General features: G+C 40.8%; 2 protein-coding genes and 1 long non-coding RNA gene across 5 annotated transcripts; 2 read left to right on the top strand and 1 right to left on the bottom strand.

The window, feature by feature from the left end:
- Window positions 1–34,259: 34,259 nt before the first annotated feature.
- On the top strand, window positions 34,260–36,209 carry LOC103699272 (protein NUCLEAR FUSION DEFECTIVE 4-like). Its single transcript, XM_008781310.5, has one exon. It carries the CDS (start codon window positions 34,332–34,334, stop codon window positions 36,207–36,209), a length of 1,878 nt encoding a protein of 625 aa, XP_008779532.5. The 5' UTR covers window positions 34,260–34,331.
- A 492-nt stretch (window positions 36,210–36,701) lies between these two features.
- Window positions 36,702–38,431, top strand: LOC103699271 (uncharacterized). The gene is made up of 2 exons (XR_602847.4): window positions 36,702–36,949; window positions 37,741–38,431. It is a non-coding gene; the product is annotated as an uncharacterized LOC103699271 (long non-coding RNA).
- Window positions 38,432–40,184: 1,753 nt separating this feature from the next.
- On the bottom strand, window positions 40,185–44,083 carry LOC120104121 (pectin acetylesterase 5-like). 3 transcript variants are annotated; one of them, XM_088720872.2, is made up of 8 exons: window positions 43,677–44,083; window positions 42,418–42,478; window positions 41,542–41,592; window positions 41,357–41,434; window positions 41,162–41,267; window positions 40,911–41,056; window positions 40,794–40,846; window positions 40,185–40,712 (listed from the first exon to the last, which is right to left on the bottom strand). In XM_088720872.2, exons 2-7 carry the CDS (start codon window positions 42,475–42,477, stop codon window positions 40,832–40,834), a joined length of 456 nt encoding a protein of 151 aa, XP_088576998.1. In that variant the 5' UTR covers window position 42,478; window positions 43,677–44,083; the 3' UTR covers window positions 40,185–40,712; window positions 40,794–40,831. The 3 variants fall into 3 exon arrangements, 2 of the variants coding, with proteins under 2 accessions (XP_088576998.1, XP_088576999.1); XM_088720873.2 differs by having other exon boundaries at window positions 40,794–40,823; window positions 43,677–44,068; XR_016400864.1 differs by lacking the exon at window positions 43,677–44,083 and having other exon boundaries at window positions 40,794–40,823; window positions 40,911–41,015; window positions 42,418–43,670.
- Window positions 44,084–72,089: the final 28,006 nt, after the last annotated feature.

Below are 72,089 nucleotides of genomic sequence, written 5' to 3'. Positions count from 1 at the left end.
GACTTCTCTTGGTTTTGTTGAAAATACAGTGGATCAATGCATTTATCTCAAGATCAGTGGGAGAAAATTCATTTTTCTTATTTTGTATGTGGATGATATTTTACTTGCTAGCAGTGACCTAGGGTTACTTCATGAGACAAAGAAAATATTATCTGCTAATTTTGAAATGAAAGATCTTGGAGAAGCTTCTTTTGTACTTGGAATTGAGATACAGCGTGATAGAGACCGTAGCTTGTTGGGACTTTTACAGAAGACATACATACGACGCATCCTAGAGAGGTTCAATATGCAAAATTGTGCACGCGGTGATATACCTATAGTAAAAGGGGATAAGTTTAGCAAAGCCCAGTGTCCGAGAAATGAATTTGAAAGAGAATCTTTGAAGAACATACCCTATGCAAGTGTTGTAGGGAGCTTGATGTATGCTCAAGTTTGCACTAGACCTGACATAGCCTATGCAGTAAGCATCCTTAGTAGATTTCAATCGAATCCAGGACAAGAGCATTGGAAAGCAGCTAAGAAAGTTATGAGATATTTGAAAAAGACTGAAGGTTATATGCTTACCTTTCAGCGTACAGATCATCTTGAGGTGGTAGGCTACTCAAATTCTGATTTTGCAGGATGTCAAGATGATCTGAAGTCAACTTTAGGTTATGTTTTTATGATGGCTGGTGGTGCTATTTCTTGGAAAAGCGTTAAGCAAACTCTAGTGGCTTCTTCTACTATGCAGGCTGAATTTGTGGCATGTTATGGAGCTACGGTCCAAGCCATTTGATTAAGAAATTTTATTTCTGGACTGAAAGTTGTTGATTCCATCTCGAGACCAATTCCCATCTACTGTGATAATAGTGCAGCGGTGTTCTTTTCAAAGAATAACAAGAGTTCTGGTGGCTCTAAGCATATAGACATCAAGTACTTGGTAGTCAGAGATAAAGTTAAAGAAGGGCAGACAAAAATAGAGCATATAAATACAGAGGCAATGATTGCGGACCCATTGACTAAAGGACTCGCACCGAAAGTCTTTAAGACACATATTGCTAATATGGGCATTGTGGAAACCTTTGATATTTTTGGTTAGTGGGAGTGATTTATGTAAAAGAACTACGTTTTGGCTTGATCCCCTTTACGGGGTACGTAGGCAACCCATATGCTTCGGGTACAGCCTCTTTCAATTATAAAAATATTTATCTTCCTATTTATAATTTTGTATTTTATACAGAGAAATTATAATTATGTTTGAGCATGCATTTCACATATGTCTTTTATTATGATATCATTTTGATCTCGAGATATAATGCATAAAGACATGATGTGAGTCTCTTTTGAGACATGTGGCTTCTTTTGAAGCATTTATGAGGACCGATATGAATTAGCACACCTTTGATCACATTTTGGTGCTAAGTTCATACTACATACTACCACATTGGTTGGAGGATGAGGATCCATGTAGATAAGGATGTTAGCATTTGTAGCTGTGGACTGGTCTTACATCAATTAAATAGTGTAACGACTTCCATGCTCAATGTTGATGTTCTTGTTGGACCGGATCATGTATCCAAGGTGATTATCATTTGAGCTATATGTGTGGCCACTTTTGTAGTCTAACCCGAGAGTCATTTTCAAAACAAAGTTTTTAAATTAATATGACAATCCGTGTTCGCCCAAGTGGAAGAATGTTAGAATAATTTCAAAATATGGGCTTACACTGATTGCGTATTTTTGTTTTATAAAACGGGTTAGACGTATGGCTCAGAATGGTACTATGGTTAAGCCCAATATGATGTGTGATCATTTTGTTTTATGGGCTTTGGTGCACCTTGGATGTATAGGATTGAGTCATATTTATTATGGTACTTTTGGTATGTAGGCCAGGAAACCCAATTAGGATTTTAGAGCCTTTAATAGGAAGGCTCCTCTATGTTTCCTATATATAGGCTAGGTCCCCCTCTCCTCTCCGTATGGTTGATAGCTTGCCCCATTGACGGCTATCTTTTATGAGGAGCAAGGAAGGGAAGATCCAGCCGCTATTATTCCAGGTGATTGAAGATCGTATTCAATATGTCTTCCGCAGGTATATCTCTCAAACTTGAATACGGTAATTATGTGATTCTAAATCTTAGCATGTTATTATTTTTATATTTTACAAAATAATCTAAGCTGGAGCGTATTTCTTGGCTTGACCTAGGTCAATATATTTGCACCCCTAGTATTGCATTATTTTCCTCATGTTGTACCAATTCTTTTTTTATTTTCTTTTGGTAGACAAAAAAGATCAAAAGCAACAACAGAACAAAAAGATACAATACCCACAAATTACAAAACAGAAGAAACTAAAAACGACAGAACTTAACCCTCGTAGAGGTATGTAAAATCTTGAAAATCCTTCTGCAGGATTGATACTAAATCAAGTCGTAATGCTTGAGAGTCCCATACATTCAGAGACGAAGCCAGCCAATCTGCAGCATGGTTTGCCTCACGAAAGACATGCGAAGCAGTAAGGTATTCGCAGCTGAAAATAAATTGAGCAATATGATTTTCAGCAGGGGGTTTCGGTGCCGATTTGAAGAAGCCTTTTGATCCAACTAATAATAGTTTGTGAAACGCCTTCCAGGATCTTTTTGGTACAATCAAGCTCCTTAATAGCAACGTAAATTCCTTCCCAAGCCCCATGAAGTTCCACAAGAATCACTGAATTCTTGTATCCCATGACTACTTTGCAATCGGGCATTTACATATAATATGGTCAATATTTTCATCAATCCCACGGATATCTTCGACCAAAATAAGCATACACAAGGATCAGCCATCAATCTTGGTACCGCGGCAGTCCTAACTGCATTATGATGATCATGTTCCAAAGAGCATGACATATTATAAAGGTCTCCAACTTTTACCGTAGCAGAACCAGTTTGTCTCCAAACCATCAGATCTTCACAAGGGTCTTTTGGAACACCAATAGATTCTATGGCATTCACACCATCCAGGTCCAAAATTTCCCGCAGTACATGATGATTCCATGACCCATTTTGCATCAACGGAAAGGAAACAAACTTACCTTCCAAAGGAATGTCCATATTCATAGGAATAGCCCACTTATCGAGAGGACACATACCCAACCAATTATCATTTAAAACATCTATTATGTTTCCATCATAAATGAACCATTGGAATGCCGAGTTCAGCACAGCTGAGGAAGTTGAGATTGCCCACCGGATCATGGATGAGCCTTCTCCTTCCACAGTGATAAGCTTGCAGAGATCCCCCTAAAGTTATATTTTGAGGCAAGCAATTTAGCCCATAAGGTATGAGGATTAAGTATAAGATTTGCAGCTGAACGAGCAGAGAAAGCTAAACGCCTCATTCTGAGATCAAGAATACCCAAGCCATCAGCCCATCTGGGTAGGGACAGCTCAACACTTAGGCGACTGAGGCAGACCGCCTAAGGCCCCGGCCTCCAAATATATTTATTATAGTGAGTTTTAAGGTGAGCGTCCAATGCATTGAGGCCCCCAATGCATTTAGAGGCCTCAAATGCTATGTATCTTTGTTGCCCAAAGAAACAACCCAAGAGGGGGGATGAATTGGGTTTGGATTAATTATTGACAAATTAAAAACCATGATAAGTAAATAATTAAATCTAATTCAAGCAGGTTAATTAAACTAATTGATGAGGAGATTGGAGGAGACAAATAGCCAATGCAAACACAAAAAAATTTTATAGTGGTTCGGAGCCAACCCTTGCTCCTACGTCCTCTCCCAAAGCTTCACTTGGGAGTTCACTATAATCCCTTATATTACAGCCGATTGTTTTACAAGTTCACAACCCAACTTGTTGTTTGCGCGAGATCACAACGAACTCGGTCGGTTTTCACAGGCTCACCGACTAGAACCACCCGATTGTTTTTCCGGGATCACAATCAAACCCTTACACCGTTGGTTTTATCTTTGGCTCACCAACAAACCTTACAACCCTTGATTCAATCCCCTGATTGAATCAAGTAAGAAAAACAGTTTGGAAAAAGATACAAGGAAAGCTTCTTAAAAAGTAAATATGAATCAATATGAATAGAGTAAATTTAGAAGCCCTCAAACAGATTTCAGAAGAGGAAGAAAGGGCTTCTCGAACTCTGAGTCTCCTCTTTGAGTGCACTGAAGATTTGATGTCAGAAGAGAAGCCTTGAATGTGAAGAAAAAACTTCTAGGAATGAATTGAATGCGTTTCTTCCTTTTTTTGCTTGTCTTTTCTCTCAATGGACTCTTGGTAGTTGGAAATGCCTTAATACACATATGGAGTAACTCTCTTGTTGTCTACTACTGTTTACTCTGGCTATTTAACCAGTCCTTTTTGAAAAATAGCCGTTAGACACTAATTTGTAGCCGTTCTGCACAGTCTGCACCTTCTGACAATGTATCCTTTGGGGTTGGAGTCGACTCGCTCGATCTGGAGTCGACTCGGCGGTTGCTGGAGTCGACTCATGCTTTACTGGAGACGACTCGCCCACTGTTCAGGATTTGAATTAAAGTGTCGTCCCAACCTGAAGTCGACTCGGTCCAATCCTGGAGTCGACTCGCCAAGATCTGGAGATGACTTGGCATTTTGGAGATGGCTCGTTCTCAGGATTCCAGATATCTATTTTTCTGCATTTCTCTCTCGAGTCGACTCGGATCCTCTTGGAGTCGACTCGGCTCTCAGAGCCCGAAAAATCGATCCTCTATCTGTTGATCTGAGCTGCCTCGGAGTCGACTCGCACTTTGTTGGGGTCGACTCGGCTGACTTGGCGTCGACTCTCGAATTCTCAGAGTCGACTCGTTCACAGGGTCACTGAGTTTAGTTTTCTGCCTTTCAGTCCGCTTTCCTCTGAGAGTCGACTCTTAACATGATTAGGAGTCAACTCGCCAAACGTTGAAGTCGACTCGCATCCTTCTGGAATCGACTCGGTAACAGGGTCTAGAAAATACCTCTCTGTCTTTCTGTCTGTTACTCCTTGGAGTCGACTCGGATCTGTAGAGAGTTGACTCGTCAAGCATCAGAGTTGACTCGTCAAGTATCGGAGTCGACTCGTCAAGCATCGGAGTCGACTCGAAGCCTTCTGGAGTTGACTCAGTAACAGGGTCTAAAAACCATCATTCTGTCTTTCTGTTTGTTATCCTTTGGAGTCGACTCAGAACCGTCGGGAGTCGACTCCGCAAGCATCGGAGTCGACTCGAAATCTTCGGAGTCGACTCGGTGACAGGGACTGAAATTCATCTTTCTGTCCTTCTGTCTGTTCTCAATCGGAGTTGACTCGTAGTGTACCGGAGTCGACTCGAGCTTGTGCCAGAACCTCTGAAACACTTAGAGTCGACTCGCAATCTTCCGGAGTTGACTAGAGCTTCAGACTTTGACTCAATTGAGTTCAACACTTAGCCAAATTACTTTGAACCAAGGCTCGATGCTCTTAAAGATAAATTCACATATATTTGCCTGAAACACTAGATTAAATTCATTAGTACAACATGAAATATACTCAGATGCTTTGAGCTCATCAAAATCAAATAGGGGTATATTCAATCACTCCACAATTTTCCCCTTTTTGATGATGACAAAACATTGAGTATTTGTAAAGTGAATTACTCAACCAAGAGATGATTTATAGTAAAGTTTTGAAATGAATTCAAATATCTAGTCATTTAATTTATCCAAAATTGAAAGGTATGAATCAGTAAATTCTGAAGTTAAAGCTCTCCCTTTTATTTGGAATTATATAAGCCTTCAAATCATGCAATCAATTGTTTGGCTTATATGTGTTTAATGAATTTGCTTTCTTAAAATTTCAGATCCTCTCCCTCAACATGTGCATTCAATTTTGTTTAAGTCATTTTCAAATTTTCTGAATTTTTTAATGTTTTGAAACTATTGAACTTAAATTTTTACTTTCAGAGGGAAAATCTGACAATTTGTTCTTGAGTATGATTCAACTAATCTCCAAATATTCCTTGAATAGATTCTGAAAATTACTCTTTGAGGAGCCCCAACAGAGAGATAATGAGCCTCGAGGTATTGAATCCACTAAGAACAAATTACATTTTACTTTAAGGATTTTTTTTTGTTTAGTGATTCCCTTTACATTTCAATTCATCATATTTTCTCCCCCTTTTTGTCATCATAGCAAAAAGGCACATAACACAGAAAGAGATAATAAGTCAAATTGCATAGTTTTTTTTGAAAGAAAATTTCTATTCATTGTATTAAAGTCAAGATTGAGTACAAAAGTGAATACATATCAGAAAAGTCCTCAAGGGACTGTACATCATAAAATCAAAAATACACTAGGGTCGTTTAGTAGTGGAGGATGTGGCTCCCGTACTCAGTCTAGCATGTTTTATGACCAAGCTTATCCCCTCAAATACATTCCCTAGTTGTGCGATGATCTCAGAGGTGGCCCTAGATTATATCTCAGTTAGTTGGGTCACAGTCTCTTGAATAGTGTCAAGCTTGAGGATTAATGCATTTGCAAGCCTTTCTGCACCTTGACTCTGGCTTCCCATCTCTTCTCTGATGCTATCTCGCATCTTTCTCGTGTCTTTCTTTATGTCGCTAAGGCACCAGTATTGACCCTGGACTAGGCTCCTTATGTTGGACATTTCCTCCTTAAGGTCTGCTATCATCTTGGATACCGCTGCTGTGGAGGGAATGATGTCAGTGGAGGGAGCACTAAGTGGACCTCGCAGCTCTCTCAATATGTCATCTCTCAGCTCCCTCACTATCTCCTCTCTCATCTTCCGAAGCTGCTCAGTGCTGATCTAGACTTTCAGGGGTTGCTGAGGTGGTGGAGCTGTAGATGGTCTAGCTGAAGTGGATGGGAATGAGGGACCAGAAGTGGATGGAAAAGTGGAAGGAGCTGTGTAGTGGTCCTGGTCATGGTCAGGGCTAGGTGAATGGTGAGTAGTAGGGTCAAATGGTGTGGATGAAGATGTTCTCCTAACCCAGACTCCCTCTACTTTATGGAAGCCCATTCTGTGAAGAGTCCCCTCACCCATATGATCAGTGTGCCTGAGGGAGCGTGTGGGTTCTCCCTCAAGGATAGGGACCTCTAATTCCCTAAAGATAAGTGTAAAGAGCATACCGTAGGAAAGGCTTAGCCTAGGCTTATCTAAGGGTTCACAGAGATACCTATAGATTAGCTTTGGAAAGTTTATGGGAATGTCATGTAGAATGTAGAACATCAATGCTAGGTTCTTTTCTGAGACAAAGCCAAACTGACCAGTCTTAGAAAAAAGGATCCTAGATATAATGCTTAGGAGGAGTCGCATTTCAACCGAAAGCTGATTTGCAGACACCTCCTTTATGGGGGATTGGGGTGGTCTCCCTAAAATGGCCGTAAGGACCTCTGTCCTATCTGTGGGATGTGTGGGAGCGATCCCATCGCGAGACAAGTAGAGGATCCTAGCAATGAGATCTTCAAAAATGAGAATGGGGACATTGGCCACTACCCTTGGACACCATCGCCACCCCTTATAACGGTCCCATAAAATTCCCTAACTAACCCTGGGTAGGTAGGGAGGTCAAGAGAACAGAAATATTCTAAGTTTTGGGCTCTAAGGTGATGCCCTAGGTTGAACCCTTCCCGGAAGAGGAAGTCAAAGTTGACTTGTCTCCCGGTAGAGACAACCCTCCCGGCGCACGGTTGCGAGGGAACTGTCCTCGGCGGAGAAGGAACCGGAGGTGGTGGCCTCACGGGTTCGTTTCTCGCTTTGGACCGTCTCTCGGCGCCGCTCGCGGAGAGAGGTCTCTTCCGGCTCGGGACAACTACTTTTCTAGGCATTTTTGACCTAATACGGAAGGATGGACTCGAAGGATGGAAGAAAACAAGGAAGAAATGATGGGAAAAAGGGTCGAGGACGATGTAGGAGATGACTCTAGGTTTTTGAACAGTGGCAGCCGAGAATAGAAGTGGAGAAAAAGATATTTCACTTAGGGTTAAAAGTCGGATTTCCGACCTCGAGTCGACTCCGATAAGTCGCGAGTCGACTCGACATAAAGTCGACTCCTAAATATGAGCGAGTCGACTCTTTCACGAGGCGACTCTAAAATCTATTTGAGTCGACTCGAACTCTGGCACATAACCAAAAATCCAGTTAATTTTGTGCCAAAGGAGAGAGATATGGAAATCTTTAGAACTTAATGAATGATTTGTTGACCATAGACGAGAAATCCTACATCCAACATAAGCTAATCATCAAAATCAATGAATTATAGGAGAGTATCACAAGAATGGATGCGAAGTTAATAAGGTCGAGAATGACCTGCGAAGACAGGCGTTGTTCTTTTTCAAAGGATCAATCACTCCTAACCCTCTTCTAAGAATACAAAATCGATCTTCACTCAAGGGTTTTGTGAAGATATCAGCAAGTTGATCATCAGTGCAAACAAATTCAAGCATCACATCACTATTTAACAAATGATCTCTTATGAAGTGATGTCTTATCTCAATATGTTTAGTTCTTTAGTGTTGAATTGGATTTTTAGTTAGATTTATGGCACTTGTATTATCACAATTTATGGAAATCTTATCTTGTTCAATGCCATAATCTTCAAGTTGTTGCTTGATCCATAAAATTTGAGTACAACAACTCCCGGCAGCAACATATTCGGCTTCAGCCGTAGATAGTGCAACCGAGTTTTGTTTCTTGCTAAACCATGAAATTAGGTTCTCTCCTAAAAATTGACAAGATCCGCTGGTGCTTTTTCTATCAAGTTTACAATTAGCGAAGTCTGAATCAGTGTACCCTATTAAGTTTAATATTGATTCTTTAGAGTACCATAGATCTATATTTTTTGTTCCTATTAGATATTTAAAGATTCTCTTAACTGTAATTAGGTGTGATTCCTTAGGATTAGATTGATATCTAGCACACATGCATACACTAAACATGATATCAGGTCTACTTGCTGTAAGATATAATAAAGATTCTATCATACCTCTATACAGCTTTTATTCTACTGATTTACCTGATTCATCTTTGTTTAGTTTGCATGATGAGCTCATAGAAGTGCCAATTGACTTGTTTCCATCCATACCAAACTTCTTTAGCATTTTCTTGATGTATTTAGCTTGATTGATGAAAATCCCTTCCTTGGATTGTTTGATTTGAAATCCGAGGAAGTAGTTCAATTCTCCCATCATGCTCATCTCAAATTCACTCTGCATTAATTCAGCAAACTCTTCGCAAAGACGATTGTTAGTAGCACCGAAAATAATATCATCTACATAAATCTGTACTACTAACATATTTTTATTTTTCTTTTTCAAAAATAGAGTTGCATCAACATTTCTTTTAAAAAATTCATGGTCTAACAGAAATTTGCTAAGTCTTTCATACCATGCTCTAGGGGCTTGTTTTAGACCATAAAGTGCTTTATTTAGTTTATAAACATAATTGGAGTATTGATGATTCTCAAAACCAGGAGGTTGTTCTACATAAACCTCCTCATTAATATACCCATTCAAGAAGGCACTTTTTACATCCATTTGGAATAATTTAAAATCTTTATCACATGCAAATGCTAGTAACAATCTAATTGCCTCAAGTCTAGCTACAGGAGCAAAAGTCTCATCAAAGTCTATACCTTCTTCTTGATTATAGCCCTTTGCTACTAGTCTAGCCTTGTTCCTAACTACAACTCCATTTTCATCAAGTTTATTTTTGTATATCCATTTAGTTTCTATTATTGAGTATTCAGTGGGTCTTTCAACTAAGTTCCATACTTTATTTCTTGTAAATTGGTTAAGTTTCTCTTGCATAGCATTTATCCAATTTACATCATTTTTAGCTTCTTCAATGTTTTTAGGTTCTAAATGTGAAACAAATGCAAGATGATTATTTAAGTTTCTAAGAGAGGCTCTAGTTCTAACAGGTTGAGATGGATCATCTAAGATTAACTCTTTAGGGTGACCGTGAGCATACCTCCAAGCCTTTGTAAGCCCATGTTCGGCAATTACCTCTTGGCTTGTTGAAGTTTCTTCAACTTGCTTGGGTTCATCCTCCTGTAGAGTCATGTGATCCATCTTTTCTTCAATTTTACCTGCATCATCATCAAACACTACTCTCTTGCTGGAGGAAGCATCATTAGACTCATCAAAAATAACATGGATAGATTCTTCAATAACAAGGTTTCTTTTGTTGAAGACTCTATAAGCCTTACTTGATGTAGAATATCCCAAAAAGATACCTTCATCAGATTTGGAATCAAATTTACCTAAATTATCTTTCCCATTATTATGAATGAAACACCTACAGCCAAACACATGAAAGTAGGTTACTTTGGGCTTTCTATCTCTCCAAAGTTCGTAAAGTGTTTTCTTTATAATTGGTCTTAATAGAACTCTATTTATTATGTGACATGATGTGTTAATGGCTTCTCCCCAAAAATACTTTGGGAAGTCACTTTCACACAACATGGTCCTAGCTATTTTCTCTAGGGTTCTATTCTTTCTTTCCACAACTCCATTTTGTTGTGATATCCTAGGTGCAGAGAAATTATGAGTTATTCCCTTTTTACTACAGAATTCATCAAATAGATGATTTTCAAATTTTGTTCCATGATCACTCCTAATTGCTATAACTGAACTATTTTTTGTATTTGTTACCTCCTTGTGGAATTTCTTAAAAACTGAAAATGCTTCGTCCTTATGAGCTAAAAACATGATCCATGTGTATCTAGAAAAATCATCAACTATGATAAGTCCATACTTGTTTCCACCAAGGCTTGTGGTCCTAGTTGGTCCAAAAAGGTCCATGTGAAGTAGCTCAAGGGGTCTAGTTGTAGAGACACAATTTATGAACTTAAAAGAGCTTTAGATTATTTGCCAAATTGACATGCTTTACAGATTTTGTTTTTCTCAAATTTCAGCTTTGGCAAACTAATCACGGAATCTCTTTTAACTAATTTAGATAATGTGTCCATGCTTGCATGACCTAATTTACGATGGCATAACCAACTTGCCTCACCAAGCTTAGTATCATTAGCTACTAAGCAGTGGCTGTTTTTAGCAAGATCATCAAGATCTACTACGTAAATATTGCCACGTCTTAGTCCTTTGAAAACTAAACTATTGTTAGTTGAGTTGGTTATGATGCACATAGGTGGCTTAAACAATACATCAAAGCCTTTATCACATAGTTAACTAATGCTAATTAAATTATGCTTAAGACCATCTACAAACCGAACATTATCAATAAAGGTCGAAGGTGTGATTTGTATCTTACCAATACCCATGATGTGACCTTGGTTATCATCTCCAAAAGTCACCACACCTTCTTTCTTAGGTTCTAGGGCGAAAAATTGCTTCTTGTCATCCGTCATGTGTCTTGAGCAGCCACCATCCAAGTACCAACAGTTTTTATTGAGCTTGGCTGCAAGACACTCCTACACAAGGAAATCATATAATCTTAGGTACCCAAGTTTTCTTGGGTCCTTCAAGGTTAGCTATGTTGGTTCCTTTTGGAACCCAAATCTTTTTTATTTTTTTTAGCTTCTATTTTTCTATGGTCACACACATTAGCTTTATGTCCTACTTTTCCACAGCAAAAATAGGTTATATTTTTAGTTTTACTTTTTCCAGCTTTTACAAAAAAGTTTTTAAGAAACTTTTGCTTATTCTTAGGCTTATATCCTAAACCAGCTCTATTAAACACGGCTCGTTAACTATTAAGAATCATCTCCAATTTTTCAGAACTATATGTAAACTTTTCTACAATAGGTTTATATTTTTCAAATTATTTTGTTAAGTTCAGTTTTTCTATTTTAATAAGCTTAAGTCTTTTGTAAGATTATCTTTTATAGTTTTATTACTGTTTTTATATTCTGAAATCTCTTTAGTTAATCTTTCTTTGTCTTTAATCGAGGTACAGTTATTTTGAGTTAATAAATGGTTGCTTGTTTTAAGTTCTAAGTTTTATTTAATAATGAAGTCCTTTTTCTTAATCAGACTATCATTTTTATGACTAAAAGATTTATTAGTCAACCTCAAATCTTTGTTTTTAAGAGTTAAAGATTTATACTCATCCATTAGTTCATTAAAGGCATCATACAATTCATCAAAAGTAAACTCTAACTGAGTTTCAGATGTTACCTCATTATCATTTGCCATAAAGCAAAAATTTGCTTTTCCTCTTGTTTCTCATCCGATGATGATGATGATTGATCGAAGTCTGTCAAAGTGGAGACAAGAGCTTTCTTCTTTTTGTATTTGCTGCCCTTCTTCAGCAAAAGATAGTCGATTTTGAAATGTTCCGGCTTCTTGCATTCATAGTATCCGATTTCCTCACTTTTCCTTTTCTTACCTTTATCCTTGTTGTAGGAACTTGAGGAACCTCTCTTCTGATGAAAGGACTTCTTCCGGTTGATGAATCTTCTAAACTTTCGCACGAGAAGAGCCTCATCTTCATCTCCCTCATTGTCTTCTTCTTCACTGCTGCTACTGCAAGAGGGATCCTTGTTAGAAGAAGTAGACTTAAGGGCAATTACCTTTTTCTTGTGGAAGAACTCTTCTTCACTGTGTTGCTTCATTGTGAGCTCATGTGTCATCAAAGATCCAAGGAGCTCCTCGAGTGGCAGCTTGTTCAAGTCTTTAGCTTCTTGGATCGCCGTTACCTTGGCTTCCCATGATCTTGGTAAAGATCAAAGAATTTTCTTGACAAGGTCACTGTTAGTATAACTTTTGCCAAGACTTTTTAAGCCGTTGACAATATCAGTAAATCTAGTGAACATGCAAGTGACGGTTTCATTAGATTCTATTTTAAACAGTTCATACTTATGAACTAGCATGTTTATTTTAGATTCCTTTACTTGATTCGTGCCCTCATGGGTCACTTCAAGTCTATCCCATATCTCTTTTGCAGAATTGCAAGTAGAGATTCTATTAAATTCATTATGGTCTAAGGCACAATAAAGTACATTCATTGCTTTGGCATTTATTTGTGCCTTCCTTCTATCACTATCATCCCAATCTTTTTCAAGCTTGGGTATAACAATGTTATCTACATAGATAGAACGAATATATGGTCCATTAACTATGATGCTCCAAACATCATAGTCTTGGGCTTGGATAAATATCCTCATTCTAGCCTTCCAATAGGTGTAGTTAGTTCCATTGAAGAATAGAGACCTATTGGTGGATTGCCTCTCACTAAGAGAAGATCCAAAAGGGGTTGTCATTTTAATCTTTTACTCTTTTAATATAAGAGCTCCGGCTCTGATACCACTTGTTGCCCAAAGAGACAACCCAAGAGGAGGGGTGAATTGGGTTTGGATTAATTATTGACAAATTAAAAACTATGATAAGTAAATAATTAAATCTAATGCAAGCAGGTTAATTAAGCTACTTGATGAGGAGATTGGAAGAGACAAATAGCCAATGCAAACACAAGAAAATTTTATAGTGGTTCAGAGCCAACCCTTGCTCCTACATCCACTCCCCAAGCTTCACTTGGGAGTTCACTATAATCTCTTGGATTACAGCTGGTTGTTTTACAAGTTCACAACCCAACTTGTTGTTTTCGCGAGATCACAACGAACTCGGTTGGTTTTCACAAGCTCACCGACTAGAACCATCCGATTGTTTTCTGGGGATCACAATCAAACCCTTACACCATTGGTTTTATCTTTGGCTCACCAACAAACCTTACAACCCTTGATTCAATCCCCTGATTGAATCAAGTAAGAAAAACAGTTTGGAAAAAGATACAAGGAAAGCTTCTTAAAAAGCAAATATGAATCAATATGAATAGAGTAAAGTTAGAAGCCCTCAAACAGATTTCAGAAGAGGAAGAAAGGGCTTCTCCAACTCTGAGTCTCCTCTTTGAGTGCACTGAAGATTTGATGTCAGAAGAGAAGCCTTGAATGCGAAGAAAAAACTTCTAGGAATGAATTGAATGCGTTTCTTCCTTTTTTTGCTTGTCTTTTCTCTCAATGGACTCTTGGTAGTTGGAAATGCCTTAATGCACAGATGGAGTAACTCTCTTGTTATCTACTACTGTTTACTCTGGCTATTTAACTAGTCCTTTTTGAAAAATAGCCGTTAGACACTGATTTGTAGCCATTCTGCACAGTCTGCACCTCCTGACAATGTATCCGTTGGGGTTGGAGTCGACTCGCTCGATCTGGAGTCGACTTGGCTGTTGCTAGAGTCGATTCATGCTTTACTAGAGATGACTCGCCCACTATTCAGGATTTGAATTAAAGTGCCGTCCCAACCTGGAGTCGACTCGGTCCAATCCTAAAGTCGACTCGCCAAGATCTGAAGATGACTCGGCATTTTGGAGACGGCTCGTTCTCAGAATTCCAGAGATCTATTTTTCTGCATTTCTCTCTCGAGTCGACTCGGATCCTCTTGGAGTCGACTCGGCTCTTAGAGCCTGAAAAACCGATCTTCTATCTGTTGATCTGATCTGCCTCGGAGTCGACTTGCACTTTGTTGGGGTCGACTCGGCTGACTTGGGGTCGACTCTCAAATTCTCGGAGTCGACTCGTTTACAGGGTCACTGAGTTTGGTTTTCTACCTTTCAGTCCGCTTTTCTGTGAGAGTCGACTCTTGGCATGATTAGGAGTCAACTTGCCAAACGTTGGAGTCGACTCGCATTCTTCTGGAGTCGACTCGGTAACAGGGTCTAGAAAATACCTCTCTGTCTTTCTGTCTGTTACTCCTTGGAGTCGACTCGGATCTGTAGAGAGTCGACTCGTCAAGCATCGAAGTCGACTCGAAGCCTTCTGGAGTTGACTCAGTAACAGGGTCTAAAAACCATCGTTCTGTCTTTCTGTCTGTTACCCTTTGGAGTCGACTCGGAACCATCGGGAGTCGACTCGGCAAGCATCGGAGTCGACTCGAAATCTTCGGAGTCGACTCGATGATAGGGTCTGAAATTCATCTTTTTGTCCTTCTGTCTGTTCTCAGTCGGAGTCGACTCGTAGTGTACCGGAGTCGACTCGAGCTTATGCCAAAATCTCTGAAACACTTAGAGTCGACTCGCAATTTTCCGAAGTCGACTCGAGCTTCAGACTTTGGCTCAATTGAGTTCAACACTTAGCCAAATTACTTTGAACCAAGGCTCGATGCTCTTAAAGATAAATTCACATATATTCGTCTGAAACACTAGATTGAATTTATTAGTATAACATGAAATATACTCAGATGCTTTGAGCTCATCAAAATCAAATAGGGGTATATTCAATCACTCCACAATCTTCATAGCTATAAATGTATTGAGGCCTCCAAATATATTTATATTAGAACATATCTCTTACCTAAAAAAAATTATTATCTCTTTCCTTATTTATGCATTGAGGCCTCCAAATGTATTTATGTTGAGGCCTTTAAGTTCGCCTTAGGCCCTCCGAATGCATTGAATTGCTCTTATGTCTGGGCATACACAATATCTCCTAAGATAACATATGTAGCCCTCTGCTGCCGATATCATGCATGCACCCAAAAGAAAAATTTGAGCAGCCTCTTCATTCTATCGATCACTTTTAGTGGAGCCGCACAATTATATGGTAGAAGAACTTTTCATGAGCACGAAATGAGCACCACCTTTGTATTACTCCTATATAAATCATTAGCCTTTTTTAAAAAAAAAATGTCAAAACTTCGAGTTATATATAAAGAAGGCAAGAACTTCACCTATTCTATAGCTCCTTGTATGATCATTAATTGTTCAAAAATGTTAAAAGCTTTTCATACGGACTGTAATAAATGTCTACAATCTTTGCAGGGAATACATTTATTCACAAATTACTCTTAGAAAGCCTTCATTAGAGATGGAAACTGCATTGAACTAGTCTCAAGTAGAGTTGTTAAGGAGAATTTGTTCCAGGTTCCTGGTTGAATCTTTTTGTAAGTTTCCAGGGTTCAGGATCTCTATTCTTTACATAATATTGCAATATGGAAATGGAATGCATTTAGGAAAATCTATTTAAAGTCTCTAATAAAATATTTAACTATATATAGTGTGAGACCCCGGAACTGGGCCCGGTCCATTTGACCGGCCCAGTCCCAGGTTTCGGCACATGGCACATGAGGCACCGGAATGGAAGGATCCATCCTGAAGAAGGAGGAAGTCCTGTTTTTAGGGCTTCTTCTCCTTCTCTTTGAGGCCACCCGAGTCCTCTCTTCTTCCTCGTGCATCCGCCCAAGAGGAGGAGAGAGAGAGAGAGAGGGAGGGAGCCATTGAAGCCGGTCTTCTTTGATCCGGGTGGTTCCATTGCCGCCGGAGAGGAAAGAGCCGCCGAAGAGGGAGGAAGCCGCCGGATCTTCGCCGAGGCAGAGGTAAGGTTCCTAATTTCATTTCTCTGTTAAACCATTTGAAAAAAAAAGAAAGAAAGAAAGAAAGAAGAAGAGAGGGAAGAGGAGACTTACCCGTGTGCGGCCGCGAGCACCGCCGATGCTGCGGGTCCCCGCCGTGGGCTCTTCCTCTCTTGAGCTCTCTTTCTCCTCCATGGGAAGAAGGAGAGAGCCAGCGGACGTCTCCCGAGCTCGCCGACCTCCCTTCGTGGGAGAAGAAAGAAGAAGAGAGAAAGGGGGGGAAGGAGAAGAAGTCGGGAGAAGAGGAGGAGGAGAAAGAAAAAGAAAGAAGAAAGAAAGGGGGGAAGGAGGAAAAGAAGTCAGAGGAAGCTTCGGGAGAAGAAGGAGAAAAGAAAAAGAAAAGGGAAGGGAAGGAAAGAAAAGAAAAGAAAAAGAAAAGAAAAAGAAAAAAAAAGAAAAAAAAAGCAAGAAAAAAAAAGAAAAAAATAAATAAATAAATAAAGGGAGAGGGTGGTTTACGGGTATGAACCCGAAATCGAACCCGAACCCGAACCCGAACACGGGGCGCTAGACACTTCTGCAGGGTCGGCCCTGGAAGAATGTTAAAATTTAAGTTTTATAAATATATATTGTGATGAATTTTAAAAGAAAAATATGATTTTTGGATATTAGGTTCTGCGAGAAATTTGTGAGATTAATTGGATTTACTGTAGATCGTGTTCAATGTAAGTAATGAACTGCCTTCTCTAGACTCTTTATTTATACAATATTATTTTTGCATCGAATAAATTGTTAATAAATTTATATGTGATTTATGAATTTTACGAGATGATGCTTTGAATGAAAAAATGGATATGTGAATTGGAATAATATTTTTCGGACTATTGTTATATTACTGTTTTTGCATCGTATATGCATATTTAGATCGAATTATGATATATCTACTATGTTACAAAAGAATTTTGATGTGCATCAAATTTAGAACTCTCAGCCTGGCTATGTTCTGGACCCTGCCAATAGGGGGTTATGCATTGGCAATTCTGGCCCCACCACAGGGTATAAGTGTGGTATTCTGGCCCACTCCGCAGGGTATAAGTGCGGTATTCTGGCCCACTCCGCAGGGTATAAGTGCGGTTCTGTTTCTGGCCTAGCCACAGGGTATAAGTGTGGTCGTAGCTAAAGGATGATGAGATGAATGTGATTTGTTTCGAATCAGATTTATAATTATGTATATGGATATTTGAAAGATATAGATTTTAATGAATTTGTGCTTGAAAAGGAATTGATTATGTTATTATGTTGAGTCATCGTAATTTGTATTTATATTTTATGTTATTATATGAATTGACTAGTTAAAGTGTTTATTACTTACTGGGCTGTCTAGCTCATTATACAATTTCTTGTTGTTTTACAGATTCCGAGAACTAACCTATCGGGAATTTAAAATGAGAGAGCGACTAGAAGAACTGAAGCACAAGTTATCCTAGATTAGGCTTTATTTAAATTAATGTTCTATCTTTATTGTTCCGCTGCGTTTTGAGAACTGTGAGACTTTATAATTTGTGTCAGTAAATGGAATAAGATTGCATTTATTTCAGCTGAATTATTTTAGTTATATAATTGAGATGTTTAGTTTAGATGCCTTGCATGCTCGTGGGGAGTGTTTCCTACGAGTGTGTGGCGGTTGGCTCGGACCTCCGGCTCGCGATCTCGAGCCGGGGGCGTGACAACTCTAATGGTATCAGAGCATAATTGGATAAATTATGAGATAAGAAAATCTGACATGACATGAGTGTAGGTGGGTAGACACTAGGGACATTGGGACGTTAGTTTATGATGATTGTAACAACCATTCTATGTACTTGTAATGAACTGGTAAGCTTATTATTGGCATGCTGCTATCTGATAGACATAGGTCAAGAAGCCTTCACGTCGGACGAGAAAAACTACTCGCAGAGATACTAATAAGGCACCCAACCTGCAAAATGACAGCACACCCCAACAAGTTGGTAACACCCCTCAGCAGGAGAGAGTCGTCAATCTTGCTAGTGATACTTAGACAGGACGACAAGAACCGGGCCTAGGCCAGGTTATGCAGACCATAGTGGGCCTTATGCAGATGCAACAGCAGGTGCAACAGCAGTTGCTCCAACAACAAGCGCAGTTGCCCCAGACACAACCACAGCAAGGACGAGGGGAACAGTGTGAACAGCGTAGCAGTATAGCTGAATTTAAGAGGCTGGCTCCTCCAGCTTTCAGTGGGACTACATAACCGTTGGAAGCAGACAATTGGCTTACAGAGATGGAAAAAGCATTTGCTGTCTTGAGATGCCAGGATGATGAAAAGATTTTGTTTGCATCATACATGATGCAAGGTGAGGCATTCAACTGGTGGCGGATGTTGAAACATAAATATGAGCAGGATAGGGAGCCACTCACTTGGGAAAAATTTCGAGGAGCATTTTATGATAAGTATTTTCCTCGGAGTGTAAGGACGCAAAAAGAGCAGGAGTTTATTCATCTAAAGCAAAGGAATATGACTGTTGCAGAATACGAAGCTAAATTTACCGAGCTAGCCAAATTTGTTCCAAAGTTAGTCGAGGATGAGCTAGATCGAGTGCATAAATTTGAGATGGGACTAAAGACTGAAATTAGAAAACAAGTGGTATGAATTGACTACCTATGCAGCTGTGGTAAATAAGGCTTTAATAATTGAAAGGGAAGTTAATGATGAACGGTTGGAAAGGAAAAGAAATCAAAAGAAGAGGAATAGATCGAATGAATTTCAGGGGCAGAGCAATGAAAATGCCGAAAGTTCAAACACTAAGCAGGTAAATATCAATACACTAAGCAGGTAAATATCAATAAATGTTCTAGATGTGGTAAGGCTCATGCTGACAAGGATTGCCATTGGAACACCGGTGCCTATTTTAGATGTGGTAAGATAGGTCATAAAATTGCAGACTGCCCACAAAGAAACAAGAATAGATCTACTCAGGCAATGGAAGGAAGCCAGGGGCCAAAGACTCAAGGAAGAGTATTTGCACTTACACAGCAAGATGCACAGGCTTCTGATGTGTTGACGACAGGTATTAATCTAGTCCCAATATTTATTTCTATTTATTGTTTTGCCATGCCCACTGCTCTTTGTTAGACAACTCATTATGCTACTAGAAAAGATTCAATAGTTACATAACATTTTTTTGATTGATTGTCAAAAGAAGAATATAAACTTTTAACTTTCGAAAGTGTTCACACGGAATAAGACATAATAATGAATGTACCAACAAGCAAGTAATTCTGGAAAAAAAAAGAAAAAAAAATTTAGACTTGACACGGGTATGTTGAGGTTTAAATCAGAATGTGCAGAGAAAATGTGGTGAATGAAATTATTTGAAATTGGTCCGACAAGACGACTTTGATTTGAAGAGTGTTATGACTTAGTTTGGAAGAAGTATAATCTACTCTTGAACTACATGTACGAAAATTTCGTGGACGAAATTTCTTTTAAGGGAGGAAGGATGTGAGACCCCGGAACTGGGCCCGATCCATTTGACCGGCCCATTCCCAGGTTTCGGCCTCACGTGCGTGGCACGTGAGGCACCGGGATGGAAGGATCCATCCTGAAGAAGGAGGAAGCCCTGTTTTTAGGGCTTCTTCTCCTTCTCTTTGAGGCCACCCGAGTCCTCTCTTCTTCCTCGTGCAGCCGCCCAAGAGGGGGGGAGAGAGAGAGAGGGAGGGAGCCATTGAAGCCGGTCTTCTTTGATCCGGGTGGTTCCATTACCGCCGGAGAGGAAAGAGCCGCCGAAGAGGGAGGAAGCCGCCGGATCTTCGCCGAGGCAGAGGTAAGGTTCCTAATTTCATTTCTCTGTTAAACCATTTGAAAAAGAAAGAAAGAAAGAAAGAAAGAAGAAGAGAGGGAAGAGGAGACTTACCCGTGTGCGGCCGCGAGCACCGCCGATGCTGCGGGTCCCCGCCGCGGGCTCTTCCTCTCTTGAGCTCTCTTTCTCCTCCATGGGAAGAAGGAGAGAGCCAGCGGACGTCTCCCGAGCTCGCCAACCTCCCTTCATGGGAGAAGAAAGAAGAAGAGAGAAAGGGGGGGAAGGAGAAGAAGTCGGGAGAAGAGGAGGAGGAGAAAGAAAAAGAAAGAAGAAAGAAAGGGGGGAAGGAGGAAAAGAAGTCAGAGGAAGCTTCGGGAGAAGAAGGAGAAAAGAAAAAGAAAAGGGAAGGGAAGGAAAGAAAAGAAAAGAAAAAGAAAAGAAAAAGAAAATAAAAGAAAAAAAAGCAAGAAAAAGAAAAGAAAAAAATAAATAAATAAATAAAGGGAGAGGGTGGTTTACGGGTATGAACCCGAAACCGAACCCGAACCCAGGGCGCTAGACACTTCTGCAGGGTCGGCCCTGGGAGAATGTTAAAATTTAAGTTTTATAAATATATATTGTGATGAATTTTAAAAGAAAAATATGATTTTTGGATATTAGGTTCTGCGAAAAATTTGTGAGATTAATTGGATTTACTGTGGATCGCGTTCAATGTAAGTAATGAACTGCCTTCTCTAGACTCTTCATTTATATAATATTATTTTTGCATCGAATAAATTGTTAATGAATTTATATGTGATTTATGAATTTTACGAGATGATGCTTTGAATGAAAAAATGGATATGTGAATTGGAATAATATTTTTCGTACTATTGTTATATTACTGTTTTTGCATCGTATATGCATATTTAGATCGGATTATGATATATCCACTATGTTACAAAAGAATTTTGATGTGCATCAAATTTAGAACTCTCAGCCTGGCTATGTTCTGGACCCTGCCAATAGGGGGTTATGCATTGGCAATTCTGGCCCCACCACAGGGTATAAGTGTGGTATTCTGGCCCACTCCGCAGGATATAAGTGCGGTATTCTGGCCCACTCCGCAGGATATAAGTGCGGTTCTATTTCTGGCCTAGCCACAGGGTATAAGTGTGGTCGTAGCTAAAGGATGATGAGATGAATGTAATTTGTTTCGAATCAGATTTATAATTATGTATATGGATATTTGAAAGATATGAATTTTAATAAATTTGTGCTTGAAAAGGAATTGATATTGTTATTATGTTGAGTCATCGTAATTTGTATTTATATTTTATGTTATTATATGAATTGACTAGTTAAGGTGTTTATTACTTATTGGGCTGTCTAGCTCATTATACAATTTCTTGTTGTTTTACAGATTCCGAGAACTAACCTATCGGAGATTTAAAATGGGAGAGCGACTAGAAGAACTGAAGCACAAGTTATCCTAGATTAGGCTTTATTTAAATTAATGTTCTATCTTTATTGTTCCGCTGCGTTTTGAGAGCTGTGAGACTTTATAATTTGTGTCAGTAAATGGAATAAGATTGCATTTATTTCAGCTGAATTATTTTAGTTATATAATTGAGATGTTTAATTTAGATGCCTTGCATGCTCGTGGGGAGTGTTTCCTACAAGTGTGCGGCGGTTGGCTCGGACCTCCGGCTCGCGATCTCGGGCCGGGGGCGTGACATATAGATCTTCAAGTTTGAGTTCTACATATGGATTCCAAAAATTCAAGGATATTATCATCGTTCCCTATTACTAGTCGTGATGCAGTTTTACTCATTTCATATTCAGTGAGATGTGTGGCGGCACGACCACTATTTTGCTATATTTATGTTGACAAAAGATCGTGTTTGAATCTTTAATTTGCTAAAGGTTTCTAAAGTTCAAACTATGATAATATTTTGTCGAATATGTTAGATGCCAATTGTTCGGCGTTCTTGTATAAATCTCTAATTTCTAATTTGTCTTGGAGATTCAAATTCAACCTAGAGACCTTGCACAGATCCATCATTAATGTTCAATGAGGTATGCAAATATTATTTATATTTCCTATATGAATCTTTTATTTTCCTATGGGTCTGTTGCCCTAAATGAGCTTTTAAGATTCAATTATGTACATGTCTCCTAGTTGGTAAGAAAGCACATCCTACTTTCTTTTAGTTCCAGCATTGCGACAAATTAAATGCTGCCATAATTCTAAGAACACTACATGATTTATCTATTAATTTCAGATTGTGATGGAAAAAAAAAATTGTGATGTAAAAAATGAACAATTTATCAGCTTTCCACAATTGAAAGTGGGAATACTAGACAAATGATTTGTAATCTCCTCGGGATGGAAACTATTTATAGTATATGTTATAGGGAAAATATATCCATTCATATTAGAAAAACACGTGAGCTTCATGCACCGACATGGACACCCGATCTTGGACACCCAATCTAACGTTGCAATGAAACATGTTGTTGACCGTGACCAGTGAGAGAAGTGGAACACGACTTTTGCTGGATCCATGAAAAATCCTGGCCAAGTAAGGTGCCAGCATGGGATCGTAGTTGGATCCTTCGCACCCATCGCCGTTGGACCATGCACGGATGATTCATACAATTCTAATACAGATATATTTAATAAAATCAGAAAATAATAAATTTCGAAATACTTTAAACAGCTCCGCTTCTCTAATCCACAAGATGTTCTAAAATAACTAGCCACTTACGATGCCATCCAGTAAATACATCTTTCTTTCACGTGAAGGATAGAACCACGTTCCTTGAGCAAGTGGGTAACGAAAACTCCATAGAAATAACTACGTTCAAAAGGTTTTTGTGTGACAAGGCCCTGAAAGAATTACTTCACTCCATATCGTAAGCATATCCAAAGATCTTCATGTAGTCCAAACCCAGGGTAAGTTGAGCTGAGCATGATGCATACGTGCACACATGTCGCGTATAAAAAGCTCGTGCGAACCAGGGGAAACTTCCATTTTAAGTTATATAATTTTACTTATATTAATATATAATTAAAGTACCCTCTCGATTATCGCTTACAACAACTCTATGCACGCATCTATCAGCATCCAGCAACTTGGCATATCCCCAAAACTTCCACTTTTTTTCGACAACTGGAAAGAGAGAAGGGAGAAAGGTGGGAGCGAGAGAGAAAGGGAAGCCCCTACGAGTGAGTGCTGGCCAAAAAACTTACAAATTCAGAATACCATATATACGTCTATACAAATATTAGGATGAGGAATATTATAGAGGAGGAGACGGGGTGGGGGAGACGGTGGAGAGAGAGATGAGTCGAATGAATCAGAGAGAGAGAGAGAGAGAGAGAGAGAGAGATGGATAAGGGTGCAAGAGCTGAGGATGAGGATGAGGATGAGGATGAGGGTGTGTGTGTGTGTGTGAGAGAGAGAGAGAGGAAAATTATAAAAAGGCTTCATACCCGGCTGTCAGGGGGGCTTGATAGTAAAAACTGAAAGGACAGAGAGGAGAGAGAAAGAGCGCCGTTTGCGGGCACGCTGGTCGAGAAAATTATAACAAAGATTCATAACCCTGCCACAGAAGACTAGTGCGTCTCGCACCGTCCCTCTCCCCGTGTGAAAAGCCAGGGGAATAATCTCGAACAGGTCATCCCTATTTAGCGGCAACAATATTTTAATTGTCCGCAGGTAAATAAGATAATAACAGGCGATGCCCATGATTGACCTAAGAAAATTGTTGGTTTGATTCCTCCAGCTAACAGTTTGAAATGGGGGCAGCAGTGGGACCCATGGAATGGACGGCTTTGATGTGGTTTTTTTGGTGCTGAGAATTTGAGAAGAAAAAAAAAAAACCATGGCTGATGGTGGTTGTGGTGGTGCTACCATATGCTTAAACTTATGAAGTAGATGGAGCCAGTTGGGTCGAGTAGACAACCTATTTGATCACATAACTATAAGCTTATACCTGTAATTAATGAAATTATAGCTACTATATGAATAGAAAAAGTTTATAGCTTATTCTCTTTCGATCTAGTTTTTGATTCAGATGGAAAGAATCCCGGTGTACATTAATAACTACAATATATTCTAATAAAAAATAGTTCATACCCAAATCCAATTAATTGAAGGTTTACAAACAAAACATACAAAAATAACCGTCTATTATAATTTTTACATAATATATGTACTTTAAAACTTGCACCTTTTAGATCGGGTCGGGTCGGGTGAAATTGACACTCTTACTTTCGGATCTGTGTGGTGGGTGATCGAACAGTGCATGAGCATGAAAGAAGGTGAATCTTTCTTGCAACCGTGTTCCTCGAACAAGCTAATAGTAGATTCTTATATTCTCAAATATGTGGGATAAATTAAAGCATCCATTAATTTGTTCCAACTACTATAAGTTTAATAGAAATGACCGCTAAAAGGTTCTTCTCAATCTATATCGTGATTATGTCTAGAAAATCTTCATGTCCAAACCTAGATCAAGTCGAGCACTTCTTCTGAACATAATTGATACGTGCACATATTCCACATGAAGAAGAAACTTCCATTTTAAGTTATATAATTTGATTTTCATTAATATATCAGAATCCTATTCAGTTGGATTATACAACCCAAAACCTTTTAGGCCGAGCCTAAAAGATCGCAAGAACGACTTACGCCCCATTTGGAGGAACTATTGGCTGTAGAACTTTTAGAAGTAGAACTTTTGAAAGTAGAGCTTTTATAAAAACTGTTTGCTGTTTGGTAACTACATTTCTAAAGTGCTGTGAAACTTTAATATGTGTTTGGTAAACAAACTGAGAAAGTACTTTTGGTATAATAAAATGACCATAAAGAACATTATATAATATTATACAACATAGCATAATAAAATATAATATGTATTAATACATAAATATATGATATAGCATAATATTAATGTAATGTAATATAATATTATTATAATATAGTAATATAAATACTGTATACTGTAGCATAATGATTTAATATAATATTAAATTATTTAACACAACATATCAATGTATTATGAATATAATGTAAATATTATATTCATAGTATAATACAATAATAAAGGAATAAAATATTATAATTATTAGCATAAATTAAATTTTCATCCTCTCGATAACTATGGTATAATATAAAGGAACAATTTGTATAGTTATTATATTTTATTATGAGTATTTTGGTTTGAAAAGAAAAAAATATTATAACTCAAAACAGCTTTCCGACAATTTTTGAAAGTATTTTTTCGGAAGAAGCTCCAAAAAAGCTGTTTAGATTTTTGAAAAAGCTAAAACAGCTCTTCGAAAATTTTACCAAACATCCTTTTTTTTTTTTTTTTTAATCTAAAATTACTTTTGGCCCTCCAAAATTTTTTCCAAATGGGGCTTATAAGGCTATAATTGTTGCTTTTTTTTTTTTTTTGGTAAAAAATAGGAGGGGAGGGGGAGGGACCAGCCCACCCACGTAGCAGCCCCATTACTAGGCCCCCCTTCCACTAGGGAATGTTCGATACAGGTCGCAGGTTTCGCGTGCCTTCCCCGACCCGTGGGCTCACCCCACTGGGTTCACCGCCTCACGTGTGGGTACGTCACCCCAGCGCCACCTTGGTACAAGTGGAAGGAAAGCATAACCGCCAACAAGCCAGCCGAGCGTGGGGCATCCGGTCCCCTAATTTAATCGACGCCCGCGCGTTTCGAACCCGGGCAACTTGGGCGGAATTATCGCCCCCTTACCACCAGGCTACTACCTTGGTGGCGCTATAATTGTTGCTTTCGCTAGCAAATTTGGCCCACTTTTGCCGACGTAATTCTACCGGAGCACACGAGTACAGCTCCACGAATGAATTCGCTGCAGTGCACACCTCGTGAATGGCCGACCCCGGCCACCGAAAATTCAATCGCACGCTTCCGTGTCGAGGTACAATGTAAGGTTAAACTCGTATGTGGGGCATAGCATAACTGAACTCTAAATTGTTGGATCAATAAAATCTAAATACATATACCTTATCAACCAAACGTCCGTATCCCATTCTTCCTATGCAGATTTTTATAATCCCTAATCATTATAGTCTCTCGGGGATATCTTACCCGCTTCCTCCGATCCCTTCTAGAAGCCCAGTCAATGCACGCTCCACATCCCCATGTGGACTCCAAAGCTCGCCTTGGATACCTTCTCACTTCCCCTCTTTTTTCTTTTTTTTTTGTGGTCAACGGCAAATTATAACTCACTTCCCCTCTCCATGCACTATTAGTTTTATAAAACTCACAACTGTAGACCCCTAAGCTCGCCTTGTATACCTTCTCACTTCCCCTCTTTTTTTTTTTTTTTTTTTTTTCAAAACGGCAAATTATAACTCACTTCCCCTCTCCATGCACTATTAGTTTTATAAAACTTACAACTGTAGACCCCTATTGTGCGTGCAAAGGGAACGGTAGACACTCATTCAATCTTGTCCTATAGCTATTTGGAGTTGGCTTTTTGTTAGGAGGAAAAAGAAAAAGAAAAAAAAGAAATAGTGTCCGCCGGGGGAAAATGGCGACGAATTCAGATTGGAGGTGCAGGTGGTTTGGAGCATATGGTTCATGTTCTTTGCGTCATTCCTGATTGTGGCGGTCTCCGACGCCACCTACATATTCGGCATCTACTCCAGCGACCTCAAGATGTCCTTGGGATATTATGACCAATCGACCCTCAACACCCTGTCCTCCTTCAAGGATCTTGGAACAATGTCGGCATCCCAATATCAATAGGCTATGGCCATATAATCCAATGGCATAGGTCGCATAAAGTGTTAAAAACTACTATTGTTAACCACCAATGGCAACGGTGTACAAAAACTACTATTCTAATCATCGGTGGTGCGGTGTTGAAACAGTTTATCATAGATTACAAGTTGACAGGGCCAATGAAATTATTTACTTCCCAAACAAGGTGGTATTTACTTTTCAAAATAAAAAGGGAGGAAATGAGATATTTTGTGCATTTGCAAAATCGAAACAATTGCATGGCAATTGTAAAGCACTTTTTTGAGTTAAAAAACATTTACAGGGAATCTTCACGAACGTAAACATTAATATCTATGGATTAGATGATGGGCACATTTTGCTGTCCTCAGTAACGAAGTCAAACCTCTAAGGACAATGGGTGATAGAAACAAACAAGGTGTAACGTGAAACTGTTTTTAAACTTGAGGGACGATAGCTTCATTAGAAAAAAATTATCATTTTAGGTCGAGGAAATTGATGTCCAAACTCAGACGCTCAGACGGTTACGCGCTTTTCCGGAGGCCCAGCCGGGAAGCCAGCCAATGCAAGCGCCCTAGTCAATGCCTCCCATGTCTTTTTTTTTTTTGGTAAATGCGGCAATTTATATAGCTCTAACTTGAGTACATCCTGCCAAATCACGAGAAAGCAAAGAGTACAAAGGAGAAGGAATATCTCCTATAGATGTCCATAGAAAATCTCCGGAGTGCTGGGCGACGAAAGAGGCGACCCAGTCTGCTGCTCTGTTCGCCACCCGAAACACATGTGCTGCCTGCAGACCACCCATCTCCTGAACCAGCCTGCGAGAGTCTCTGATGAGAGGATGGCCATCACCATACCTGTCCACGCCTCGGATCCAGTCAATCACCACCGCAGAGTCTCCCTCGAGATACACCCTCAGCTCTGAGGGACCTCCTCGTATATAACAACCCCTCCCATGCAGCCCGAAGCTCTGCTCCTACAACAGTAATCCCCGGCGTGCGCCGACCCCCGGCTGCTACCAGCCTACCAGAAGAATCTCTGATCACGAATCCAACACCACCAGATGCACCATCCATCGACATACTACCATCGAAGTTCACTTTGAGATGACCAAGGGGTGGGGGTACCCAAGAAACATAGGCGAACTTGCGCGCTACAACAGCGGAGAGAGTGCCCCAGATGTCCCTGGCCATCTCAGTAGAGAACAACGTGGTAACTGCAGTAGCCTCCCTAGCCTGCGCTACAGCTCTATCCGCCACCATCCTCGGCGACAACCTCCTACCCTCAAATATGCCGGCATTCCTGTCCAACCAAATATGATAGGCCAGGTATGCCCTGAGGATCCCCTCCTCCCAAAATCTGGGGCTCCGCATAGAAACTCTCAGCAGATGGATCAAATCCTGTGTCGACTCCATCACCTGGGGTAAGGGTGCAGGTGAACTACTCCAAATCTCCCTCGCCCTAGGACACTGCAGAGGGGCATGATCGATGGTCTCCTCAATCTCCATGCACACCTGACAAAACTGGGTAACCCGTACTCCTCGCCGAGCTAGCATGCTTCTGGTCGGTAGGCACCCCCATGCCACCTTCCAGATGAAAAGCGCCACTCGTGGGTGAACCCGCATCCTCCAGATCCATCCTCCCTCAATCTGTCGGGCTGGCTCCCTACTGCACAAAACATGAAGATCCCTAGCTCGTACCCGCGTCTGGCCTGATGGCATCCATACTAGCCTGTCAGGCTCCTCCCGGGCTGGTACCGAAAGAGCCAAAACCAACTCTGCCAACTGCTCCCCAAGAACCTCCCGAATCAGCCCAGCCCTCCACTGACCCCCAACAAGGTCCAGCAAGTCACAAACTCTGTATCCACTCAACCTCGCCGAATCCACCATGGTCGGCAAACAACTGATCGGCAACTCAGTCACCCAGCAGTCCTCCAAAACATTAATAGATCGCCCTTCCCCAATGGCCCATCTGATCTCCGGAAGCACCAACATGGCTCTGGCACACATCTCCCTCCAGACCGGTGAATGGTGACTGCCAGCTCGTGTCCCAGGCAGCAATAGACCATACTTGGCCCTCATCAGCGAGGACCACATACTATCGGGCTCTAGCATGAATCTGGCTACGTGACGTGCCGCTAGAGCCTCCCGTCTCACCACCAAAGACTGCAACCCCAAACCCCCCAATCTAGTCGGCTGACACACAACCTCCCATGCTAATAAGTAAATACCGCCTCTGCCACGACTCCTCCCCCAGATGAAGTTCCTAAAGAGCTGCTCAAGAGTCCTCAGGACCACCACTGGAATGAAAGAGTTGGAGAGAAAGTAAGTGGGAATCAAAGAGAGAACTGACCGAACCATGATCCTCCCCATCATCGATAATGTGGGAATCAAAGAGAGAACTGACCGAACCAAGGTGATCCTCCCCATCATCGATAATGTGGGAATCAAAGAGAGAACTGACCGAACCAAGGTGATCCTCCCCATCATCGATAATGTGTGCATCTGCCATCCCTCCAGTCTATGTCTGATACTGAGCTCCAGAGAGGAACAATCCCTGCTACGTAGCCGCCGACCTGAGAGTGGAATCCCCAAGTATCTCAATGTGCCCTCCTGCTCACCCACCCCCAAAATTTCCAGAATAGAATTCTTCACTGCCAAAGTAGTCTTCGGGCTGAAACATATAGCTGACTTAGAGAAATTAATACATTGACCCGACACAGCACAATAGTCCTGGAGAATCCTACTGATGACACCTGCGGCCTGCCGATTCGACCGGGCTAGCAATAAACAATCATCTGCGAAGAGCATGTGAGAAATCGGTGTAGCCCCCTCCACTGGCCTGTAAACCTCTAACTCATGCAGGGATACAGCCTGTCTGAGAGCTCTCGAGAGCGCATCGGCGCAGATGATGAAGAGCAGGGGGGAGAGGGGGCATCCCTGGCGCAACCCTCTGGAAGACTCAAAGAAACGGGATGGCGTACCATTTACCAAAATGGCAAAAGAGGAGCCCCGAACACAGCCCATAACCCAGCTGATCCACCTCTCGGGAAACCCAAACCCCTGCAAAGACTGCTGTACAAAATCCCATCTCATCCTGTCGTAGGCCCTCTCCATATCAAGCTTGATCCCCATCAAGCTCCTCCTCCTCGGGGCCCTACGAAGGTCAAACATAAACTCCTGGGCAATAAGCACGTTGTCTGTGATACTCCGCCCTCCCACAAACGCCCCCTGCTCTGGACTAATCAACCTCGGAAGAATATCCCTCAACCTAACGGCAAGTATTTTCGTTGTGGCCTTGTACAAAGTCGTGCACAGGCTAATCGGGCGGAAGTGGCTCGGCTCAGTAGCATCCTGCCGCTTCGGTATTAGTGTGATGAACGTCCTCTGCCAATCAGTAGACAATGTAGCTGTACTGAAGAACTGCGGTATGGCTGCTATCACATCCTGTCCCACAATTGTCCAATACCTCCGAAAGAACAACGGAGGAAAACCGTCCGGCCCTGGAGCCTTGTCCCCCTCAAGGGACCAGACTGTCTCCCTAATCTCCCTCTCCGAAACCGGCCTGATCAGTGCTGCAGTCTCCTCCTCCGTCACCCCTACACTAGGCAACCGAATATCCACCGGGCTCACACCCCCTGCCTCCTCAGTCCACCTGGCCCTGAAAAAACTCTCCAAAATCCTCGGAATCATATCCGGATCCTCCGATAACTGTCCATCCTCGCCTCTGATGACTCTAATCCTGTTCTGATGTCTTCTGATCAATGTCGCCTGATGGAAGAATCTAGTATTTCGGTCCCCCTCCACAATCCACTGTACCCTGGACTTCTGTCTCCAAAGTATCTCCTGCTGTCTAAGAAGAGAATCATGTAGTGCCAAGTGTGATCTAAGCTCTCCCATCTCCTCCTCCGATAAACCTCCACTCTGGACCTCCTGGGTCTGCAGTCTGGTGATGGCCTCCTCTGTATCCTCAATCCCCCTGAAGATGTTCCCCACCTCCTCACGGTTCCACCTCCTCAACCGTCTTCTCGTCAGTTCCAACCTTCGGGACATCCGGTACATAGCATCTCCCCTAACTGGTACACTCCACGCCTCCCTAACCATCTCCCATGATCGCGGATAACACAGCCAGAACTTCTCAAATCTAAAAGGGGAACAGATAGGAATAAGTGCCTCAGTACTCACCAGTAATGGATAATGGTCCGACGCTATCCTCGGCAGATGTCTGACATGATGCTCTGGAAAGCACTGAACCCACCCAGCAGTGGCACAAGCTCTGTCTAGTCTCTCCCATACACGAGCCCATCCCTGCTGATTATTGCACCAAGTGAACTGCGGGCCCGAGAAGCCCAGATCAACCAATCCATTAGAGTCAAGAAATTCCTGAAACTCTTTAATTTTCCTTTTGTAAGTGAAGGGTTTCCCCCCCATCTTCTCATGAGAGCCGACAATACAGTTAAAGTCACCTGCCATTAACAACGGGTGACCCTGACCGATCAGGTGAGAGGCCTCCTCCCACAAAACTCTCCGCTCCCTAAATTCTGTACTAGCATACACTGCTGCAAGGACCCATGGGTTGCCGCTACCTTCCGAGATTACCATAATCACCTCTTGCGTACATACATTGAAGACATCCACTCTACATTTGCTCTGAGCCCAAGTAACTATAATACCTCCCGATAAGCCTCGTGATTCTACCGCATAGAATCCCCAGGACCGCGGCACCGCCCTCTGCGCCTTCTATAGGCTACTCCCTGATAATCGAGTCTCTAATAAAACACAAATGTCCGGATTATGTTGATGCACCAACCTGCGAAAAGCCGGGGCAAAGGAAGGCTTCCCCGCTCCACGGCAATTCCATAGAATCACCTTCATGGTACACTAGATGAGACGGCACGACCCGCACTCCTGGAGCCGTTACCCTGAGCTCCCTCCAAGCTCCTCTCCCCTTCATTAACCACAACAATAGGATTAACCCCCTTTACAGAATCCATCATTTGAAGCAACAATTGGAGATGCCTCCCTTCACTGTTCACCTGTGCCAAATGGCACGCCAGGGCTACAGGACCCTTCTCACAGCCCTCTGCTATCCCATGCTGCCCTCCATTAGTTTCCTCTCCTTCAACACGACCAAGATCTCCTCTCTGTGCATCGCCCTCCACAGACAGAACCCCTTTTCCTGTTTTCTGTGCCAAATGGCACGCTACAGGGTCAGAGGCCTTTGATGATTGTTGGTTGATCATCATGGCCATTGAAGAAGAGCTGCAAAGTGGACGCCGGATCAAGCCTTCATCTCCCGCACCAGCCTCCCCAGATCCTCCATCAGCACCGGTACTGTTTGAGCGTGCTAGCCGGCACACCTTGCCCACCGGACACACGACGCCGCTGTCGGTGCGCTCCCTCGTTCCTTGCTCATGATCCCCTTCATCTTCTCCCGACAACCTCCCACGTCCAACCATTATCTCATCTAACCCGCCAAAATCCTGCCTCGTCGTTGTCCACTTCCGCCAACCAGCTGTCGCCGGCACAACCAGAGAGACGCCCCTCCAAGGCTTTTTGGGGGTCCACGGCTGCCGACTCCCCAGAACTCCGGTCCGACGGGCACTTGCCGCTAAGGGAGGAGGCGAGCTTCGGCTTCGCCGGCGATCCCCTTCCAGCCTGCGCACCGGACGGGAGGTTGTCGGGCCCAAAGCCTCTGAGATCATAGACTTGGACGAAGAAGAGGACCCCTCCAAGAGCTGGGTCGAGCAGGCCCTGGGAATGAGCGGGCTAAGGCTTGATCCGTTGGGCTCCCCTTCCTTGGTAGCCCTTGGGCCCGGCCCATTCGGCACCTTCGTCGGGCCCGCTATCGGGCCCTGCCCAGTGGGCGCCTCCGACTGGGCCTCTGCTAGGGCCTTCCCCGATCGACCCGTGAGAGAGACCATCGTCCCAACGGTCCGCCCGCTCACTGGGAGGCATTTCGAATCCTTGCCTCCGCCCACCATGACGCCCGCCGACGCCTTCTCCAGCGACCTCCGTCGTGCCACTTTGGATGGAATTTGCCACCCCTCCAGGTCCGATGTGGAGAAAGGCAAGCTCACCCCATTTCCGGATGGGTTCGGAGCCGAAACAGGGGAACCCTGTGCCAAACCGGAGCTAGTCGGAACCACAATCTTCTTCCCCTTCCGGTTGTTGGAGGCCCCCACTTGCCCGAGGCGGTGTGTAGCCAGCCATGGGCCATACAGCAAGGGCTCTTCCTTCTCCGACCTTGTTCCCCCCCCCGGATTAGTAATCATTAAGGATTTCCCACCTTCTCCAACGCTACCTTCTCCGTGGTCTCCTCCTATCTCTACCTCACCCGCCGCAACAGGGTTTGAAGCACAGTTGGCCCTTCCATGGCCCACACGCCCACATCTGAAGCAATATTCTGGCAGGTTTTCATACACGAATGCCTGCCAGAATTTCCCCTCGCACCCCTCCATGACCCCATTGACAAACATACCTGGCTTGAGGGGAGCATTGGTATCCAGCTCGATTTTCACCCTTGCGAAGCCCCGCTTCTTCCCCTGATCCGTGGCACCGTCCAGAGCCAGGGGTCTCCCTGCCTTCGCCGCCAGTCGGAGTATGATCTCCTTCTCCCAATAATCCAGGGGTAAGCGGGGGAGTCGCAGCCACACCACCAGTCTCCCCACCTTTGAGGATCCGGTAATGTAATTTGGCCTCCATCTCTCCATAACAAATAGTTGTCCAGCCACCAACCATGGACCACACACTAGGGCGGCATCCCGATCCTCCTTATAAGCAAACCGGACAGCAAGAACACCATCCGACATAGTGAAACACTCGACCTCATAGGACATATTTCCCCTCCGTCGCACCTCTCTCGCCACCCATTCGACCGGTACCTTCCTTCCAATGCTCCACATGAATACCGTCGTGCTTCGCCAGGCACTCCTCGTCTTCTCCAGCAACTCTGTCGGTACCTCGAAGACCTCCGTGAACGTCCACTGCAGTACTCCCAACTCTTCCTCGGAGATCCGATCGTTGGTCCACATCGCCGGCCTTGTCGAGCCCCTAGTCACCTCCGCCCACGATGGACCCTTTGCCGCACTAGGGGGGGCTCACCCCCCCCCCCCCCCCCCCCCCCCCCCCCCCCACCAAGCTTGCATAGGCTCCTTGCCCTTCACCCGTTCGACGAAATGCCTCACAGGCGCTCCAGGATTGCGGAGCAATCTCTCCAAATATTTCACTCGCTCCTGCCTCTGAGTTTTCCCAGTGGGTTCCGCGCCCCGTCATCCTGCCACTCCATGCACGATAAATATCGCCTATCCCTCCCCTTCCCTTCCCCAACCTAGCTAGAACTCGATAACTGGAGACTCCTATTGTGTGTGCAAAGTGATCGATAGACACTCATTCAATCTTGTCCTAGCTATTTGGAGTTGGCTTTTGTTTGGAGAAAAAAAAGAAAGAAAAATAAAAAATGGTGTTCGCTGGAGGAAATGGCGACGCATTCAGGTTGGCGGTGCAGGTGGCTCGGAGCCGATGGTTCATGTTCTTTGCGTCGTTCCTGATCATGGCGGCCTCCGGCGCCACCTACATATTCGGCATCTACTCCAGTGACCTCAAGACGTCCTTGGGATACGACCAATCGACCCTCAACACCCTGTCCTTCTTCAAGGACCTCGGAGCCAACGTCGGCATCTTGTCCGGCCTCATCAACGGGGTCGCCCCTCCCTGGGTCGTCCTCTCCATCGGCGCCGGCATGAACCTCTTCAGCTACCTCATGATCTACCTCGCCATCACAGGCCGAATCGCCCGCCCCGCCGTCTGGCAGATGTACCTGTACATATGTATCGGGGCCAATTCGCAGTCCTTCGTCAACACCAGCTCGCTCGTCACCAGCGTCAAGAACTTCCCGGAGAGCCGCGGGGTCGTGCTCGGCCTCCTCAAGGGCTTCGTCGGCCTCAGCGGCGCCATCTTCAACCAGCTCTACTTCGCCATCTACGGCGACGACTCCAAGTCCCTCGTCCTCCACATGGCGTGGCTCCCCGCCGCCATCTCCATCGTCTTCGTCCACACCATCCGGATCATGGAGGCGGCAAGCGTGCCCTACAAAACCTCCAAGCCCTTCTATTGCTTCCTTTACATCTCCATCGCCCTCGCCACCCTCCTCATGGTCCTCATCGTTGTCGAACGGCTAGTCTCCTTCTCTCGCTCCGAGTACGTCATCGCCGCTGCCATCGTCCTCCTCCTCCTCTTCCTCCCTCTCGCAGTTGTCATCAAAGAAGAGCTCAAGATCTTAAGGCAAAAGAAGCAAGCCCTCGAAAACCCTCCGCCTCTCTCTTTAACCGTCGAACAGCCGGCGATTACTGAATTGCAGCCGCCGGATCCGAAACAAGTCCCAGCCACCACCCCGCCCATCATTCCGACGACGCTTACCACTGCCACTACGTCTCCTAAGAAGAAGTCAGCCCTATCTCGTCTCATCGACACCCTCAAGCCTCCGGAGCGCGGCGAGGACTACTCCATCCTCCAAGCGCTCGTCAGCATCGACATGGTAGTCCTCTTCCTGGCCACCATTTGCGGAGTCGGCGGCACCTTGACGGCAATCGACAACATGGGCCAGATTGGGCAGTCGTTGGGCTACTCAAAACGGAACATCAGCACCTTCGTCTCTCTCATAAGCATATGGAATTATGCCGGCAGGGTCACCGCCGGGTTCGTCCCCGAGATCGTTCTTGCCAAGTATAAATTTCCCCGGCCTCTCGCGCTCACTCTCGTCCTCCTCCTCTCCTGCGGTGGCCACCTCCTCATCGCCTTCGGCGTGTCACAATCTCTTTACGTCGCATCGGTGATCGTCGGCTTCTGCTTCGGAGCTCAGTGGACATTACTCTTCGCTATAATCTCTGAGATCTTCGGTCTCAAGTACTACTCCACTCTGTACAACTTTGGCGGCGTGGCGAGCCCAATCGGATCGTATATACTGAACGTGAGGATCGCCGGGCATTTGTACGACAGGGAGACGGCCAAGCAGAGCAATGGACTACTGAGGGCTAATGGCAAGGACTTGACTTGCATAGGAGTCGAGTGTTACAAACTTTCTTTCATTATTATCACGGCAGCGACCGTGCTCGGAGCTCTTGTTTCACTGATATTGGTATGGAGGACGAGAAATTTCTACAAAGGCGATATATATGCGAGATATCGGGCGGCGGCAGCCGAGGCGGAGAATGGGGCGGCCATGGGGACTGTTAGTGTCGCAGGGACAGTGGGGGAGGAGGACAAGCCTATTTCCTCTGAGGTGGCGGCGGCAAATAGGGACGACAACGCTGTAGGTCGAGGAAACGGAGTTGCCTAGCGCACTAGTGACGTATTGTCTTTTGGCCTTCTAGAATGTATCCATGCTGGGGATGCATAAGCTATGTGCTTTAGCAAAATAAAAATAAAAATAAAATAAACAGTTTTTAGAGCTTGAGTCGATCCTTTCATGAGCGTCATTATCATTTTTTATAATTACATCATGCTTATGGTATCCTCTCAATTATCGCGAGAACAACTCTACGCACATATTTATCAACATCGCGCATCTTGGCACATCCACCTAAACAATAACCTTTAAATCATCATCGGCCCTGTACCGTTCGTGATGCTGTCGTGTAGTATACCTGCTCATCGCTCTATTAATAATCATTATAAAAAAAAATACTCATAATGGGACCCACCACAAAGGTAAGTAGAGGTGCCCCTGCGTTTCCAGGGCGGACATATTTAAAAATTGATGTTGTGAGTTCAGATTTGAAATTTGACCAATTTATAAAAAGCGCAACTGACTCGGTCGAATCTTAACAAGTGGACGAGATAATACGGTCGACGGGCAATACAGAAACAAGTAGGGGCGTTTACGTAATTTAGTAGGAGGTACCGCCTTTAAAGGCCCGGGCGTCGATCCTTTGTTACGAGACACCGAAGGAGAAGAGGGAGAGGGAGCGATCGAGATAAAGAGATAGAGCGATGGCGGAAGAGGGATCGGTGATCGCTTGCCACACCGTCGATGAGTGGAACCGGAAGCTCCAAAAAGGCAATGAATCCAAGAAGCTGGTAACTCCTAATCCGCTCCTATCGACCCCACTTCCGGATCCCTGTGTTTTTTTATCTCTCATCTTTGTGGGATTTAGATCGCTATATCGATAAATCTCGGCGCTTTTAATGCGTTTCTTTGATTCGAGGATTTTAGGGTTTTGTTCTCGATGGATTTGTCCGATTTATTTGGATCTGGATGGTTGGTTTGTTTTGATGAGTTTTTTTGTGTGATTTTCTTTTCTGGTTTTTATTCGATTGTATTTACTGAAGGCCTATTAAGGTTTTGAGGAATCTGGATGATGGATTTGATGTGGTTCTTTTCGTAGGGTTGGTTTGATCCGCCAGAATTGGATTTTTTAAATAATATTTCGTTTCTTTTTTTGTGATGGTTGCATGTTCTGATTTCACTATTATCTAGATTATAATGGGAAAAAATCGAGCTTAAACTTTGGATTTTTGATTTTTGCTCGAAGATTTCTTTCTTAAATACGTATATGTGTATTTATGTGAGCACCATTTTTTAGGAATCTTCATCATGGTTTTGTATAGTTCAGTGGGGGGTTTGGATTTGATAGCCCTGGTCAAAATATTCTTTTCTCTTTTAGGTTGTAATCGTGCCTGGAATCAGTTCCCACGGCTCTGCTTTTATCCTTCTTTTTTTGATTAATTTTGTTTGCTACTATATTTTTATTGCAATTATTTGAATTTAGATATGGATAAAACATTATCATCCCTGTTGAAATCATTATCATCATCATTTTGGTTTGGTCTGTATACATCCATGCGTCATATCCAATTCCAATTTACAGTGGTATGTTCATGGTGTCCAGCTGGAGGAAGGAATATGTATCCATTGAACTAATGCTATGGGCCTCCTTCCTTAGTTTAAGGGTGTTGAGCAGTCCTTTTTGACTTCCTCGTATTTAGATCCAAAAAATATTTAGTATTATTATCTACGGATGCGCTGTCTCACGGTCATCGTTGTGGGTTTGGTCTGTATGGATCCATGCGTCAAATCCAATTCCAATTTACATTGGTATGTTCATGGTTTCCAGCTGGAGGAAGAAATATGTATCTATGGAACTAATGCCGTGAGCCTCCTGCCTTAGTTTAGGGGTGTTGAGCAGTCCTTTTTGACTTCCTCGCATTTAGATCCAAAAAAAATTATTATTATTATCTTCGGATGCTGTGTTACGGTCATTCTTTTTCACATCATTTTATGGTGTATCATGGTCCCATACTATGACCTGGCTATCCTAACTCTTGGAATTATTAGTTTTGACAAAATCTTTCATGTAAAAGTTAATGACTAGATGATTCCTTTTACATTGAGTTGGTTCAATTGCCAACTTAATCAGTGATAGCAAAACAAAATTCATTTCCATTTTTTCTATTGGTGGCAGTGTTTCGATAGAATCAACACCATTGACTTTTGCACATATTTCTTATCTGTAAGACCGGTCAAATTGTTTATTAAAGCGAGTTCTATATTGTTCCTCACTTTATTTCTTATCTATATTGTTCCTTGAGTGCATTATCCCATGTCATGTTTCCATCAGGCTCAATCAACTTATAGCACTGCCAGGTGCGAGAGCAAAACAAATGAATTAACTGTTACAGATGATTAAAAAATAACAGGATGAGATACTTTGCCAAACTAAACTAAAGGTAAACAGAACTGTTGTTTTTTTTTTTGCTAAAGACAGAACTGTTGTTTTCAACAGAGGGTTCTTAATACCAAACAGACCTATAATGTCAGTAAGAGCATTGTTCTGACAGCAACAGTTTATGTGTCCCCTTTATTGTCGGTAGCAATCGATTGCACTCAGGGGAGAGACTGTTAATTCAGAACCTTAAAAACAGACATAATGAGGTTATTCTAGCCTGCTACTCATTATGGCACATCTCTTTGGGATAACGATAGTTCATATAGCTCTAACTTGAGTACATCCAGCCATATCAAAAGAGATAATATATTTCTTGAGGAAAGACGTTAACTATAGATTAAATCATCAGCTATGTTAACCAGAAAAATCCCTGCAGGTCCAATGTGTATGTCAACATCCAGAACACACATTTAGCCTTGGTCTGTTGATGGATTTTATCTGTAACCTACATTATTTGTCAAGAAACCCCCAGAATTTCTATTCTCTATTTCACTCCATGATTGAAAGTTTCCAAGTAACCTGATTTATCCGGGTCAAGCAAAAAATAATTTTCCATGATGATTTTACCAGGAATCTGGTAATTCAATCGTATATCAATTCATCTTTATCACATGTTTTTCGTCACATTTTGGCAAAATGACAGATTCAGCTTAAGTGAGTACATTGGATGACTAATGCGTATTTAGCAAACAAAAAATTAAGAATGGACAGCAAATACTTATTGGACCCCTGTCACTGCTGTGAGAAGTAATGTCAGGTATGAGACCTCTATCTACACTGGCAACACCAATTTTTATACTCCGTGTGCATGATAAGCATCAGTCTGACCATATTCCAGTTGAATTCTACAAGACTGTTACAAGGTGCACGAAAGCTTCTTAACAATTCATTATAATTGTTACATAGTAAAAAAAAACTTTTTTGAAGGGTCTGCTAGATTTATCGCATGTTCCTTGGGCTCTTATATTCTTGTGAAGCAACAGGCTATCACTACCAGAAAACACGCGTATAGTGACGGAGATTTCCGTCACTATACCATGTTTCCGGTTACTAATACGGAATTTGTGACCGGAGCTCTCGTCACTGAATTGGTTATAAAAACACGCGTCACTAAATTCTGAGTGACGACGGCGATTCCCGTCACTAACCTCTGTGACAGAACCGCCGTCACTAAGCCGTTACAAATTCAAGAATTTAATATTTAAGAAATTACGTATTTTCCGTCACTATCCAGTTGCGGCGTTAGTGACGAAGGTAACTTGGTCACTGATTTTGTCACAGAATGCGGTCACAAGTTTGGTCACTGATCTGTCACAACCTTCAGTGACAGATTTAGTCGTCACAAACATGGTCACACATTTTGTCACTATATTTGTCATTAATCCCGTCACTGACCCTCAAGACAAGGTTACCGTCACTAATTTGTTACAAACGCTCTGAGCAAAATCTATTTTTATTAACCAAAATCCTGTCACTAAGTTTATGATTGCTCGTCACAATACTTGGTAAACAATTTAGTAACAAAAATTTGGTCACTAATCACAATGTAATAACCTGGTATATTTGGTACATTGATTGGCTCATAATAATAATAATAATAATAATATCATTAATAGCAAAGGCATTCAACATTACGCAAAAGTCATTTAAAATATCATTCAAAATAGGCATCAACATGTCCTAAATCCATCAAAATCAAAGTCTAAAAATATATCATAGAGATCAACAGAGATTTCATTCTTCCTAGGAATGCAAAGACCTATCATCTAAGGCAAAAGCAATCATAATGAAGCATGATCAGCAGAACCAGAATCACCATTACTCCCCTGATCTGCATGCCTTGGTCCAAAGCCAATCTCTTCTCTCATCTTTTGAAGAACCTCCTCTTGCCATTTCTTCATGATTTTGCACTGCACCATTCATTTCTTCATCATTTATTTCTCCATTTGTATCCACCTCTTCATTCATGTCCCCATCAGGATTGTAATCATCATCATCATGACATTCCTCGACACGCTCAGGCAACCTAGGAGGTTGAGGAGGAACTTGAGTAGCAGCCAGTATTAAAGCTGCTTTTCCATTACCTCTTGGTTTTCCTTTTTTCTTGGCCATAGCTGCACAACAATAAAAAGTTATAGTTATTTCACAATATAAATGTCAACAAATCCAATCAAAGTAAAGAACAATCAGTGGACCTGTTGCTTTCCCTTTGCTCTTCCTCATGTCTGCACAATTATAATTTATAAGTCTAAAATTAGTTATATTAGCATTTCCAAGTGGACAAAGTAATGAAATAAGGCAACGATATCTACCTTATTATTAATTTTTGGAGAATTTGGAGAGTGCCATGTGATATTGCTTATTGTCTGACAATTTACGAAGCAAGAATCTATAAACATGCCCCCATTCCTGTTATGCTGAAAATCACTCAAGGAATTAAGCAAGGCAACCCTGAATCCTGCCAATAAAAAATGCAAGGGAGATATTTTTTTGTACTAATCATCAGTGCCAACAGAAATAGAAAGTTAAAAATCATGCAAAATGAAACTTTGCAAGTTATGACCTTGGAGAGATTCAATCTGGTTGGAATCACAATTGTAAATGTTCAGCTTGCACCTTTGCCATGATTGTTGAGTATCAGATGATTCTGGAGCCAATATATGTTGTATCTGAATACATTGTAAACCATATTGTGAAATGATATTTGAGAAATTACACATATTGATAAACAAAAGAAAGCATAATGGATAAGCATTACCTGCCAAACATCGTATGCTGGGTTGAGAATAAAGAGTGGGGTGTCTATGTTCTTAATAATCTCATGTGCAAAGAAACACTGAAAAGAAAATTCGAGGCAAAATTTGAAAAAAAAAATGCATAAGAGGGTGCTTTCATCAACTGGTGGTAATGTAGATGATAACAAAAAGCAAAATGAAGACCAGCCTGAGATGGTTCCATCCTTGAGGTGCAATCCTGAAATTTCTTTCCTACATCCTGAAATCAAATTGGTCAAGATGGTTCCATTTATGCAAATAAAAGAAGATTAAAACTATTCTTTAACTTCTAAAGCCAGTGACTAAAACTAGTGGTGGTTCTGCATGAAATCTCAGAGGTAGAACGAAAGTTAACCGTAGACCAGAAAAAGGATACTATGCACAGAACACTATCAGGAATGGAGCTCAAATTTAATAAAACAGGATTGAAACAAGAATATATATAAATGCAGCTTGATCATGAAACCAGTACCCCTTAGAATAATCATATGTCTCTACATACTCAAAAGAATGTTAAGAGAAGATCAAGAAACACAAGAATGGACAAATATATTAAAGTTATTGGTATTCTGGTGCATAAGCCGCTACATCATATAGTCAAATTTAAATAGAATCGATGAACATAGCAAAAGAAATAGCCTAGCCAAAAAAATGCAACAATAATACAGCACGTGGTTTCATAAGAGTCATTTTCAGACTCCACATCATTAAGTCTCTGTGCATATCAGAACAGCTTACAGACCAGCATATTTCCAGTAAATAAAGGTACACATGATCCATTCTATATATTTAGAATCTGAAACATGCTATCTAGGAGAATATTAATCACTGAGTTCACATTATGGGTCATCTTCACTTTTAAAAAGGTATGACAGACAAGACATTGAAATTTTACAAAGAAACATGCACTGAATAAAGAAAGAGCAAGGATGTAGTGTTGATATATTGTAGATAAAAATTTACACGATTTCCACCTAACAAATATAGATCAGAAGAAAAGCTAGAAATATTCTATTTGTAACATGAATTCATTGAGAGAGAAGACCTGAAGGCGGATAACATCATCATAGAAAGATCGGATGAACCTTCTCTGAGAAATATCCATCCTGCAAGAAGAGAGGAAAAAACAAGTAAAGTAGATCTAGTCAATATGAACACAAACACCACCCTTGAATTTTCAGATGTATCAATTTGGCCAGTAATATTTGCACTTTATCTTGAAACTCTTCACGAAAAATGATCAAAGAAACAGACAATTTCCATGATTCAAAAATTTGGAACTCAAAATCAGATCAAAATGCAAATAGTTTGACTTAGGCAAGTTAACCTGAACATATTTTGTCAAGCTTTGATTAATACTTATACATAAAGTACAGAATGAGTGAAGTTACCCATATTCACTATCTGAACTAAAATAAACTTTTAGTTAGAAAGAAGAACACTCTGACACATAGAAAAACAGTAAGCATAATTGAATTAAGTTACATCTGTAATTCATGTACTACAAGATTGGATCCTACAAACAAGCATGTCTCCCTATTTAATAATTTCTAGGATTTGAATGCCACCAAGATGAAAACTAAGCTTAGAGTCAAGTTCTGGTAGGCTCTGAAAATGTGTTCATCTCAAGTTAGTTTCTAGAAAGTGGATTCAAATTTTGGGTATCTAGGAATAACAAATACTGATATTGTCAGCTTTTAGTAACCTTCTGAGGTTAAGGTCCAACATGACTAGATATGGTCAACTATCACCAACCAAAATAATCCTAGGAAGTGACACAATCCCAGGTGATTATGTGTCTCCAAGATCGCTGTTCATCTACACAGGAGGCAATGATCTTTAGGTACAAACGCATGGATAACAACCTAACCGAGAATACGATCAAAGAATTCATTTTCTGCAAAAGGATATCAGAAATACTATAATCTAGCTAGAGAATAGAACACCCCCCCCCCCCCCCCCCCCCCCAACCCCACAAATAAAAATAATAAAAATTGCCCTTTGGACAACTGTGATAGAATAAAAGAAACATTTTTCTTGAAATAAAACCCTAGATAACATAAAGAAAATCTTTCCGTAAGAAAATCCGCATCAAAAACCCATCGCTAACATGAGAACTCATCCCTAGCAACCAAACTTCACAACCAAGCAAGAGGCGTTATAAAAAAAAGGATCTTTATGCCCGATTCAGAATTCAAAGCCGTAAAAAATCCTTCTTTGAAGATTTCTAATCTTTTAAAATTGTACAGAGATAACAAGATATAACAAAGAGAGAAAAAAGGAAAAGGATTTGTGTCTCCTAACACTCTGGACGCGGCTGGAATCGAGCTGGCGGTCTTCGACGCGGTCGGTGAGCTTGTCGAGGGCTTTGCTCTGCTGCTGTAAGTCCTTCGAGTCCACGGACGCCGCGGCCGCGGCCGCGGCCGCCGCCCTCCATTCCCCCTTTGGTTCTGAGATCGCTTCTTCCCTTGGCCGGAGAAGGGCAAAAGGCCAACGGATTGGGTCGGATTCGGGATTAGATAGACCCGGACTCAAACCTAAACACCTCTAAATAGACCTAGCCAAGAACTAGCCCCCGAACATGTAATATACATGACAGAATATATAGAGTGAGAGATGGCGGAGGTGGAGGAGAGGAGAGGGGAGAAGAAAGGGGAAGCCGCGATGCCAAAATCCCTAAACCTCCAATCGGGCGACGCCAATGTGTTATACTGACCGGGCTGATAGGGAAGTGCTTCGAATTGGCTCCAAATCGGGACCGGGTAAGTCAGTCTGCAAGCCAAATTTCATATGAAACTATTTTTTATCTGTAAAGCTGATTGGACGGAACTTGATGTCTCCCAGCTCCCCACTCACGAGGACAAAAAAAAAAATCCCACACCTTCTTCCAAAATCCAATCCCATTGCATGAAAGTAGTAGTAGGGGTGCAAATGGATCATGGCCGAATTTGGGCGGAACGGCGAGCACACTTAGTTTCATTTTGAATTTTCCTCCTTTTATTTTTTTTTAATTTAAAATTACTCAAAAATAATATTTTTAATATTTTTAGAATTAAAAATTAAATTTGGTGACGGAAATTTTTGTCAAACACCCGTCATTGCCAAAAATAATTTTTAAAAAATTTATAAACACTTGGGTTACGATATTTGTGACGGCTGAATTTGTCACTGTCTCGTTGCAATTTCGGTTATCATTTTGCTGACAGATATCCCGTCACTATGATGGTCACTAAGTTTTGGCGCCCATCCTACCCGCGCATTCTATGACCGGTCTGTCACTAATCTGTCACTAAGTTTACACCGCGGTGACCAAATTTCTGTCGGTCACTAATCCGTCACAAATAGTGACTGATAACGGTCCGTCACTAATTTTCCGTCACTATACGCGTGTTTTCTGGTAGTGTATAAAACTGAAGTCCTGACTAAAAGAGTACTTATTGCTAGAATTCCTGGGCGAGGAGGTCTACTTGCTGAGCATAATGGACTCTAATACCAATATTGTGTGGGTGGGCGAGGACTGGGGTATCTGGAAACACAACTTTTATTATCAAGAGAACAGCTTTTATCTGCATGATAGATCTTTGAATTCCGAAAACTTTCTTACTTTCTCTAGCCCGCGAAGTTTCTCATATTACTTCCGTTACTGATTTTTTTTCCCAGGATATTAATGAAGCATTAATACAGAAGAAAATTCTAATTTCACGAGCATTTATCCTATCAGGATTCGCCTGTATTAAATCTCAATGCTCAGATAGTGCCATGCGCCCAATTTACCTCACATATAATGCTTCTTTTTCTAGCTTCATGTTCCTCTTCTTCTATTATGTGGAGCTCGCCCTAAGCTTTGAAGGCATGTCTCCCAAAATTGTAAAGCAAATCTTAATATTAAAATCTACATGAAACAACAAAGAACTAAACCACATGTTTTAATCAAGAAATACAAATTTTCTAGTACCAACAAGTTTAGATACAAATACATCAAGACCATTTAGCAATAAGTGATCTCACACACCTCCATCAAGGACTCTCTCAAAGTTCTGGATTCCTGAAATGATTTAGTCCCTAATGTCCATAACAAAGTGCAGTTGGGATCCTTCCTGCTGTACAAGCCATTACCTTTGTAAAAATATTTGGAAAAAAAAATGTGAACATAAAAATGAGAGCCTACTTCATAGCCATATAAAAAGGTTCTTTGGAGGAACATTAGTAATTACAGTTACAGAAGTATTTAACTCAGCCGGAGTAATATTCACATCTTGTATTAGGTTCTCAGCCAACTAATAAGGGCACCTTAAAAGCATGAACCAACCATCCACCACCACCAGATAATCGATGACAACTACGAAAACTATCAGCTTGTTTTTCAGATTGATTCCTTTTCTTTTTATTTCTTTTTCTTTTCTCATTAACAAAAATTGAGCGACCGCGTGAAGTGCTAGGATGTGCAGCGAGATAATACAAAATTAGTGAATATTTTCACCAACAAGGGTAACATCCATTTGATCATAAATTTCTCCATGCCTGCTCCAACTAGCCATGCTGAAATATGATTTCTGACAGATCATCGAGGAGACAGATTTTTTTTCTTATTTTCAAGATATTACAAGCAGTAATTGAATTCCAAAACGTCACTTTTATAAGAATTACCATACTGTCCGACACTACCAGGGCAAAGATGAGCAAGGGAATAAATTTTGAAATGGTACCACAAAACATCTTGGCTGTAGAAATCTCTAAGAACAAAGTGAGTCGAAGCAACTAAAATGCAAATCCATAAGCTCTGTAACCTTTCGCATATGCAATATACCAGCTCAGAGCTCTGTGACATTTAGGATATGCAATTTCTCTGTCACCACCTCTCTTCTAACAAGCGGATGAAATTGGATCAAGTCAAAATCTGTCCTAAAAGTTCACATATTTTATTGTATTGCATATAAAGGAATTCAAAAGGTTTAATTTACTCTACTCTAGATCTGCCATAGGAAATTTCCAACGAAAAGAAACCAAGCGATCAAAAAAAAATGGGGGGATTCCCTGCAAAATCTTAATAGCTATACAATCCGTAACAAAATTTATGCAAATATTCAAATACCGAGAAGTTTTACGGGAACGGCACGGATTTCTGATAGCCGATGGCGCAATCCTCCCCTTCTTCCTCAGGTCTCTCTCCCTCCGAAAGGATCGGTATGGGGAAGAAAGAGTAGGATAGCGGAGGCCGCGCCGGCGGGACACCGGCGGCGGCGGAGCACGGCGGGTGGAGCCGATCGACGGCGGAGGTGCCGCAGCGAAGGGGAAATCGCGAAGAGGACGGTCAAGGAAATGTCGTGTGGAGCCTCGAACACCGTCTCCCGGCGGCTGCGGAACACGGCGGGGTGGAGCGCATCGACGGCGGAGGTGGAGCAGCGGATGGGAAATCGCGAAGAGGACGGGACACGGGAATGTCGCGTGGAGCCTCGTACACCGTACAAAAATGTTAGAAAAGGGCTAATCCTTTCCATTTTTTCTTTTCTTTTTTTTTGTGCCTAGACAAAAAGAAAAGAGGGGTACGGAGTATCTCACCCGCATAGCAACCCTCACTGGGCTCCTTCCCTACTGGAGAGTGTTCAATACGAGTAGAACATTTTTCCTCACTGAGCTCCTTCCCTACTGGAGAGTGTTCGATACGGGTAGAACATTTTTTGCTCATACCCTCCCCATATGTGGCAGAGCCCCACCAGCGTGGCAGCTCTATCTCCGTGTGAGTACGTCATACTAGTACCACCTAAGTAACGGCCAACTGGATAGCAACTTTACCGAGCAAACCAGGATGGGGGGCATCCGGTCCCCGCATTTAATCGACGTCCGCGCGTTTCGAACCTGGGCCACTCCGGTGGAATCAAAGCTCTGTTCCCACCGTGCTACCACCTCGGTGGTTTTCCAGTTCTTTTGATGGACCTTTTCTTTGTTAATATGCGAAATGAAGGACAAATCATATCAGGAATAGTAGATGCGGAGGGATAGACTTCGTCATCAGAAATCACAACGCTAAACTAGAAGCTGTAGGGCCATCGTATTTTCATTTCGTCTGTGGTATATGCCGAATTTAGAGCCGCATATTTCTTATGCCAAATAGATACTGGGCGCGGATCGCCTCTTCTTCGAGAGAGATTCGGTCACGGTGATCGAGTGAATTCGGGGTCGGAGACGCACGAGCAAGGATCAACCGCTTTTCAACGACATTCGTAGATTTCTAGAAGAATATGGCTCCCACCAGGCCACGTATGTCTATAGAAAGGCAAACTGTGATGCCGTCTGGGTTGCGTCCTTTGCGGCTCACCACTTTGGAAGTTTCGTCTGTATAGATAGCGGCTCAGTGCCGAAATCCTTATGTAGTCTTTTGTTTTCTATTTTATTAATCTCATCTACACTCGTCACCTGTGAGCCGCCGTTGTACAATAAGAAATAAAAAAATAAATTAAAAAAAAAGACAAAATCATACTCGGACAAACGAGAGTATTCTCAGAAAACAAATCTTTACTTATTTGCCTTCGATTTCTATAACAGCTTCTCGAAACTTTTAGAACTTGCTAAACAAAAATTATTTATAAATATTTTTAATTTACTTTTTTTTCCCTGAGAGGAATGGACCAACCATATAACATAATTATCCAAATTCAAATTCTTGAATGCATCATCGGAGATTTGAATCCACTTTCAGCGGTTGTTGGCTTGACAACTTAATATTTAATTATCTCCTGTATGTCGTAACGGACTGCAAAATAATCCAAGCTGCTATATGTAATTCAGGATCAAGTTGATTAAGGCTCGGTTAAAAATTTAGCAAAGCTCGAACATAACCGATGTTTGGCTCGTAAATGAGCCAAGCTTGGGATTGGCTCAATTAGAACATGACTTGAGCTCACACATAGTACATCAAACAATTTCCATTAATGAAACCATGTAAATCCATCAGAAAATCAAAAATACGCATGTTAGTTCAAAGTTGGTAACGAAGCCTCAACATAAAAAGGTTAGTAGAAATATATAAAGGGTCAATTTGGCTCAAACCTTATTTGAGCCGAGCATAATTGGAATAGCCGAAACAACTTTTGTAAGAAAAATAATCTAAGCTGGAGCATATCTCTTGGCTTGACCTAGGTCAATATATTTGCACCCCTAGTATTGCATTATTTTCCTCATGTTGTACCAATTCTTTTTTTATTTTTTTTTTGTAGACAAAAAAGATCAAAAGCAACAACAGAACAAAAAGATACAATACCCACAAATTACAAAACAGAAGAAACTAAAAACGACATAACTAAACCCTCGTAGAGGTATGTAGAGTCTTGAGAATCCTTCTGCAGGATTGATATTAAATCAACTGGTAATGCTTAAGAGTCCCATACATTCAGAGAATTGTGCAACGAAGCCAACCAATCTGCAGCATAGTTTGCCTCACGAAAGACATGCCAAGCAGTAAGGTATTCGCAGCTGAAAATAAATTGAGCAATATGATTTTCAGCAGGGGGTTTCAATGCTGATTTGAAGAAGCCTTTTGATCCAACTAATAATAGTTTGTGAAACGCCTTCCAGGATCTATTTGGTACAATCAAGCTCCTTAACAGCAACGTAAATTCCTTCCCAAGCTGCATGAAGTTCCACAAGAATCACCGAATTCTTGTATCCCATGACTACTTTGCAATCGGGGCAATTACAGAGAACATGGTCAATATTTTCATCAACCCCACAGATATCTTGCACCAAAATAAGCATACACACGGATCAGCCATCAATCTCCATACCACGACAGTCCTAACTGTATTATGATGATCATGATCCAAAGAGCATGACATATTATAAAGGTCTCGAACTTCTACCGTAGCAGAACCAGTTTGTCTCCAAACCATCAGATCTTCACAAGGGTCTTTTGGAACACCAATATATTCTATGGCATTCACACCATCCAGGTCCAAAATTTTCTGCAGTACATGATGATTCCATGACCCATTCTGCAACAACAGAAAGGAAACAGACTTACCTTCCAAAGGAATGTCCATATTCATAGGAATAGCCCACTTATCCCACTTATCGAGAGGACACATACCCAACCAATTATCATTTAAAACATCTATTATGTTTCCATCACGAATGAACCATTGGAATGCCGAGTTCAGCACAGCTGAGGAAGTTGACATTGCCCACCGGATCATGGACGAGTCTTCTCCTTCCACAGTGATAAGCTTGCAGAGATCCCCCTAAAGTTATATTTTGAGGCAAGCAATTTAGCCCATAAAGTATGAGGATTAAGTATAAGATTTGCAGCTGAACGAGCAGAGAAAGCTAAACGCCTCATTCTGAGATCAAGAATACCCAAACCATCAGCCCGTCTGGGTAGGGACAGCTCAACCCTTAGGCGACTGAGGCGGTCGCCTAAGGCCCCGGCCCCCAAATATATTTATTATAGTAAGTTTTAAGGCGAGCGTCCAAATGCATTGAGGCCCCCAATGCATTTAGAGGCCTCAAATGCTATGTATCTTTATAACTATAAATGTATTGAGGCCTCCAAATACATTAATGTTGGAACATATCTCTTACCTAAAGAAATTTATTATCTCTTTCTTTATTTATGCATTGAGGCCTCCAAATGCATTTATATTGAGGCATTTGAGTTCGCCTTAGGCCCCCGAATGCATTGAGCTGCTCGTGTCTGGGCATACACAGTATCTCCTAAGATAATAGATGCTTCCCTCTGCTACCGATATCATGCATGCACCCAAAAGAAAGATTTGAGCAGCCTCTTCATTCTATCAATCACTTTTAGTGGGGCCGCACAATTATATGGTAGAACTTTTCATGAGCACGAAATTAGCACCAACTTTGTATTAATCATTAGCCTTTTTTTTTAAAAAAAGGTCAAAACTTCGAGTTATATATAAAGAAGGCAAGAACTTCAACTATTCTATAGCTCCTTGTATGATTATTAATTGTTCAAAAATGTTTAAAAGCTTTTCATGCGGACTGTGAATGTCTACAATCTTTGCAGCGAATACATTTATTCACAAATTACTCTTAGAAAGTCTTCATTAGAGATGGAGATGGAAACTGCATTGAACTAGTCTCAAGTAGAGTTGTTAAGGAGAATTTGTTCCAGGTTCCTGGCTGAATCTTTTTGTAAGTTTCCAGGGTTCAGGATCTTTATTCTTTACATAATATTGCAATATGGAAATGGAATGCATTTAGGAAAATCTATTTAAAGTCTCTAATAAAATATTTAACTATATATAGATCTTCAAGTTTGAGTTCTACAATTGGATTCCAAATTTTTAGTAATGTTTTATTAAGCAAAAATTCAAGGATATTATCATCGTTCTCTATTACTAGTCGTGATGCAGTTCTACTCATTTCATATCCAGTGAGATGTGTGGCGACACAACCACCATTTTGCTATATTTATTTTGACAAAAGATCATGTTTGAATCTTTAATTTTCTAGAGATTTCTAAAGTTCAAACTATGATAATTTTCTGTCGAACATGTTAGGTGCCAATTGTTCGGCGTTCTTGCATAAATCTCTAATTTCTACTTTGTCTCAGAGATTCAAATTCAACCTAGAGACTACACATAATCCACCATTAATGTTCAAAGAGGTATGCAAATATTATTTATATTTCCTATATGAATCTTTTATTTTCCTATGGGTCTGTACGTAGCCCTAAACGAGCTTTTAAGATTCAATTATGTACAAGTCTGCAATATATATATATATCTAAAACCTTATGATATATTAGATGAAATAAACACAACTGAAATAGAATTACCTCCTGCCATGTGATCAAATCTGAAGGTTTTAGAGAGATGAAGATTTTGAGAATGGAAATTTTAGGGAATAGGGAGTTCTTCTGGTCTATGCCTTCTTCCTTATAGTGTATCCAGATGGGAATGGCAAGCACTATATTCAAACATGGGTGGACCTGGGACACCTTGTATGCACGTTATATAAGCAGTTTCCTGCCATCAAGGAAACTGACTCCTATATGTATGCTGATAACTATCCCACAACTTTTAGTTTGAACAAGTCAAATAACTATCATTATCTTCCAATATGTGGGCCACTATGGAACAAATAAATAAATAAATAAATAAACATATTATTTTATTTAAAATATCTAACATTCTTTTAGTTGGCCCACATGACCTTATAGAAGTATTGGGTACTTATAGTTGGCCAATTTTACTTTGTTCATCTGGTTGTGGAATGCTCCCACTCGATCAAGTAACCAAACACATGGATCATAGCGGTTATACTCTAGTCAAGTAAGTACTCCCTTCCATGTATCACTATGCATCAAGTTCCTTAATTAAGCACTTTAAGAGCAATTTCTTTATGAATAACTACTAAGGTTATTTGGGTCCTCTTTATGAATTCAATAATTTATGCGCAAATAAAAATGAATTCATTGAATGTCATAATAAACTTATATTCATGAACAAATAGAGAGAAAAACATAAACTCAATTAACAAGTCCCATATTTTCCACATGACCTTTAAACTGCTTTACCGGTAACCCTTTAGTCATAGGATCTGCAATCATCAATTCAGTGCTAATGTGCTCAATAGATACCTCTTGTCTCTTTATATTCTCTCTTACACTGAGGTGCTTGATGTCGATATATTTGCTTTTACTTCCACTCTTGTTATTTTTAGAGAAGAAAACAACTGTATTATCACAAAGGATCCGCAAGGGTCTCTCTATACTACTGACAACCTTGAGACCACCAACAAAGTTTCTCAACCATAATGCCTACATAGTACTCTCATAGCATGCAATGAACTCTGCCTCCATGGTAGGCGTAGCAACAATGGCTTGCTAACTACTTTTTCAGGACACAGCCCCTCCAGCAAGGAGAATAATATATCTTGAAGTAGATTTTCTAGTATCCACACAACCGGTAAAATCCGAATCTGAATACCCAACCACCTCCAAATGGTCAATGTGTCCATAAATCAATTTGTAGGTACCGCATCACTTTCTTTGTAGCCTTCTAATGTTCCATTTCTGGATTGCTTTGATAGCGACCCAATAACCCTACTGCAAAGGCAATGTCTGGCCTCGTGCAAACTTAAGCATACATCAAGCTGCCCATTGCAGATGCATAAGGAACCTTTTTCATCTCTTCCTTTTCCAATTTAGTTGAGGAGACTGGCCTTTATTGAATTTGTCTCCCTTAATAACGGGTGCTACTGAGGATGCGCAGTCCTTCACCCTGAATCTCTCCAAAATCTTTTTAATGTAGGCTCTCTAAGACAGACCTAAGGTCCTTAGAGTTCTATTTTTGTGAATCTTTATGCCAATGACATAAGAGGCTTCACCCATATCCTTCATTTTAAAGTTCTAAGAGAGGAACTATTTAGTCTCATGTAGCAAACCTAAATCACTGCTTGTATGTAAAATATCGTCTACATATAGGACCAAGAAAATAAACTTACTCCCACCGACCTTAAGGTATATGCATTGATCTACAACATTCTCAATGAATCCAAATGAAATTATAACGTTGTAAAACTTGATATACCATTGGCGGGAGGCCTGCTTTAGTCCATGTATAGACTTCTTAAGCTTGCAAATCATTTGATTGTCCGTATTGAAACCTTTAGATTGTACCATGTAAACCTCCTCCTCAAGATAGAGAAATGTCGTTTTTACATCCATTTGATGTAGCTCTAAATCAAAATGAGGCACTAACGCCATGATAATTCTGAATGAATCCTTCTTAGAAATTGAAGAGAAGGTTTCATGATAGTCAATGCCATCCTTTTGGTGAAATCTTTGGCAACAAGTCTGGCCTGATATCGTTCAATATTACCTGAGGCATCCCTTTTGGTTTTATAAACCCATTTGCAGCCTATGGCTGCAGTTCCCTCAGGTAATATAACGAGTCTCAAACCTGATTTTTCGCCATTGATTCAATTTCCTCTTTCATGGCATCATACCAAAGTGTGAAATTTTCTCCACTCATGGCTTGTGAAAACAAGGTTGGATCATCCTTAGGTCCCACATCAAAGTCAAACTCTTGAAGGTATACAACATAGTCATCAGAAATTGCTGGTCTTCTAGTTCTTGAATATTTTCTTATCCCTAACTCTTCAACATTGTCTGTAGGTTGAAAAGGTTCGGGTTGAACCTGTGAACGAACACCAATAGCCTAAGAACGCCAACCAGTAGAAGAACAACCAAGGTGTTTAGTGGAGATAAGATAACTAAACTTGTGTTTTTCTGGTTATCTTGAAAGGATTACATGACAACTACATATATATAGCCATGGATGGAACACAATCCAACCCATGCATTAATTACAACATAGAAAACTAAGAGACATATTAAATGCAACATAGAAAACTAAGAGACATAAACTGTTGGCCTTCCCCATGAATGCATGGAACACGAAGAGATAGCTATTAAGCGATGCTTCCATAAATACACTTTACACAAATTCCAACACTCCCCCTTAAAGTGCATTTCTGGAAAAGAGACCAAGTTTAGCTCGGAGATACTCAAACTGGCCTTTGGAGAGAGATTTTGTGAAAATGTCAGCAGCATTGTCCTTGCTTCTCACCTCCATAACATTAATGGAACCATCAAGCACCTTTTCATGAATGAAATGATGCTCGATCTCTATATGCTTAGTCTTGGCATGACAAATTGGATTTGTAGCTAACTTGAGGGCACTCTGGTTGTCGCCATGAATAAGAGATGGACCTTGAACAGGAGAATGAACATCTCCAATTAGCCGCCTTAACCAAACACATTCCTGAGCAAGTGAAGAAGCCTTGTATTCTGCCTCAGTAGTAGAAAGGAAAACAGAATCTTGTTTCTTACTATACCAAGAAATACAAGATGAACCAAAAGAAAATACATAACCAGAAGTAGACCTCCGATCATCCAAGTCGCCACCCAAGTCAGCATCCGAATAACCATGCAAGCAAAGATCAATACCCTTTTTATAAAACAAACCCATATCAAGAGTAGAATTCACATACTTGAGGATTCGCTTTGCTGCATCCAAATGTAGCTTCCTTGGTTCTTGCATATATCGACTAATAAGACCGACAGAAAAAGCAATATCAGGTCCTGTAATAGTCAGGTAGATAAGACTTCCAACAAGAGTTCTAAAGGAATAGGGATCATGAAGAGTTTTGCCATCAATTCGCCTTAATTTGACATTCTGAACCAAAGGAGTAGAACACCACTTGCCTTGATGCACACCAAATTTTTTGACAAGCCGATGAGAGTACAAAAGTGCGATGTACATGCTGCTTAAATTAGTATTACTGCTAACATATAACGATAAAATCACTAAGTTAATATTATATTTTTTTGTTTGCAACAGGTTAGTATAAATTAAGGTTTAAATACGCATTTGGTAGGGTTTAGAGGGATGCATCATGGCCCCAAACCACGCGGGCCCAATCTTGTCATGATGTGATCGAGCACATTTGCACCCAAACATTCGAGCCCGCGTGCGATCTCCCAGTGTTCCTCGCGTTCCCTCCTTTCCGGATTAGCATCTGCACTCTTCCGAAATAGAGATTTCCACTCTCACTTCATCACAAAGAAAAAGAACTTTTTAACCTCCAATCCCATGAAAAATAACTAAAAATACTATTCATTCTTGAAGTTACTATTCATGCTGAAATCACTGTTCATATGAACAGTGTTCCAAGATGACACTGTTCGTATGAACAGTGTTCCGTGAAAACATTGTTCATATGAACAGTGTTACAGAAATTTTTTAGTTCACTGTTCTTCTTCCTCCCAGCAGCGTCTACAGCTCATTTCATTCCCGCGTCCAAGCTTCCCGGATCCCGCATCCAAGTATCCCGCAGCGCTCTTCAGCCTCCCATGTCCATCCCGTGATGCACTCCCGCCTCTCAACCGTGGTCCAAAGAAGGAATTCCGAGTCAGCTCCCAGCATCTGATGCTTCATTCAAGCCTCCGAATCCGCTTCTTCCACGAGCCCCAGCGATCCCGCCACTGCAGCCTCTGCGTCCGGACATCCCGCGACCAGCCGGGAAATGAAAAAAAATGATCGCCTCCTCCAGTAAAGCTCCTTCCATTTCAGCATCCGAAGCAATTTCTAGATCACGCGATGAATGCCAAGCTTTCCGCATCTCATCCCGTGTGTCCGCCCATCCCACGACAGCATCCCGCGTTTCCTCCTTTCCGGATCAACGCCCCAGCTGATCTCGCGGCCAACTCCCATCAAACCAACTCCCTTGATCCAGCCATTTGCGTGCAGTCCGCCTCAAGGATCGTGCGTCCGTTCCCCATGGATTCATCGCCGGCTTCAAAGGATGGGGGTGATCTATACATAAAGGGAGGAAGAGCTCTGTTGAAAGGGGAGGAGGGTGGAGTGCTCGGTTGGGCCAAAGAATAGGGGAGCTCTCGGCTGTGCAGGGGAAGAGGGTTCGGTTTGGGGAAGAAGAGACAAAGAAAAGAAAAAGAGAAATGCTCTGTTTTCTCTTTTGAAAACAGAGCATGTTCTATTTTTTTTTTAGTTTTTAGTTTTATTAAGAGTTTATTTTGAGAGCATGTGTTTTGGAGTTTTTAATTTTATTTTAATAGAGAGTTTTATTTATGCTAAAGTTGTAATTTCTGTTGTTTTTAATTTCCGTTCTTCAAATTCTATAATCTTTCTTCTTTTTTATGCAATACATTAAAATTTCTTTCATGCAATCGATGTTCTAGTCTTTAATATTCCTAGCACGGTTTTCATCCATTTTATGCCAGAGCTTTCTTTTCTATTAAATATATAAATGCTTTTCGAATTTAAGTACCTGTCTTTCTGTTAATTTCAAGTAGAAAACATTCTCCGGTAGACCAGAGAATCCGTCAACATCCCCGACGTAATGTTTTTCTTCTATCATTCAAAAATCAATTTTGAATCCGAGTGAACGTTTTAATTTTTATGCAACTCCAATCGCCTTCCTGTGGATCGACCTCTTACGACAACTATTCTTCGAGTAAAACATGTAAGAGTAAAATTAATTTAAACTTTGTTTGTCGGTTGTAACAACGATCTGTTTAGCGTATTTTTAGTTAAATAGGAATCGGACAACAAAATTTTGGCACCATTGCCGAGGGGACAAATCGAGAAGCAAGAACGATTACGAAGATTTAATCAAATTTTGGATGCCCGAAGTAAACGCACTCCGGTAGTAAGTTTTTTTTATTTTTATTAATTTCCTTTGTTTTGATTATTTTTAGTTAATAATTTCATAGTTATTAAATTCTGAAATTTGAAATTTGGAATTTAAAATTTTTTAAAAAAAAGTAAAAAAAAATTAAAATTCAAAAAAAAAGATAATTAAAAATTGAAAAAAATTCAAAATACTAAAATTTAAAAATTTAAATTCAAAATTTGAATTCTAAAATTCGAAATTTGAAATTTAAATTAAAAAATAATTAAATTGAAAAATTAATTAAATTTTTTAAAAAATTTGCTAGTAATTGATAGGGTGCAATCCTCCGAGGTTATCATACCTTTATTGGGGCTCCTCATGGAGTAATCTCCAGAGCTTATTCAAGGGCATTCGAAGATTGACTAACGCATAAGGATTAGTTTTTAGTTTACATTCAAGTTATTCCTATATAAAAATTTAAAAAAACATAAAATTAAAAAAAAATATGAATATATATATTACAAAAAATATTTTGTTTGCTCATTTAATCAGTACAACCTAATGACATTCCATAAACTTTAAAAAAAAATCATTGAATATTTGCTGCATTTAGTATTAAGCATTTGCATAAAATAATTTAAAGGCAAAACCCATTAAAAAGATAAGGTCGGGAAGTCATTACCTGTCCTTAGCCCAAAAATCACCACTTTACATACTTATCCTAAGCCAAATTAAATTAAAATCAAATTAGACGTTGGCCTTAGGATTTTCGAGCTCAATTAGGCTCTTAGAAAGAAGCGGCTGAAAGCCACTCCAGTGAGAATTTAGTAATTAGTGATGTCTAGGAAAGTTTTACAATAGTGATAATTGTTACGGATATTGTGGTACTGGTGTATCCCTTCTAGCACCACCACACACCCTGGGACTTTCCTGGTCACTGGTTACTGGATCACTTAACTGGTAAGCTCAAGCTTAATCTGAAAGGGAGATTAGAAGCTGTCTAATCTAGGAGAGAATTTCAGAAACTTTTTAACCCGATAAATCTCTGTGCAACTAGATTTAAGAAGCTACTAAACCTCACTTAATTCTAAGACTAATAGAGTCAAATTGTTGTGTGGTGTTGGTTGTGATCATCTGTGTCTAGCCCTTCTTTTCTCTTAGGATTTCATTCATTTTAGGAGTCAAATCCAATGAATTGTTGATAATGTATGCATGGTAGAAGGTCATTAAAGGGTAAATTAACACCATTTGATCCTGAGATTGATAGAACTTTTCATCACAATCAGCGAATTGTAAGCCAACCGTCAATCTCTACAATAGGTGATCATATTAGAACATTGAATGAATTATTCGCTCCTGCATCTGCTAGTCCACCTACATGTATAGTGTTACCAATAAATAACGCAACCCAATTTAAAATTCGGGCTGCGACAATAAATATGCTACCCAAATTCTATGGGTTTGAAAGTGAGAAACCCTATATTCATCTAAATAAATTCATGATAATTTGTCAAACTTTCAAAAATCAAAATTTAGATGAAGAAAATGTAAAATTGAAATTGTTCCCAATAAACTTAGAAGATCGAGCCGCGGCTTGTTTATATTCTCTGGCCCCAAATTCCATCACAACATGGAAACAACTATCTAGAAAGTTTATGGCAAAATTTTACCCCATGATTAAAATAGAAAAAATTAAGGATGCCAAAGAACTTTCAGAGGAAAATCTGAGGAGGAATTCTTCCAAACTTGGGAACGATTTCATAACTTGTTGGTCAAATGCCCACACCATGGGCTTGATAAGGCTGATCTGGTCCACTTCTTTTATAAAGGACTACTTCCGGCACATAGAAACATGATTGAGTCCATGCACAAGGGTAGGTTCATGAACCAAACCCCCGATCAAGCCTATAAATTTCTTGTTGACTTAGTCGAGAACGCCCAAAATTGGAGTAGCTATGGTGAGGAAGTAAATAGAGATGAGTTCGGACCTAGAAAATCAGGTAATTATGAAATGAAAGCAGATCCAGATCTCAAAAATGTTATGTCCAATCTGGTGACTGGAATGAATAACTTAAGTAAAAAATTTGATGCTTTCACTGTTTCCACTAGCTCGAGTTCATATAAAGAGTTAAATCCCATCATGAAAGTGGATCACGAGTCACATAGTTTATGTGTCTTGTGTAACAGTCCGGAACATCTAGTGGAGTGCTGCCCTAATCTGCTCACCATAAAGGCCGAGCAAGCAAATGCTCTAAATTCATAGAGTGCCTTCAAGAAGCCCACTCCTAATTCATTCAGCCCAATCTACCACCCTGATAATAGGTTCCACCCAAATTTTTCATATAAGCAAAATGAACCTATTCAACATCAAGGTGGTCTACCAGGTTTTCAAAACAACTTTTCCAGGATAGGTTCATCACAAATGAACCAATCTTTGGTTCCATCTGTACCTCCTTATAATGCCCCTATCCCACAGCAACCTTCACTATTAGAAACCATGATGGCTAATATGATGAAACAACAACAAGATTTTATCAAGCAATAACAACAGACCAATACAGCCCAAGCTTAGACTAACCAATTCCATGCGCTAGCGATTGCAAAACTTGAGGTTAGTCTGAGCCAAATAGCAAACTCTCTAGGGGATAGGAAGAAAGGTGAACTACCTAGTCAACCAGTGCCTAACCCTAGTAGACAACAAAATCAAGGTCAGATAGGTCAATATCAAATTGATTCTAATGGAAATCCGACCTATGAAGTCCAAGCAATTACCACTTTAAGGTCTGGCAAGCAAGTGGACAATAAAGTCTAACTTTCTGAATATGAAAAAGAAAATAAAAATAAATCCGATAAGAACCCTATTCAGAAGAGGGGTCAAGAACATGACAAAAAGGAAGAACCCATAGAAACATGCAAACCCAAGGTTTCCTTTCCCAGTAGACTTGAGGACTCCAAGAAACAACCTAACTTTGATGAAATAATGGAATTCTTTAAAACTGTTCAAATAAATATACCTTTTCTCGATGCCATAACACAAATTCCCTCCTATACAAAATTCTTGAAAGACCTCACCACGATCAAAAGAAAAACCAGCATTCCTAGGCAAACTGTTATAGCTGCACAAGCCTCATCTTTCATTCAGCAACAGATTGCCCCAAAATTCAAAGACCCTGGTTGCCCCACCATTGAAATAAAAATAGAAGAGACGATCATCCAGAGAGCCCTATTAGATTTAGGAGTCAGTGTGAACCTACTTTCCTACTATGTATACCAAAAGTTAGGTTTGGGGGAATTAAAGCCCACAAATATTATCCTTTTCTTAGCAGATAGGATGGTGAAGTACCCCAAGAAGATTGTAGAGGATGTAATAGTGAAGGTAAACGAGTTTTACTATCCTGTCGACTTCGTTATCCTTGAGACCGAACCTGTAATACATCCAGACAGTCACACACCTATAATTTTAGATAAACCTTTCTTAGCCACAGCAAATGCTGTGATAAATTGTCGAAATGGCATGCTGAAGTTATCTTTTGGCAATATGAAAGTCGAGCTTAATGTCTTCAATATAAGTAAACAACCACCGGATGATAAAGAAATCAATGAAGTTGACATGATTAAAAGTCTGGTTCAGAAGATTTTCTTACAAACTTATAATAAGGACCCTTTAGAGGCTTACCTTGCCTATTCCGAGGAAGGGGTCGAGCATGCGCTCCCTAATTCTGTTCTCCTAATGAGCATAGATCGTCATCAGCCAACTGTTCTTTCTCGGACTCTTCCAAAACCATTCTTAGATAATGGTTGAAAAAAAAATGAACCTACATTTTGTCTGACTGAAGATATAAAACTTAGCGCTCTTGGGAGGCAACCCAACATGTAAATGCTATAAAAAAAAATATATTACTAACATGCAGGTTTGGGGGTTTTTGTCCCAATTGTCAATTTACCTACCCATACCACGTAACTTCTCCTCTATCCTATTATTGTTTTAAATTTTTCTTAACATTGAGGACAATGTTAGATTTAGGGATGGGGTGAGAATATTTTCTTTTCTGCAAAAAAAAAAGAATTTCAAATTTTTAACTCAAATTCTAATCTTTTTGGCTGTACAAACTAGGAATTGCTTTGACAATAGTTTTGAGTAAGGAATATGATGGCAGTTCTAGCTTGAGTTTTCGTCCCACCTATCTTCTGCTAATATGATAGAAGACGATTTAGCACCTACACGTAAGCACATAAATAGTGAGGTATGTAAACTTGCGACTAATATGAATACTTTTAATCTTCTGGATAATCTAAAGTTATATGTGTGATGAACACCCTAATTAAAAAAAATGTATCTAAATAAAAAAAAGAAAAAAGAAGAAGAAAATAAAATGAGTTTATCGTAAGTCTTCTCACTGAGTAACCGGGCCTCTTGCCTGGCAGCAGCGAGTGTTCGCCTAAAAAGGTGAGGATGACTAAGATTAAACTCTGAGTGACTCATTCGGCCTTGGAGCCTAGTTGACTTAAGTTATTAAGCCTGTTAGGGTGTCTTTACACCTAGTGCTCTGAGCTATCTAGATCGGGAGTCATTGGCCTAACACTCGCTACATGGATTAGCTAGAAAGCTTAATAAGGCTAGATATTGCACAAGTCATTCTTCTTAGCATTCAGTCTAATTAAAATAAATAAATAAATAAATAAATTTGGTGTTTTCATTATCATTTAACTCTAGAAAGTCTTAAAAATTGGAGCGATTATGTTGGAAGTAAGTGAAAGGCACTCATTTATATGATACTATCTTGCACCTCACTACATTCTTGACTTGTTAGCAGATAGATGGGGTGTAATGAAACTTGAGTTAGAGTCTGATGAGAGGGGTGTGACGGGAGCACAAAAGTGCGATCTACACGCTCCTTAAATTAGTATTACTGCTAACATGTAACGATAAAATCACTAAGTTAATATTATATTTTTTTGTTTGCAACAGGTTAATATAAATTAAAGGTTAAATGCGCATTTGGTAGGGTTTAGAGGGATGCATCATGGCCCCAAACCGTGCGGACCCAATCCTGTCATGATCTGATCGAGCACATTTGCACCCAAACATCCGAGCCCGCGTGCGATCTCCCAGTGATCCTCGCGTTCCCTCCTTTCCGGATTAACACCTGCACTCTTCCAAAATAGAGATTCCCACTCTCACTTCATCACAAAGAAAAAGAACTTTTTAACCTCCAATCCCATGAAGAATAGCTAAAAATACTATTCATTCCTGAAGTTACTATTCATGCTGAAATCACTGTTCATATGAATAGTGTTTCGAGATGACACTGTTCATATGAACAGTGTTCCGTTAAAACACTGTTCATATGAACAATGTTACGGAAATTTTTTAGTTCACTGTTCTTCTTCCTCCCAGCAGCGTCTACAGCTCATTTCATTCCCGCGTCCAAGCTTCCCGGATCCCGCATCCAAGTATCATGCAGTGCTCTTCAGCCTCCCACGTCCATCCCGTGATGCACTCCCGCCTCTCAACCGTGGTCCAAAGAAGGAATTCCGAGTCAGCTCCTAGCATCCCATGCTTCATTCAAGCCTCCGAGTCTGCTTCTTCCACGAGCCCCAGCGATCCCGCCATTGCAGCCTCCGCGTCCGGACATCCCGCGACCAGCCGGGAAATGAAAAAAAACGATCGCCTCCTCCAGTAAAGCTCCTTCCATTTCAGCATCCGAAGCAATTTCTAGATCATGCGATGAATGCCAAGCTTTCCGCATCTCATCCCATGCGTCCGCCCATCCCACGACAGCATCCCGCATTTCTTCCTTTCCGGATCAACATCCCAGCTGATCTCGCGGCCAACTCCCATCGAACCAACTCCCTTGATCCAGCCATTTGCGTGCAGTCCGCCCCAAGGATCATGCGTCCGTTCCCATGGATTCATCGCCGGCTTCAAAGGATGGGGGTGATCTATATATAAAGGGAGGAAGAGCTCTATTGAAAGGGGAGGAGGGTGGAGTGCTCGGTTGGGCCAAAGAACAGGGGAGCTCTCGGCTGTGCAGGGGAAGAGGGTTCGGTTTGTGGAAGAAGAGAGAATGAAAAAAAAAAGAGAAATGCTCTGTTTTCTCTTTTGAAAACAGAGCATGTTCTGTTTTTTTTTTTTTTTAGTTTTTAGTTTTATTAAGAGTTTATTTTGAGAGCATGTGTTTTGGAGTTTTTAGTTTTATTTTAATAGAGAGCTTTATTTATGCTAAAGTTGTAATTTCTGTTGTTTTTAATTTCCGTTCTTCAAATTCTGTAATCTTTCTTCTTTTTTATGTAATACATTAAAATTTCTTTCATGCAATCGATGTTCCAGTCTTCAATATTCCTAGCACGGTTTTCATCCATTTTATGCCAGAGTTTTCTTTTCCATTAAATATATAAATGCTTTTCGAATTTAAGTACCCGTCTTTCCGTTAATTTCAAGTAGAAAATATTCTCCGGTAGACCAGAGAATCCGTCAACATCCTCGACGTAATGTTTTTCTTCTATTATTCAAAAATCGATTTTGAATCCGAGTGAACGTTTTAATTTTTATGCAACTCCAATCGCCTCCCTGTGGATCGACCTCTTACGACCACTATTCTTCGAGTAGAACAGGTAAGAGTAAAATTAATTTAAACTTTGTTTGTCGGTTCTAACAACGATCTATTTAGCGTATTTTTAGTGAAACAGAAATCGGACAACACAAGCTTTGATGCATAAGCCTCCTGGGAAACAAAGATCCCATCCTTTACCTTCTTTACCTCTAAACCAAGAAAATGGTTTAATTTTCCCAAGTCCTTCATTTCAAAACGAACAGGGAGATCCGCACGAAGCTTTGCAGCCTCCTTTTCATCATTTCCTGTGATGATCATATCATCCACATACAAAAGCACAACAACATGCAAATTGTCTTGTTTTTTGACAAATAGACTAAATCTGAATCAGAAAAAAAATAACCACAAAACTGTAAATATTGGGCAATTTTTTCATACCATGCTCTGGGAGCTTGTTTCAACCTATAAAGAGCCTTCTTAAGCTTGCACACATAATTAGGATGAGTGGTAGAAACGTACCCTGGTGATTGCTCCATGTAGATTTCTTTGTCGATTTCCCCATATAGGAAAGTATTTTTTACATCTAATTGCCAAAGCTTCCATCCAAGACTTGCGGCTAAGGCTGACACCATACGAACTGAAGTCATATTTGCTACAGGGTTGAAAGTTTCTTCATAATCTTTACCATACTTCTGAGAGAACCCCCGAGCAACAAGCCTTGCCTTATAACGGTCTGTACTCCCATCTATTTTGCGCTTGATTTTGTAGATTCACTTGCAAGTGACAGGATCAACTTCCTTGGGCTTTGGTACAAGATCCCATGTCTCATTCTTCACAAGAGCCTTTATCTCCTCATCCATAGCATCTTCCCATACTTTGACACCTTTAGCTTCTTTAAACAAAACAGGCTCATGATCATCAAGAGGTTCTGAAAAGAAACAAGAAGTAATATTTACAAAGTCCCCATCTCGATAACGAGCAGGTTTCACAATTTTTCTTATGGACCTCCTTAAAGTTGGTGCACCATCAACTTGTTGCACTTCTTCAGCACTGGATTGCTCAGAATAGCTCCCCCTGTCACTTTGCTCCACCACTTGTGAAGATGTAGAATCAGTAGAGGAAGAAGCCATAGGAGCACTAGGTGATAATGGAACTTCAGTGATAGGATTTGAAGCTTTTGTGCACCCAGTATCAACATCTTCGAAGACAACATCTTCTGGAGAGAAGTAAGAAGGAATTTTATCAAATACAACATCTCTAGAAACCACATACCTCTGTGTTTCTAGATTCATACACTTCCACCCCTTCTTCCTCTCATCATAGCCAATGAAGATACACTTCTTGGCCTTAGCATCAAGCTTGCTCCTCTGAGAAGATGAAACATGAACATAAGAGGGACATCCAAAAATCTTGAGATGTTGAATAGTAGGCTTCTCTCCAAACAAAAGTTCATAAGGAGACTTCATGTTATTCGGACTCAAAGGAACCCGATTAATGACATAGGATGCACACGCCATTCCTTCTGCCCATAATGCCTTCGGCAAGTCTTTTGCATAAAGCCAACTCTTGCATGTTTCCATAAGATGGCGAATCTTCCGTTCTGCGACACCATTTTGTTGTGGTGTATCCGCACAAGAGAGCTCCCTTTTTATGCCATGCTTGCGGCAAAATGAAAAGAAATCATTTGAAGTAAACTCTCCTCCATTGTCTGTCGGCAGCTTCTTTATCTTCTTTTGTAGTACTCCTTCCACTGTCTGTTTGAACTCCTAAAATTTAAAAAATACTTCCGACTTCTCCTTGACAAAATATACCCAGGTGAATCTTGTAAAATCATCAACAAAGAGTAACATATAGCGAGAACCAGAGTAAGGAGGAGTTTGGGTAGGACCCATCAAATCACTATAAATAAGCTCCAAAGGAGCCGTGCATCTTGAAAGAGATCTATCAAAGGGACGACGATGTGCCTTGCCATACTGACAACCCTCACATACTTCAACATCAGAAAATGTAGTAAAATTAGGAAGCCCATTTACCAGATTTCTTTTTACCATAATTTTTAACTTGTCCATTGATGAGAGCACAAAAGTGCAATCGTCATACCATCTTAATTAGTATTATAGCTAATCATTAATAATAAAATTAACTAATTAATATAGTATTTGTGTTTCAGTGCGAGTAATCCAAGAAACCAATTAACATTGGGTTTGAGCCTAATGCCCGGTAGCCCGAGCTCAAGTCAAGCCAGCATCTCCACGTGATGGAGCTCAGCCCCACGATGCAACTGGACCTCTTTCGTCACCAATGGTTTTCAGCCTTCAATCCCAACGTGCTCCCAGAATTTTCCAGCGTCCGAGCCGCATCAAAATCCTAGCTTCCTTCCCCATCACGTGAGCCTAAGCATTCAAGTCTAGCCGGTCCATGTGATCACGGGAGACCGCAGCCCATTCCAAGCTTCACGCGATGAATCCATCAATAGCATGCCAGCAACGCCTACGTCCGCTCATCCCGGAATCCCTGCATCGCGTCCCCCTCTTGGCCCAAAGAAGGAAGTTCACAGCCTCCTCCAAGCGTCCGCACATCTACCTCCCGTCGATCCCGCTGCGGCCAGCCGTGAAGCATTCCGGATTCCATCCGCAACCCAGCCGCTCGTGAAGCCCGTGATCAGCGTCTCCTCCGTGATCCAAGCTCCCAAAAGCTTCACAGCATCCAGCGCCTCCTTCCTTCCGCATCAGCCCGCCATCTTCGAGCATCCACCGGCTCCCTCTGTTGGCAAGCCATTGACCGGATCCGCCTCCCAAATCACCGGAAGAAGGAAATAGGAAGCAAATCCCATCGATCCCGCTTCCAATCAAAGAAGGGAAGATCAGCGACTCCCCTCACGCGTCCGTGATCTTCTCCTCCGCATCCAAGCATCCGTGCCAGCAGCACCCTCGGATCAGCCCCTCCTCCCAGCACCCGGATCCATCTCCTTCCTCTACGCCATCAAAATCCCAGCATCACGCAGCCATCTCCCTCTTCCGCAATCACCGGCGATCCCGCATCCCCAGCCGATCCCACTGATCCCGCCTCTTCCACATCTCCAAGCCTATAAGAAGAGGGGAGAGGCCATCGGCTAGAGGGTGTGCTCGGTTGGGGGTGGAGGCTAAGAACCAGGGGGGAGAGATCTCAGCTCGGTGCGGGCTGGTTCAAGAAGGAACAGGGGAGAGTTCGGTTTGGGGAAGAAGAAGAGAAATGCTCTGTTTTCTCTTTTGAAAACAGAGCATGTTTTATTTGTTTTTTTTTTTTAGTTTTCTTTTTGTTTTATTAAGAGTTTTATTTTGAGAGCAAGTGTTTTGGGATTTTTAGTTTTATTCATGCTAAAGTTGTAATTTCTGTTGTTTTTAATCTACGTTCTTCAAATTATGCAATCTTTTAATTTTTCTTTGATGCAATATATTTAACTTTTTTTATATATATAAAATTTATATTCTAAGCTTCAATCTCCCTAGTGTTGTCTATTTTAATTTATGCCAAAATTCTTCTTTGATTAATTAAATAAATGCTTTTCGAATCTAAGCACCTGTCTTTTAGTTAGTTTCAACTAGAGAATTATTCAACATCCCCAAAATAATGTTTTTCTTCTATCATTCAAAAATCGATTTCAAATCCGAGTGAACGTTCTAAAGCAACTCCAATCGCCTCCCTGTGGATCGACCTCTTACAACCACTATTCTTCGAGTAAACCAGGTAAGAGTAAATTTAAATTTAACTTCTGTTCGTCGGTTCTAACAACGATCTGTCTAGCGTATTTTTAGGTAGGCAGGAAAGGACGAACAGAATTTTGGCGCCGTTGCCGGGGAGGCAAATCGAGAAGCAAGAACGATCACGAAGATCAAGTCAAATTTTGGATGCCCGGAGTGAACGTACTCTGGTAGTAAATTTTTATTTTTATTTTTATTAATTTTTCTTATTTTGATAATTTCGTAGTTATTAAATTCTGAAATTTGAAATTTGAAATTTAAAATTCAAAAAAAAAATTAAAATAAAAAAAAATTTCAAAAATTCAAAAATTTTCTAAATTCAAAATTTGAATTCTGAGATTCAAAATTTGAAGTTTAAAAAGAAAAAAAAATTTAATTAAATCAAAAAAAATATATATAAAAAAAATTATTATTTTTGCTAGTAATTGATAGGGTGCAATCCCCCGAGGTTATCATACCTCTATTGGGACTCCTCACGGAGTAATCTCCAGAGCTTATTCAACGAGCATTCGGAGATTGACTGACGTATAAGGATTAGTTTTAGTTTACATTCAAGTTATTGCTATATAAAAATTTAAATATAAAAAAATTAAGAAAATAGTAAATATATAAAAAAAATAATAATAATAAAAAAATTTGCTTGCTCATTTAATCAATACAACCTAATGACATTGCATAAACTTTAAAAAATATATTGATTATTTGCTGCATTTAGTATTAAGCATTTGCATAAAGTAATTAAGGGCAAAACCCACTAAAAAGATAAGGTCGGGAAGTCATTACCTGTCCTTAGCCCAAAAATCACCACCTTGCATACTTATCCTAAGCCAAATTAAATTAAAATCAAATTAGACGTTGGTCTTAGGGTTTTCGAGCTCAATTAGGCTCTTGGAAAGAAGCGGCTGAAAGCCACTCCAGTGAGAATTTAGTAATTGGTGATGTCTAGGAAAGTTTTACAACAGTAAGAACTGTTACGGGTATTGTGGTATCGGTGTATCCCTTCTGGCACCACCACACACCCCGGAACTTTTCTGGTCACTGATTACTGGATTGCTTAACTGGTAAGCTCAAGCTTAATCTGAAAGGGAGATTTGGAGCTGTCTAATCTAGGAGAGAATTTCAGGAACTTTTTAACCTGATACATCTCTGTGCAACTAGATTTAAGAAGCTACTAAACCTCACTTAGTTCTAAGACTAATAGGGTCAAATTGTTGTGTGGTGTTGGTTGTGGTCATCTGTGTCTAGCCCTTCTCTTCTTTTAGGATTTCGTTCATTGTAGGAGTCAAATCTAATTAAGTTGTGATAATGTATGCATGGTAGAAGGTCATTAAGGGATAAGTTAACCCCATTTGATCCTGAGATTGATAGAACTTTTCATCACAACCTGCGAACTATAAACCAACCGTCGATCTCTACAATGGGTGAACATATTAGAACCCTGAATGAATTGTTTACACCCGCATCCGCTAGTCCCCCTACGTGCATAGTATTACCAATTAATAACGCAGCCCAATTCGAGATTCGGGCTGCAACAATAAACATGTTACCCAAGTTCCATGGGTTCGAGAGTGAACAACCCTACATTCATCTAAACAAATTTTTGACAATCTGTCAAACATTTAGAAATCAAAATTTAGATGAAAAGGGTATTAAATTAAGGTTATTTCCCATGACTTTAGAGGATCGTGCTGCTGCATGGCTGTATTCCCTAGCTTCAAATTCCATCACATCATGGGAACAACTATCTAGAAAGTTCATGGCTAAGTTCTATCCCATGGTAAAAACTGAAAAAATTAAGGATGCAATCAGAACTTTTAGAGAAAAATCTGAGGAGGAATTTTTCCAACTTTGGGAAAGATTCCATGATCTTTTGGTCAAGTGCCCCCACCATGGGCTTGACAAGGCTGATCTAGTACATTTCTTTTACAAAGGACTACCTCCGGTACATAGAAACATGATCGAGTCCATGCACAAAGGTAGGTTCATGGACCAAACCCCGGATCAAGCTTATGAATTTCTTGTTGACTTAGCCGAGAACGCCCAAAATTAGAGTAGCTATGGTGAGGAAGTAAATAGAGATGAGTTCGGGTCTAGAAAACCAGGTAATTATGAAATGAAAGCAGACCCAGAACTCAAAAATGTCATGTCCAATCTGGTGACTGGAATGAACAACTTAAGCAAAAAGTTTGATGCTTTCACTGTTTCCACTAGCTCGAGTTCATATAAAGAGTTAAATCCCATCATGAAAGTGGATCACGAGTCACATGGTTTATGTATCCTGTGTAACAGTTCTGAGCATCTAGTGGAGTGTTGTCCTAGTTTACCCAACATTAAGGCTGAGCAGGCAAATGCTCTAAACTCATATAGTGCCTTCAAGAAGCCCACTCCCAATTCATTCAGCCCAGTCTACCACCCTGATAATAGGTTCCACCCAAATTTCTCATACAAGCAAAATGAACCTATTCAGCATCAAGGTGGTCTACCAGGTTTTCAGAAAAATTTTTCCAGGATAGGTCCATCACAAAAAAACCAATCATTGGCTCCACCTATTCCTACATATAGTGCCCCTATCCCTCAGCAAACTACATCATTGGAAGCTATAATGGCTAACATGATGAAGCAGCAACAAGACTTCATCCAACAGCAACAACAGACCAACATGGCTCAAACCCAGACTAACCAATTCCATGCGCAAGCGATTGCAAAACTTGAGGTTAGTCTAAGTCAAATAGCAAACTCTCTAGGGGATAGAAAGAAAGGTGAACTACCTAGTCAGCCAGTGCCTAACCCTAGTAGGCAACAGAATCAAGGGCCGAGAGGCCAGTTTCAGATTGATTCTAATGGAAACCCTACCCATGAAGTCCAGGCAATTACCACTTTACGGTCTGGCAAGCAAGTGGACAACAAAGTCCAACTTCCTGTGCAAGAAAAAGAAGAAAAGCATGAACCAAACCCCACCCAGAAAAAGGCACAAGAACAGGGAACACAAGGAATAGAGGAAAAACCAATAGAGACGTACACACCCAAGGCTCCCTTTCCTAGTAGACTACAAGACTCAAAGAAAAAATCTCAGTACGATGAAATCATGAAAGTCTTTAAAAATGTTCAAATAAATTTACCCTTCTTAGATGCCATCAGACAGATCCCCTCCTATACAAAATTCTTAAAAGACCTAACCACGGTGAAAAGAAAAACCAGTATTCCTAGGCAAGCTGTGATGGCGGCACAAGCCTCATCTCTTATTCAACAACAGATTGCCCCAAAATACAAGGACCCTGGTTGCCCCACTGTTGAAATTAAAATAGGAGAAACCATCATTCGGAGAGCCCTATTAGACTTAGGAGCAAGTGTGAACCTATTACCCTATTCTGTCTACACCGAACTAGGTTTGGGGGAATTAAAATCCACAAACATCACTTTGTCATTAGCAGATAGGACTGTGAAGTATCCTAAGGGAATTGTAGAGGATGTAATTGTAAAGGTAAATGAGTTTTACTACCCTGTGGATTTTGTAGTCCTCGAAACTGAACCAGTAAAAAACCCAGGTAGCCATATCCCAGTAATCCTTGGTAGACCATTTTTGGCTACTTCAAATGCTGTGATCAGTTGCCAAAATGGGATAATGACCTTAGCATTTGGAAACTTGACCGTCCAACTCAATGTCTTTCACAGTAGTAATCAACCATCTGAGATGGACGATTTAGAAGAAATTCACATGATTGAAAACATAATCAACAAGTCCTTCGAGGAGTCAAGTTATTCTGATCCACTAGAAAGATGTTTGGCCCAATTCAGTCAAGATTGTGAGGAAGAAGAGTCGAATCAGGAGGTTAATGCATTACTAGATTCCATTCCTGTAATGGATACTAGCAGATGGGCTACCAAATTTGAATCATTACCTATACCTGAATCCCAGCTAGTACCTTCAAGTGTCAAACCTTCCCAGCTTGAACTTAAAGATCTGCCTGAAAACCTAAAATATGCATTTTTAGGGGACAACAACACCTTACCTGTTATTATTGCATCAAATTTAACTGAAGAACAGGAAGAGAAGTTGTTAAAAATCCTTCAGAAAAATGAAGAAGCGATCGGCTGGTCTATAGCTGATATTAAGGGGATTAGCCCTTCTGTGGTCCAACATAAAATCCATCTAGAAGAAGATGCAAAAATTTCTAGAGAACCACAAAGGCGACTTAATCCAATAATGAAGGACGTAGTTCGAGCCGAGGTCATCAAGCTTTTAGATGCAGGGATTATATATCCTATTTCTGATAGTCAGTGGGTAAGCCCAGTTCAAGTCGTACCTAAAAAGTCTGGCATCACTGTGGTGAAAAATGATCACAATGAGTTAGTCCCTACTCGAGTCCAAACGGGATGGCGAGTATGCATCGACTATAGGAAGCTTAATGCCATGACTAGGAAAGACCACTTTCCTCTTCCCTTCATCGATCAAATGCTAGAACGGCTAGCTGGCCACTCCCATTACTGTTTCCTCGATGGTTATTCTGGATATAACCAAGTCCCTATCGCACGTGAGGATCAAGAGAAAACCACATTCAGCTGTCCTTATGGCACTTTTGCCTATCGTCGCATGCCTTTTGGGCTATGCAATGTACCAGCTACATTCCAACGGGGTATGATGAGTATTTTCTCCGACATGGTGGAGAAATTTTTAGAAGTTTTCATGGATGATTTTTCTGTATTTGGATCCAATTTTGAGGAATGCCTACACCACTTGACACTTGTCGTAGAACGCTGTAAACAGAAAAACTTAGTTCTTAACTGGGAGAAGTGTCATTTCATGGTAGAATCAGGTATTGTTTTAGGACATATTGTGTCACAAAGGAGAATTGAGGTGGATAAGGCCAAAGTAGAATTAATTGCTAAATTGCCACCTCCCAAAACTGTTAGGGAAGTCAGATCCTTTTTAGGGCATGCGGGTTTTTACCGCCGCTTTATCAAGGATTTCAGTAAATTGTCGAAACCCTTATGCGATTTGTTGGCGAAAGATGCTACTTTTAATTTTTCGCCAATTTGTATAACTGCTTTCGAAAGACTAAAGTCTGAACTAACTTCAGCACCCATCATAAGGAGTCCTGATTGGAGTCGTCCTTTTGAAATCATATATGATGCATCCGATTATGCCATAGGTGCTGTCTTAGGTTAGCGAGTAGAGAAGCTTCCCCATGTTATTCATTATGCGAGCAAAACTCTAAATGACGCCCAACTCAACTATTCACCACTGAAAAAGAATTGTTGGCAGT

The sequence above is a fragment of the Phoenix dactylifera genome, chromosome 1, assembly GCF_051530095.1.
Source record: "Phoenix dactylifera cultivar Ajwa chromosome 1, Ajwa_hap1_PhDact_Kaust_v1.1, whole genome shotgun sequence".
In the NCBI taxonomy this organism is placed as follows: Eukaryota; Viridiplantae; Streptophyta; class Magnoliopsida; order Arecales; family Arecaceae; genus Phoenix; species Phoenix dactylifera.
Note: the sequence above shows the minus strand (reverse complement) of the source record. Positions and strands in the feature narration are given on the sequence as shown.

Bases quoted from the DNA above. Each gene is read 5' to 3' on its own strand.
- LOC120104121 (XM_088720872.2), bottom strand. From the start codon at position 42,477: ATGGATATTTCTCAGAGAAGGTTCATCCGATCTTTCTATGATGATGTT. The intron at 41,593-42,417 runs GTCTTCTCTCTC...ATTTGATTTCAG, and splicing joins ATGATGTTATCCGCCTTCAG to GATGTAGGAAAGAAATTTCA. The intron at 41,435-41,541 runs GCTGGTCTTCAT...TTTTCTTTTCAG, and splicing joins CAAGGATGGAACCATCTCAG to TGTTTCTTTGCACATGAGAT.
- LOC103699272 (XM_008781310.5), top strand. From the start codon at position 34,332: ATGGTGTTCGCTGGAGGAAATGGCGACGCATTCAGGTTGGCGGTGCAG.